Source organism: Mchenga conophoros, linkage group LG4 (assembly GCF_057382185.1).
Source record: "Mchenga conophoros isolate Kocher_MC1m ecotype Shallow Benthic linkage group LG4, M_conophoros_male_GT1.1, whole genome shotgun sequence".
Classification (NCBI taxonomy): Eukaryota; Metazoa; Chordata; class Actinopteri; order Cichliformes; family Cichlidae; genus Mchenga; species Mchenga conophoros.
In genome coordinates, this window is record NC_140529.1 from 35,491,705 (window position 1) to 35,551,534 (window position 59,830).

General features: G+C 39.3%; 2 protein-coding genes across 2 annotated transcripts in view; one reads left to right on the forward strand and one right to left on the reverse strand.

The window, feature by feature from the left end:
- The first annotated feature begins 35,490 nt into the window (after nt 1-35,490).
- LOC146576672 (cytohesin-3-like) lies at nt 35,491-50,313 on the forward strand. The gene is made up of 13 exons (XM_085272103.1): nt 35,491-35,591; nt 36,094-36,167; nt 36,433-36,497; nt 38,325-38,391; nt 40,349-40,467; nt 42,062-42,142; nt 42,271-42,383; nt 42,662-42,810; nt 44,368-44,479; nt 44,584-44,660; nt 44,752-44,823; nt 45,054-45,202; nt 47,808-50,313. Exons 1-13 carry the CDS (start codon nt 35,552-35,554, stop codon nt 47,890-47,892), a joined length of 1,203 nt encoding a protein of 400 aa, XP_085128229.1. The 5' UTR covers nt 35,491-35,551; the 3' UTR covers nt 47,893-50,313.
- A 4,473-nt stretch (nt 50,314-54,786) lies between these two features.
- The window catches only part of sack1fa (scaffolding CK1 anchoring protein Fa), an 18,672-nt gene continuing 13,628 nt past the window's right edge, over nt 54,787-59,830 (reverse strand). Inside the window, exons 4-5 of the mRNA XM_085272104.1 lie at nt 56,648-57,435; nt 54,787-56,011 (exon numbers count right to left, since the gene is read on the reverse strand). Coding sequence (XP_085128230.1) covers nt 55,962-56,011; nt 56,648-57,435 — 838 coding nt within the window. The 3' untranslated portion in view covers nt 54,787-55,961. The remainder of the gene's footprint in view (nt 56,012-56,647; nt 57,436-59,830) is intronic.

Here is a 59,830-nt window from a genome sequence, read left to right on the forward strand (position 1 = left end):
ACACTGTCTCTGAATAAAGCACGTCTGCCAGAGTGTGGACTGCACTCTGCCTGCCACTGATCTTTTCTCTGGTTTTGATGAGGGAGGAGGCTGCACATCCACTTGGCCTTTGTGAAGCTGCTGCTACTGGCAGACGCTGGAATCAAAGCCATACGTGGAACCACCTGCTGTTATAAAACTGCTTCCATACCAAACATCTTGAGACACGTCACTTGTGATATGTTAATACTCAAGGCCCGAGGCACTGAACACAAAAGGTGACAGAACTGCTTGGTTCTTACAAAAACTTCACAACTTTAAAATTGTGTGGCATGTTGGTTGTGATATGCAAACTGCTGTTTGTAGAATTGTTCAAACTTCAGCACCATTTCCCAGCTGCCAAATTTGTAAGTTGGGTGTTTAATTTTACCCACGTTGCCAGATCGTTTCTGAAACACAGTCTAAATACACAATCTTCTTTTTCTTCTTCTTCTTTCAGATGCTCCTGTTAAGGTTCATGACAGTGACTCATCTGCTTCCATCTCACTGAATCCTTTGCTTTCTCTTCTGTCACACCAACCCTCTGCATCTCCTCTCTCACTGCATCCATAACTCTCCTCTTCCTGTGTCTTTACCCAGCAGTAGCACAATTTCAGTAGTAGTACTCAGCCTGCTGATTAATGGCACCAGTAGCAGTCGTTGTTATCCTGGTATCCCCTGATCCAGTATAGAAATCTCATACCTGATGTTCTGCACATTTGATTTCAGCCGGATGGCCTTCCTGACAGATCCGTCCCTATTTAATCTGGGTTTGAGACTAGACCTGGCACTAATAATACACTGACCTGTGGCTCCATACACGATTAACACACTAAATACAATTTCAATCTATCTGCCAGAGCAACCTGGTAACCCGTTTATGAGGTTTTGGCTTTAATATACAGCACTGTGCAAAAGTCACCGCTCATTTCTTTTTATTTTCTTCCAAGGAGAGATAATGCCAAGGCAGCTTGTGTTTTGCCTGCATTCACCAATGGTGATTTCTTGTAATATTTTTTAGTAGGTGTTGGGGCTTGAATAGTTCTCCAGGATTTCTGAAGATCTTTTAAAGTTTTTCTTTGGACTGTGGTGTCAGGTTGGCTGCGAGGCAAAGCAGGCCTCAAATGCAGGACTCCTCGAATAACAGTGAATTTATTTAAAGTGAAAAATGTGCAACAACAACAATCCCAAAACCTCGATTCCACAGTCATGTTTGATCCCGACTCCCAGGTGCCAGTGATTTTACTCCAGAAGGCTGTTCTCCACTACAGCTCGCTCAGTATTAACTATTTGCTCACCACTCTCTCCACACCTCCGCTCCACAGGTTTCTCTACACATGAGACACAACAAGTTTCTTCACAGGAAACATAAACTAACACCAGAGCTGAGGTTACAATGACTGTAGTCATTCATTGATACAGCGCAGACAGAAGCTCACACACTGCCTTAAGTAGTGGCTCTTGACAAGGTGATCACAGGCAGGTGTGTGATTGCCAGAAGGTGTGTGGAACCAAAAGGGGAGAAATATCCACTGATTGCCACCACTGCAAAAAACCAGCACACCCAGATACACACACACATAACCACACAAAGCAGGATAGCACAAGAATGTGGCAGAGAGGTTGAGGTGGAGAGACAGAAACAGACAGAGGACCATGACAATTGTCTGCTTTTTCACTCATGTTCAGTCCATTTTTTAAGCCATTTAACACTGATCTATGAATCATTCAACTATAAAAAAGACACCCAGCTTAAGGGCTGAAGCAGTGTTGGGTCTACACATAACAGACAACTATAAATAACTAACAGCAGACAACAAGAACCAGTTTTAAATTGTATCTTCAGCACTTTGTTACTAGCATCTGTCAAAAAAAACCCACATAATTTGTTTCACTTTCTTTAGTTCAATCTACAAAAAATAAAAAACACAGTTTGACAGGCATAAAATCTACACCACCGTGATGGTTCCCAAAGAGCTATTTTCTAAAAATCTGCCTTATTTGCGTGATTTGCAGTGTGCTCTTAAAAAATCTGAGCAAACTGTACAGGTGGAAGACAAAAGAAGAAGTGGCTACAAACTATCTAACTGAAGAACTCTTCATGAAGACTAGTTACTGTACAGAGTATTCAAGATGCTGAACAAAGGTCTTCAAACCCTATTTCCATGTATGTTTTTAAACGTTTTGCTAAATCACCATTTTCATGAAGAGTATGAGCTGGACACCTTTAGGAAAAAGTTGTAATTGAAAAGATGTGCTATGAAATGAGCGTTCAAGGGCCATCTACAAAGAACAACACAAAAAAAAGCTACAAAAGCATGCAACTTGGGCAGTGTAGTGTCACCAGAAATAGTTTCACACATCACTGCCCTCCTGTAGGTTATTGCAGGAACTTAGTTCAGAAAAAAGACTTTTCCCTGTTTAATTATATGAAGGAAAAATATTTATTAACAACTTCACTGTTACAGTATGCTTTCTTATCAAAAATGACTTCACACATCAGTGGTTTGAATAAAACTGCAACAGTTTTGGAGCTGGAAGGCAGGAGAAACGGGAAGGCCACAGATGGATGTAGTGAAGGAGAACTTGGAGATGGCTGGTGTGGCTGTAGAGGATTGATAAAGGACTGATAATCCACTCTGAGAGCAGACAAGACAATAAGTAATTAGACTGGGCTCCACCCACCAGTGCCTGTTACATTGTTAGGTTGAAAGTGTTAAAAGAACAAGAAAAAGCTGACTTGTTCTTGCCAAGAAGAAACCGCAGGGCTAAAACATGAAGCCACTGCAGTTCCTCTAGTGGCCACTTGGAGGAGAGTCCTGCAGACGCAGCTGTAGCTTCAGCTTTTTTTAACTGGACTTCATCCATCCATCCATCCCCATCCAAGAAGTCTGAGCTGTAGTTCTGGTCAGTGAAATTAGTCAGTTATTTAGCAGATGTCTGTATCTGAGCATTGTATTAATGCAGCTTTCCAACCCTTGGCTCATAACTGAGCACGCCAACCTTTAAATATGGTCACTTCAATTCAATTCAATTCAATTCAATTTTATTTATATAGCGCCAAATCACAACATAAGTCGCCTCAAGGCGCTTCATAGATACAGAGAAAAACCCAACAATCATATGACCCCCTATGAGCAAGCACTTTGGCGACAGTGGGAAGGAAAAACTCCCTTTTAACAGGAAGAAACCTCCGGCAGAACCAGGCTCAGGGAGGGGCGGGGCCATCTGCTGCGACCGGTTGGGGTGAGAGAAGGAAGACAGGATAAAAGACATGCTGTGGAAGAGAGACAGAGGTTAATAACAGATATGATTCAATGCAGAGAGGTCTGTTAATACATAGTGAGTGAGAAAGGTGACTGGAAAGGAAAAACTCAATGCATCATGGGAATCCCCCGGCAGCCTATGTCTATTGCAGCATAACTAAGGGAGGATTCAGGGTCACCTGGTCCAGCCCTAACTATATGCTTTAGCAAAAAGGAAAGTTTTAAGCCTAATCTTGAAAGTAGAGATAGTGTCTGTCTCCTGAATCCAAACTGGAAGCTGGTTCCACAGAAGAGGGGCCTGAAAACTGAAGGCTCTGCCTCCCATTCTACTTTTAAATACTCTAGGAACAACAAGTAGGCCTGCAGAGCGAGAGCGAAGTGCTCTAATAGGGTGATATGGTACTACAAGGTCATTAAGATAAGATAGGGCCTGATTATTTAAGACCTTGTATGTGAGGAGCAGGATTTTGAATTCAATTCTGTATTTAACAGGAAGCCAATGAAGGGAAGCCAAAACAGGAGAAATCTGCTCTCTCTTTCTAGTCCCTGTCAGGACTCTTGCTGCAGCATTTTGGATTAGCTGAAGGCTTTTCAGTGAGTTTTTTGGACATCCTGATAACAATGAATTACAGTCGTCCAGCCTGGAAGTAATAAATGCATGAACTAGTTTTTCAGCGTCACTCTGAGACAGGATATTTCTAATTTTAGAGATGTTGCGCAAATGGAAGAAAGCAGTCTTACATATTTGTTTAATATGGGTGTTGAATGACATGTCCTGGTCAAAAATGACTCCAAGGTTCCTCACAGTGTTACTGGAGGCCAAGGTAATGCCATCCAGAGTAAGAATCTGGTTAGATACCATATTTCTAAGATTTTCAGGGCCGAGTACAATAACCTCAGTTTTATCTGAATTAAGAAGCAGAAAGTTAGCGGCCATCCAGGTCTTTATGTCTTTAAGACATTCCTGCAGTTTAACTAATTGGTGTGTGTTATCTGACTTCATGGACAGATAGAGCTGGGTGTCATCTGCATAGCAGTGAACATTTACAGTGGGGCAAAAAAGTATTTAGTCAGCCACCGATTGTGCAAGTTCCCCCACCTAAAATGATGACAGAGGTCAGTAATTTGCACCAGAGGTACACTTCAACTGTGAGAGACAGAATGTGAAAAAAAAATCCATGAATTCACATGGTAGGATTTGTAAAGAATTTATTCGTAAATCAGGGTGGAAAATAAGTATTTGGTCACCTCAAACAAGGAAAATCTCTGGCTCTCACAGACCTGTAACGTCTTCTGTAAGAAGCTTTTCTGTCCCCCACTCGTTACCTGTATGAATGGCACCTGTTTGAACTCATCATCTGTATAAAAGACACCTGTCCACAGCCTCAAACAGTCAGACTCCAAACTCCGCCATGGCCAAGACCAAAGAGCTTTCGAAGGATACCAGGAAAAGTATTGTAGACCTGCACCAGACTGGGAAGAGTGAATCTACAATAGGCAAGCAGCTTGGTGTGAAAAAATCAACTGTGGGAGCAATCATCAGAAAATGGAAGGCATACAAGACCACTGATAATTTCCCTCGATCTGGGGCTCCACGCAAGATCTCATCCCGTGGGGTCAAATGATCATGAGAACGGTGAGCAAAGATCCCAGAACCACACGGGGGGACCTGGTGAATGACCTGCAGAGAGCTGGGACCAAAGTAACAAAGGTCACCATCAGTAACACACTACAATGGCAGGGAATCAAATCCCGCAGTGCCAGACGTGTTCCGCTGCTGAAGCCAGTGCATGTCCAGGCCTGTCTGAAGTTTGCCAGAGAGCACATGGATGATACAGCAGAGGATTGGGAGAATGTCATGTGGTCAGATGAAACCAAAGTAGAACTTTTTGGTATAAACTCAACTCGTCGTGTTTGGAGGAAGAAGAATACTGAGTTGCATCCCAAGAACACCATACCTACTGTGAAGCATGGGGGTGGAAACATCATGCTATGGGGCTGTTTTTCTGCCAAGGGGACAGGACGACTGATCCGTGTTAAGGACAGAATGAATGGGGCCATGTATCGTGAGATTTTGAGCCAAAACCTCCTTCCATCAGTGAGAACTTTGAAGATGAAACGAGGCTGGGTCGTCCAACATGACAATGATCCAAAAGGAGTGGCTCCGTAAGAAGCATTTGAAAGTCCTGGAGTGGCCTAGCCAGTCTCCAGACCTCAACCCCATAGAAAATCTGTGGCGGGAGTTGAAAGTCCGTGTTGCTCGGCGACAGCCCCAAAACATCACTGCTCTCGAGAAGATCTGCATGGAGGAATGGGCCAAAATACCAGCTACTGTGTGTGCAAACCTGGTAAAGACCTATCGTAAACGTTTGACCTCTGTTATTGCAACAAAGGTTATGTTACAAAGTATTGAGTTGTATTTTTGTTATTGACCAAATACTTATTTTCCACCCTGATTTACGAATAAATTCTTTACAAATCCTACCATGTGGATTCATGGATTTTATTTTCACATTCTGTCTCTCACAGTTGAAGTGTACCTCTGGTGCAAATTACTGACCTCTGTCATCATTTTAGGTGGGGGAACTTGCACAATCGGTGGCTGACTAAATACTTTTTTGCCCCACTGTATGATATGTCTTCTAATGATGCTGCCTAAGGGAAGCATGTATAATGTAAACAGAATTGGTCCTAGCACTGAACCCTGTGGAACTCCATAATTGACCTCAGTGTGTGAAGAGGACTCTCCATTTACATGCACAAACTGGAGTCTATTAGATAGATATGATACAAACCACTGCAGTGCAGTACCTGTAATACCTACAGCATGTTCTAATCGCTCTAATAGGATATTATGGTCGACAGTATCGAACGCTGCACTGAGGTCTAGCAGGACAAGCACAGAGATGAGTCCACTGTCACAGGCCATAAGAAGATCATTTGTAACCTTCACTAAAGCTGTTTCTGTGCTGTGATGAGCTCTGAAACCTGACTGAAGCTCTTCAAATAAACCATTCCTCTGCAGATGATCTGTTAGCTGTTTGACAACTACTCTTTCAAGGATTTTTGATATGAAAGGAAGGTTGGAGATTGGCCTATAATTAGCTAAGACTGCTGGGTCTAGAGATGCTTTTTGAGTAAAGGTTTAACTACAGCCAGCTTGAAGGCCTGTGGTACATAGCCGATCATTAGAGATAGGTTGATCATATTTAAGATCGAAGAATTAATTAATGGCAGGACTTCTTTGAGCAGTTTTGTAGGAATGGGGTCTAAAAGACACGTTGATGGTTTGGATGAAGTAATTATTGAAGTTAACTCAGAAAGATCAATTAGAGAAAAAGAGTCTAACTTAACATCAATGGTACTAAGAGTAGCTGTAGATAATATTACATCCGTGGGATGATTACTGGTAATTTTTTCTCTAATGATAAAAATTTTATTTGTGAAGAAGTTCATGAAGTCATTACTAGTTAACGTTAAAGGGATGGTTGGCTCACAAGAGCTCTGACTTTTTGTCAGCCTGGCTACAGTGCTGAAGAGAAACCTGGGGTTGTTCTTATTTTCTTCAATCAGTGACGAATAGTAAGATCTGGCTTTGCGGAGGGCTTTCTTATAAAGCAGCAAACTATTTCTCCAGGCTAAATGATGATCCTCTAAATTTGTGACACGCCATTTCCTCTCCAGATTACGAGTCATCTGCTTTAGGCTACGTGTTTGAGAATTATACCACGGAGTCAGGTACTTCTGATTAGAGACCTTAGTTTTCACAGGAGCTACAGTATCCAGAGTCGTACGTAGTGAGGAGGTGAAATTATTAACAAGATGATCGACCTCTGTTGGAGTAGCGTTCAGATAGCTGCTCTGCTCTATGTTGGTACAGGGCATTGAAGATGATAACAGTGGGTGGATTATATTCTTAAACTTAGTTACAATGCTTTAAGAAAGACATCTACTTTGATAAAGTCTACTCTCCACCGCTGTGTAATCAATTATTGTAAATGTAAATGTTATCAGGAAATGATCAGACAGGAGAGGGTTTTCAGGAAACACTGTTAAATGTTCAGTTTCTATGCCATATGTTAAAACAAGATCTAGAGTGTGATTAAAGTGGTGGGTGGGTTCTTTTACATTTTGAGAGAAGCCAATTGAGTCTAATAACAGATTAAATGCCATGTTGAGGCTGTCACTTTTAGCATCTACATGGATGTTAAAATCACCCACAATAATTATTTTATCTGAGCTGAGCACTAAATTAGATATAAAGTCTGAGAAATCAGACAGAAACTCTGTGTAAGGCCCAGGTGGACGATAGATGATAACAAGTAAGACTGGTTTCTGAGTTTCACAGCTGGGGTGGACGAGGCTAAGCATCAGGCTTTCAAATGAATTAAAAGTCTGTCTTGGTCTTTCATTAATTAATAGGCTCCATAAATACATGGCAGTGGCCAAAAAGCTAAAACATGAAGTTTCGTACTAGGGAGACAGCAAACTTAAGATAAGATAAGATAAAACTTTATTAATCCCTCGGGTGGGTTCCTCTGGGAAATTCGGTCATGGTCATGGTCAGGGTGATGTCACGGTGGCAGCATCCATATCCAGGACTATTGCAGATTTCTTTTTATGAAAGTAAGACAATGAAAGTCTGATTGGTTGAACTGGAGTCGAACTGGAGTTGAACTGGAGTTGAACTGGAGTCGCCCATACAGTCATACCTGGGCATCAAAAGAACTGCCTCCATCCTGGTTCAAAAGACACACCCTGAAAAGTTGGGTTGCATTGCAACCACCAAATAGCACTTAGCACTTGTTAAGCAACTACACACAAAAAGATATTTAAATAAATACAGAAAACCAGTGCAGTTTCATCAATAAGCATTACAGAAACCTCTGTAAGAGGGAGAATCAATCCTGTGTGTGCTGAATAATGGAAAGATTGCACTTGTACCTCAGGCTGTCAATCATAAAGCCTCGATTGAAAACAAGACAAATAGGAAAAAAGAGACTTAAATCAAACGATGTACTTCAGCAACTGAGCGGAAAGTACAGCGAAGTGTTCTTCAGCTGAGGTGAACTGGAACAACACACTAAACCCCTGGCAGCTTCATCCCTAACCTCCACCTTCTGTGACCACAGAAGAGAAGGGCTGATTTGACATCCAAATTGTTGTCTCTGAATAAACACTCCAGTGATGTAACTGCCATTCACTGACTAACATATTCTTTCAGCTTTCAGGCAAAGAGAAAAGGGAAGAAAAAGAAAAGCAAATTTAAATTAAATTTTGTTAAAATTTTTACTCTTTTCGTCCAAAAGAAGAATAATGGACACAGGGACGAATAGATCATGTTTTTTAAACAGAAGGACATTCATTTTACTCGTCATTTCCCATTTATCCATTTAATGGGTTTATAACAATTAAAAAAAAGATATATTCACAAACCAACTGCAGCCTAGTTTCCCTCAGAAATCAGTGCACTTTATCATAAGCACTGTCTTTTCATTGTGTTCAATTTTCTTATTCAAACATCACACATTTCCATTTCTATTTTGGATAATGTTTGGGAAGAAAAGGAACAAATGAATGAAAAATAAGCTTCAGGGCTGGACTGCATTTGTTACTAAATGAAGTTTAATATGTTAAGTCTAAGCCTGATAAAGACTTTGCTGCATAATTACGTTGTTCAAATCTATTAAACCTAGTAAGGGTGAACATTTTAGCATAAATATTCACTGCAAACAATTTTAATGTGGTGAAGCTTTTTACAAGTCTACTCAGTTATGTGCAGACTGGACCTAGTAGATGACCTCAGCGGCCGTGGTCATTTTTGACTCTGCACGTTTCTCCTGTTTTGATGATAGCATCTAAGACGTTACACACATGCCTAGAGACTGGCTGGAGAACCCTTGGCAACCATTGGCTCTTAGGGAAAAATGTTTATTCCCCAACTGGTTGGCAAGTGGTTGCTGGCTGTTGCTAGGTGAAACTGGTCACAAAAGACTTATATATCATGTTTAACCTAGAGTAGCGAAAGACCGCGGGGGGGTTTGAAAATGATGTCAGTTCACTGTTCTCACCCCGGCTATCTGTTGAGCTGGTGGGTAACAGACATCTCCGAAAACATCGGAGCACTTTTGCAAATATGTGATGTCTTGATAAACCGAGCAGATATTTGAAGTGTACACAGCTACATTCTCGCCTGAAAATATGTTAAACGTTTATTTTGTGACCCAGAAAAAGTAATAAGAGTAATATTAAAACTAACTAGCTTCCGCCATTGTTGGAAACTGGAATTGGCTGGGCCACACTATGAATTCTGGGATATGGTGGGCCACGAAGGATACACCCGACCCGTCCTTCAAATCTGGGGAAAAGGATGACACATTTGTCTGATGCATTTGGAGGAGTCTACGAATTTGGACAGCCTTCGTCGCATCGCTGTGACGTAATCGGCCTACAAATGCGGCCTCAGGAGGATACAGCCTATGAATTTCAACACCCCCAAAGAGGATGCCTCCTTGTTGTTGCTTTGGTTGTTAGGAGATTGCCACAGTCATCCACAGTTAGTATGAAAGAAACCTGTCTGCAAACACTTGCTTAATGTTCATCGAGTAGTAGTGAAACTTGAAAAAGTGTAACAAAAACCTAAAACTGAGAGTTTTGACCTCCAAAGTAAACATTGGGCTTCAGCACCGAAACCAACACAAAAGGTACAACTTTTGTTTTGAAGGTGAGCATGTCCTTTTTCGATTTGCATCACTGCTCAGTGAGTAGTTGGCAGTGGGTTGCAGACAAGTGGCTGCAGTAATCTGACCAAAGCAGTCACAAGAAGGTTGTCGGTGCTGCACTGTATACCCAACCAATTTTATCTTGCAACTGCCAGTAGACCCCAGCAACCGTTCACCAACCTGTTGAGAAAACCTTATTTTCCCCTTTTCAACCACAGGTTGCCAGGAGGTCTCTAGGCCAGAGTGACTGAGACCCAATCTCACCAAAGTACAAAATGTTTTATCAGGCTGGCAACTGCTAGTTTGCATCATAATCTGCTGTTCATATTGTTTAACCCTCAAGCAAGCTGTAGATGAGGAACCAACTACACCTCCCACAGATGTTTAATTCCTCCAAACCGTTCAATCTAAAGTGTTTCACTAGACAGACTGTGATTATAAAACATCTTCATTACTTGGAAAGCTTTAAGAATCATTATGAAAACAGATGGTTCCACACTCTAGATATGTATAACTGAAAAAACAAATAATTAAAATCTTCGCTCATATTATGGGAGTGTGACATCTGCTGCAAACACACAATTAGGTCCGTAAGTGTTTGGACAGTGACTGTTTTTTTTGTAGTTTGCTTCGATGAACCTCCACAGTAGCTTTCAAATTAAACCATCCACATGTGCATTAACTCTTTTTTTAGCAATTAAAGATTTTTTTTATATATAGCTAACCAATTTCAGAGACATAAATGAAACTGGACAAACTAACACAATTTTAAAAATGACGTTTGTTTTCAATATTTGGATGAAAATCCTTTGGAATCAATGACTCCATGAAATCTAGTCTTTACTCCTGCCAGTAAACCCTAATAAAAATTGCCTCAGCAGTTTCTTTTCTCTATAATAAGGCTTAAGTAGCTTTATCTCTTGCAAGCTTTAGTTGTGCTACTCATATGCACAGCTTCACAACATTACAGTTTCATTAACGGCTCAGTCCAAACCATTCTTAACTCTCAGTGGTGCCTCTGTAATCATACCAGCATTAATGTTTGTGGTAAACGGTGAAAGGCTGCGGCCATATTATGATAAATGTTTCTTTGTCTTTAAGAGAGGATTTGGGTACACCACCATAAGGTAGTGTGCAAAAGTCTTGAGCCACCCCTCATTTCTTTATCATTTTCTTTCACGGAGCCAGACTTTCTCATCATTTTTAAGTGGTCTTGAGCAATCACTCTACAGAGTTTCTGAAGGTCTTTCAGAGCTTTTTCTTTTCTCTTTTCTTTTTCACTGATTTTCAGCCCGGTCCTTATCTGACAATTTTCATAGGAATTTTTTTTTTCAGCCACATAACACTGACCTATGAGTCATTCTAGCATTTTAAAAAAAATGCATCTAACTCAAGAGACAAACCAGTCTTGTGTCTACACATAACAGACAACTTACCAAAAAATCCATATTAAATCACATAGGAACATTTTTACTTGAAGCCTGTCAGAAAAAATAACATTTCTTCTAATTTCTTTGGTTGAACCGATGAAAAAATGGTAAATTTAACACAGTTTGATAGGCATGAGATAGTATTTTTGCACCAAAGAGCTATTAGTAAAATTGCAGAAAACTGGACAAGTTAAATATGTGGCAGGGCTAAACTCTGCTGCATTTCATCCAGTGGGATCTTACAGTACAGTACAATCAGTACAATCTGGAATGTGTCTGTTTGGGAACAACAGTCATTTTGGCAAAAGCGTACCTGAAATGGAACTCTAATGGTCATAAATTGGCTTCCCCAGAGATTTAACATGATTGAACCAGTGTGGGATCAGCTTGACAGAGAACAAAGCAAAAGGCAGCTGACATTTAAAGAAGAGCTTTGAAGGTCCTTCAAGAGGCCCTGAGAACTATTCCTGATCATTACTTAAAGAAATTACAAGAAAGCTTTCCTAAGAGGCAGAATTGTACAAACTCTGTTTTTACCTTAAATACCTCATTTCCATGTATGTTTGCAGATGTAATTGCTGAACCCATATCTCATTTTCCTAGGAAAATAAAAAGAATTAAGGATCGGCGTGTGCTGTACAAATCAACATCTGTCAGTTTGCAGTGCAGGTTTTGCCATCATGCCACAAGCAGCTGCTCCATTTTGAATCCTAAATAGCTGAAGGTGTGAAAGCTATCCATGTCTGTGATTCAAAGCACAACCACAACATGCATCTCTGCCTCACTAGAGCTTCTTAAGCCGGCTGGAGGCTTTATCAGATTTCAGGGCTATTTTTGTTAAATCTGTAACTTTTGGGAAATGTTTCCTAACAAATCAGTACACCACCCTATGTGGCCCATCTGTAGAATTATCTTTTTAAACCAAGATAATCTATTTCTATCACTCTGTCAGCCATATTACAAATCACCTCGTCTCCACACATGGGAATAAAATCAGAGCCGCTTCTTGTGTGTTTGTGTATTCAGGTGTGACGGCTGCTTACGCTGGACGCTTATCACTCTTAATGAAAAAGTAAAGCTGTTTCCGTGCTCCTTTTATCCATGTTGACAGGAACCAGCTGCTACTCCGATTAGATAAGTGGCTCTCTTTTCAGGCTGTAACCTTCACAGACCCACTTCTTAGTTTCCTTTAATCCCTGTCTTCAAGTTCATTTTTCTTTGGACAGGCTCTCTGCTCGTCTCAAGTCTCACCGGGTTTCAAAATGTCAACAGAGGAGAGTAAGATTAAGTAAAGTGCAGGAACTCTGCATCTCTTAATTGAATCTTGGAGTATACTTCCACATCTATTCATGAGTCTTTTTTATCTGATCATTTAGAGCTCTGAGACTTCTATACCCACATTTTTAATATGAGCATGTCCTCACAGACTCTGTGAAAATGAGTTAACACATGTACATAATTGAAACGCTCTCGTAACATATCTTTTAAAAGTCATATTTGCTTTAGAGACCACGCTAAATGAGCTGCACACTAAAAGCTGCAGACCCCTATTTTACAGCCAGTGCTGTGCAATAATTACATCCAGTTTTAGCCAAAAACGAGCTCTTACGTACATGTAAAGTTAAATAATTCCTGATTCTGATTCCTCTTTTTCTCCCTGCTCTTTGTAGTTCCCTGTCTGTCTTCATGTTTCTCCGTGTTATTTCTTTCTTTTTCTTTTGATTATTTGTTCTTTGTTTCAGAGTTGGATTTTCTCTTAAGGCCCAGTCACAGAGACATAAGTAATCTCCAACCAGTTATGAGTGGGTGCTGGAGGTTCTTGACAGTCACTGTTAAATCAAATGCTGAAGCCCAGGTCTAGACACCAGTCAGTGAACTCCTGCGAACCACTAGTCGCTAGAGGAAGTTGGTCACAAAATCAGTTTCTATCAGAATATTATGTTTGTTTGTGAGGAAGACTCAAACTTGTCTGCAAACTCTCATCAACTGTTAACTGTGAAGAGTGCACCATAAACCAGAAATTGAGACTTTAAGGTAAAAGTTGTGACTTACTGCTGCAACCAGCATGTTGCAAAAGGCTGGTGGTTAACAGGTTTCACCGACTGGTCTCAGGTCCTCCATATTTTCAGCAATCTATTTCTCCAAGTTTCACTATCATTTGGCGAGTATTTGCTGAGTGCTTATTAAAGACGAGTCTGTATCTTCAATGCAATCTGCAATAGATCAAAGTCATCACAAAAAGGTTGTCATCTTCTTTGCAACTATCTTCACTTAATGATGGTCAGCAAACACTCACCACCACCTGGCGCCCACTTAGCAACCAGTGGTCACAAGGTGATTGCGAACCGATCTCTAGGTGAATGTTACTGACTTTCTGTTTTTGCCTTTGTTCTGCCGTGCCATAAAGACACCTGTGTCTCTCCTTTGCTTTTTGTTTTTGTCAGATCTTCTGTTCACCTTCCTGTGTCCTCTGTTTGAGTTCCTGCCTATGTCTCTTGTTCCATTATTTTGGAGTTTCATTGTTTCCTCATTTTCTCTATTTTGTATACCCTGCAGCCTACCTGTAGCACTTTTATTAATGCATTCAGCACTCCAAAATTAAGCAAAAACAACTGAAAAATTAAGAAAATGCATAAATGCCAAAGTGGAATTTCTCTAATGGCCACTTGAGGCTGGCTTTAGGTACTCAAAAGTTGTTCCCTTTTGTTTTTAGTTTTGTTGTTTCATGATAGTGTTTCATTGGATAAAGATTCCTACCTGCTGTCAACATGTTTCTGTGAAATACATGGCAGTACACACAACAGTGTGCACAATATATTCTCAAATCCTTCCCTTGAAGCATCTTTATTGTCCACTTGTCTCATACTGTGTATGATAAGATGTATTTTTTGATTATTCCCATCAGTTTCTGCAGTTTGATTATCTGCATGGTCTGTATATCATTTCTGTAGGGATTGTTGTTATTCTGCTTGTCATGCAGCAGCACTACCATAGAAGGAAGGGTGTAATCATGTGGAGGAAAAACTGACAGAAAGCTAAAAATAAATCCAACAAACAAAACCTTTGTGAGCATTTGTAATAGAAACACTAAGAAATCTCATCCTAGAATCAGTATCTGGTTTTATTTATCTTAACTTCAAAGTTTCTGTTTTTACTGCTTGAATAAATGTGCATGGCACCAAAAACCTGCAATCTCTGCAAAGACAATGCCTCTAAAGTGTTCGGAGGACAAGAATTCCCCTAAGAGGAGCTCACATTGCACTCCATGTATGTTCACGCAGTATAAAGGTTGTATAGCCTCTCAGAGACTGCAGCACTTTGATAGTGGCTCAGCACACTAAAGGGTCCTTTATGCTTGAAGCAATAATACCTTCACATTACAGAGGAGAGAAATGCATTTATCTCAGAATGTTCAATAGCCTTTGAGAGAGAGAGATAGATAGATAGATAGATAGATAGATAGATAGATAGATAGATAGATAGATAGATAGATAGATAGATAGATAGATAGATAGATAGATAGATAGATAGATAGATGCTTAAAATACAGAAATCAATAAAATTGTATACATGAATAATTTGTACTATACACATACATACAAATACTAATACTAGTGTGTGTTTATTGTTTGAACCTGATGAACTCTGTGGCTGCCCTCCAATCTTCCATTCAGTGATGGTTTCCCATTAAGACTCTAGGAGTGTTCGCCACTTTATTACAGAAACACCACCATGTGAGAGCACAGAGGTAATGTACAGAGGCTGTTTGTACCAACAGGGCTTAAGCTAAGTTACCCTCTCACATGCTCCAGTGTTGACCTCTGGTTTCTTTATTTATACATATATTTGTGTTTATGTGCATCGCATAGATGTTCATCAAAACTGCACTTTCTACCAGCACAAGCTATGATTCAGTCCATGATCTCATCCAGTGCCATTTTAAAATTAACAACACTGCCACTGGTGGGGAGAAAACTGTGGGCCAGTTCATGACCAGGTCCTTGCCCACTCCTCACCTCAACATGTAAGCACTAGCTCTTCTTCCTCATTCCTTGCTCATACATACCAGCACACCATTTACAAAGTGTTTTTCTTGCTATGACAGTGTCACGGCTGAAGGCCAAACCAGGTAAACGGACTCAATTGCAGATACAAACGGAGGCACTGGTAAACGTGATTACAAGACTTTATTTAAAAACAGAAAATTACAACTATGACGTGACTATGAACTGTCAGCTATGATGCTACGTGAGCTATGAAGCATACGTGAGATTCTAAGAAGTAGAGTAGCAAACGTGAACTGTACAATAAACGTGGAGTACTAGGAAACTATATACACATGAAATCTGTGGCGGGGGGAAAAGGGGAGTCAGGCCGGGGAACGAAACCAGGAGTCTTTGAGTCACTGTAACGAGAGGAGACAGAGTTCAGAAGATGTTCCAGTGCAGAGCAAACATGGACAAGTACTGTCTTACTTATTGCAGGTGGAGGAATGGCATGAGAGGGGTAAGTGGGGTAAGTGGGGCGAGTGCGACGGTGATGGTTCCAGCCAGTGATGATCCGTGGTATTCAGTAACTGAGGCAGGGAGGCAGGCAGGTAGGAGAAGTGAGCATGAGCTCTTCCGTTAAACCAAATGAAAGTGAGTACTGTCAGAGTTAGAGCGTGGAGATCGGATGGATGACTGCAAGCAAAGAAACACTCGGTGAACAGAGAATATCACTAGAATGATATCACAAGAACTGTGATGACATACAATAACAGAGGTTAGCTGAAGATCTGGCGAAGAGTAGTTGCGGGCGCTGGTCTTAAGTAGCTTAATTGCCAACAGGTGTGGACTGGACGCTGGAATGCACTCCCGGACCATGACTGACCTGCCACAGCCTTACCCATAATCATGGTTGTTTCTAACACGAAAGGTAATTTTCCACATTAACTTTACATTGAGCAGATTTATATGCTGTATTTTAAAGTTTCATTAATCAATGATTTTTCACTTATATAGATGGAGAAAAAAAATAAAACCTCAGTGTGATTAAAAAAAAAACAACTAGTTTCCGTACAGAATTTGTAGTTTTTCAAATTCAATTTTGATTTGTTTGCTATCAAAATATTTTAATTTTGTAAAAGCCAGCGGTAGGCCTGCTTTCCTGTATGAGTTGTTTTAGAAATATATGGCACTCAGGACATTTACAGTAAAAACATATACATTTTTAGAATATTATGCTGGAGTTTAAAGAGAATAGAAGATATTTATACTGACCTCAACCTTAAAAATCTGCAGCAGCAATATATTACCTGATGCAGATCACCTTTGCAAAGTAAAGGTATGTTTTAAACTGGTCCGGTTTCTGCTTATTTGTTCATTATTTCTAGTGTTTAGGCGTTCCTGTGCCTCCTTTGTGTTCCTTCTTGTCATCCTTGTCTCCACATTCGTGTATTTCCTGTTTTACTTTGGAAAGTGTCACATCCTGTGTTCAGTGTTTTTAGTTTAGCTTCCCCATTGTCTCCTCTTGTCTGATTACTCTTAACTGTGTTCCACCAAGTTTAGGTTTTGTTAGTGTTTTCCGTTCATCCCTTCGTTGGTTACTTTGAAGAGTTTTTTGTACAGCCACCCAAAAAAAAGGCTTGCTTTCAGTTTAACATCATCCTGCTACACCGTGTCTGCATTTGGGTCCCATCTCTCTCGTTTCCACTCTCTAAAATTCAAGCACACCCTCTGTTATGGTTTGTAATTCACCACCAGACATAGTATTACTCCAATAATCCATTAAAATGCTCCAGAAGGCTCCAGCAGCTCACACAGAGATTTGAAAAGGTCAGAGTTGTTATGAGAGGTGAAACTATCTATAGAGGCCAAAACTGTTTGTCCCAGAATATAAATAAGATTAATTATGTAGTATGTATTGTTGTAAATTTGTGCCTGTTGAGTCTTTGAGAGACTCCCTTTTGGAGTCAGGCTAACGTGGCCGTTAGAGGAACTGCAGATTTTGGCTCTGGTCAAAATAGCATCACTCAGCTAAAGCTGTTTAACTCTTTAAACTAAATTTCTGTGTTTCTGTAATTTTGTTAATTTGTTTGTGTTTTTCTGTGACTTTTTATATGTGTATATCTTTTTTTGTATTCAAATGCTTCTGGTGCTTATTTATGCATGGATGTTTTTGCATCTTTGCTTTTCTGCCTCTGTCTCTAAAAACCATGAACTTGCAGGGATGTACACTCCAAATCAGACAAATTCACATGACTGGAAATACATGCTGAGCTAAAAGTGTCTTCTAAATAAAATAAACATCAAATTAGTGGATGGGGAACAATTTGAGCTAATCAGAAAAGTGGTTAAAACTTTATATATAACTGTTTTTAAAGTCTGTGTATTGACCTTTATGTTTAAAATGAACGGGGAACCCTTTCAAGTTCAGGTAAACTCCCCTGTGTGTGTTTCTTGTGATGTTTTTTACTCAATCTGCTAACGGTAAAGGTCACAGATGTTAAACCGTTGTGACTGTTCAGAGATCAAAGAAATATATTTATGGTCGTGGTCAAGTGGTGATTCATACCTTAATGGAGACAAAGGGAATAATAAACCTGAATGCATAAAAAATCAGTCAACAATCAGTTGTTGTTTAACTGAGAAAAAAAATTCACATTTAAGATGCAGCAACAACAGCACCGATACTCTAGGACCTTCTTTCAAGGACAAAAAAATCAACAAGCCCACAAGAGCGACAGTTTGGTTTTGAAACATCCACAATCATCTTGACCTGGTTTGCTATCTGTGAAAGAAATAGAAAACGCTGCACAAATTAAAGTAAATGATTCAGCACAGACATAATTGAGGAGTTGTTTGGGGGCATTCAGCTTTCCCTCTGGAAATGAGTGTTTTTTAGCCTCTAACAGAGGAGCAGATGAATAGCTATTATGAGGAGGAGTCGATGAAAACAAGAGAGGACAAAAGATTATTTCTGTCCACGTACAGCGAAGCCTTCAGTCAGTGAATGTAAGTTAAAAAAGCATTTACATGTGGCTCATCATCTTTTAAGAAGCCGGTGAATAAAAGGCAGTGAGTCATCACGCTGCTTTTGATGATGGATGGATTTGTCACAAAGGTGATGGATTGTTTCTCAGCTGACCTTGAACACTAAATGACCACATTTTTGATCAAAAGAAGAGAAACTGCTCTGTGAAGAAGAAATAATATTTTGACTTAAATGTCAGCGAGGGGAGCCATAAGAATGCTTTTTAAATGGCAAGCAGGTCACGGTCCCTAACCTCTGATACTACTTTAAGGCAGCTGGAGATGCACCACAGTAAGTACATATCATTATATGATAGTGCTATCATTCCCTCCACACGCCGTTGTCATGTCTAGAGATGGGAATTAAGAACTGGTTCTTGTAGAGAGCTGGTTCCCAGTAGTCTAGTTCCTTGGAATTGTTAGTCTGCTTCACTATTGACCTCGCTTACTGGTAACATTTGCACTTGCGCTGCAATCAGCTGATTTCAGTTTGTCAGAGGAGAAAATTATTAGCAGTCTACAGTTGGATTTGGACATTACTTTTATAATTATTGCATAACAGACTAGAACGTGATGGTAAAGTGCATCCAGAACAGGAACAACTGACTTAAGCTGCCAAGACAACTTGAGCTCTTTGCAAGCATGCTAATCCATGCTAATGCTGAGCTAGCTAAGGACCCAGACTGATGAATGCCGAGCCCAGCAGACCAGACCCTGACCTTAAACAGAAAACAAATTGATGAGCAGTCAGGCTGCAGCCTCTGTTTCTATCTGTTAATGTTTCTACAATCACTGTGGTGATCACTCTGAACTCTCTTTATGCTGGTTTTCAAGTTTGCATTCACACCTGAATACTAAGAAAAATGCAACACGGAACTGAGGGAGACGTGGGAGCACACGGCGAACACAGCTGACACGAGTCATAACAAGACAGGGGAAGAGCAAACACAACCTGGCGTACACTGATGGGAGACTATCAAAGTAAAACAGGAAGTACACAGAGACGCAGACTGGACGGGGAGAGAGAACATGACGAGCTGGGGAACATAGGTGAACATGATGGAATAAAACACGAGGAGAAACACGGCACGAGAACTCACACAATTAAATAAACACAGAGACACAGACGGCAAAGACACAACAGGGAATCTAATAAACAAAAGCTAAACTGAATAACCAAGTCACTATAACACACAATAACAAAAATAGACTGACATAATACTAAATGAAAAAAAACACAAGAAACTCGCACTTGCACTGGAGTGGCTTGCAGCTGAATGTAAAGAGGCAGGAACACCTTAACACCTTATTCTTGTTTGATAAAACAGTTTTCCCTTTTGGTTCTAAGATGTTATGACGCCACCCACCACTAGCCAGAGCAGCACCTTTCTCTCTTTGTGGCAAGACGTTAGAAATGAACAAGGTGTGAATTAAGCGGATGTGGATGCTAGCCTCCTAACGTCAGCCACACTCGGCAAACTAATCTCAAATTATGTTTGCAACCCTAACATCATCCATTTAACCGCGCTTAGCTTTGGCTATTTTCTAAGGGTTTTCTTACTTTAGACTAGCCAGCAAGGCTAAAAACTTTGTTGTGCCCAAGCTTGCATTGTTCAGTAATCCCTCAAAACTATAATGGATTCAGATCCAGTAACTCTAACAAACAAACAGAAATAGCAAACTAGGCGATTTTTCTGAACAATAAAATCCAGTCAAAAATAAATGTAAAAAATTTAATGTTTGCATCTGTGGGCCAGAACAGCACCTTCTATTACTGAGTAATTAAATCTGATAGGCTGGTTAATGCACATAATTATTAAATGAGAGTAATTTTTCCTGTGCTGCAGCAGGGCATTGCTTCTGGTAACATTTATATACTTGCTTGATAAAAATGATATCCCACAGCCCTCTTAAACTCTCAGCACAGCCTTTTTCCTTCTCATCGCAGTGATGCCTTCATGGCACAAACGTAGAGCTGTGGTCATACAGTAGTATATAAGCATAGAGGTACAAAGATTAAACATTTTTAAGCAGCAGCCAATTTCAAATGCAACTTTTTAATCAAACCAACAAATATCAGCAAACACACAAAACTGTTTTTTGTGACTTTTGTGAGCATGCAAACACTGCACTACACAGTTTAGTGCAGGCTACACTAATGTTATTGTAGGATCTTTACCTTACAATATAAAATGCCCTGAGGCTGTTTATGTTTTGAATTGGTGCTAATCAATCAAACTGCTTTTAATTTAACCAATTTACTGTGATAACACTTATATTGATGCACTATATTGGACTGGTTACATCTAGGGTGCTGTTACTAGGTTATATCACGGGCGGCAGATATCAATTTATATTTTAGGTGATGAAGCTGATTAGATTCACTCACTGAAGTCTGCTTGTTATACTAGCTTCATAATGTCTGCAGGTTAGAAATCTGCTCACATAACACCTGCTTATATCTTTTTGAGTTAACTGAGTTAACTTAGTGAATATTGCAGTAGGAGCACAGGTCAGCTGTTCACAAAGGAAAATCTGCTGGAGCTCACAAAGCAAATTATGTGACTTATATCTATGTAATTATTTTCTTCATGATGCACTGCTACGCCTCATCTTAGGGTTAACCCACCTGCCAAATCAAGTTTAACCTCTGTGTGTATCCAGTGTGTAGACATATGAACTGTCTCTAATATCAAAACTCCTCAATATTCAGTATTCAGTCGTCCAGAAGACCTTGTGCTACTGCTGCAAAGCCCTTAAAATGAAACAAGAGATACCCACAGGCATGCCCTCTTGATTAGCTGTGGTGTCATTTTGAGTATTTTAAAATGCAATTTGAAAGGTAACGTGACCTTCTGCACAGTTAATTGGTAATAAAGTAATGAACAGGTTTCTCTGTCTGTGTGATGGCTCTATTTAAAACATCTTTTTTTAAAGTCTGAGTACAGTAAAGTGGTACCGGTAAAAAAGGATTATTTAAGAACATAAACAGAAATTTACTTTTTACATCGGGTGATTTTGCTGCCACGTGCTGAATTCTTACTGTTCTTTTCTTTCCTTTTCAGTATGTCTGCACGTTTTCTGGGATTTAATTAATGTAATTAAATTAATTATTATTCACTTGTATCTCTCTGAGTTGCGTATTGCCTGAAATCTATTAAGTGCAAAATTATGAAGCCAAACTTCATGATTATGAAGCTTCTGTGAGAACAAATACACTATAAATATCCTAATATTTGCACAACTCTGTTGCTTGTGAAGCTCGCACACAAGAATTTCACTCACATGTACTGTACCAATGTACCTGCACATGTGATGTGACAATAAAAGTGATTTGATTTGATTTGATTTATTTGCTGTAGTACTAATCACTCTGTTTTCCAAGGAGCTAACACAAATCATAAAAGTTGAAGTCATAAATCAATTGTAGTGATAATATTAAAGAGACTACATCTCTAAGTGAGAAATGGGCTAATTTTCTCAAACATCTTTACAGCTGAACTTTTTGCTACCGAAGGGGTCGCCCCCTGCTGGCCATTAGAAAGCAGGTTTAAGGAATTTCATCACATTTTTAATGCAACCCTAACCCTAACAATGCAATATGCAAAGTGTTGGATGCAGCGAATAAAGCACACCATCACTGGACTCCAGAGCAGTGCAGACGTGTTCTCTGGAGTGATGAATCAGGTTTCTCTGTCTGACAATATGATGGGTGAGTCTGGTTTTTGCAGTTTGCAGGAGAACAGTACTTCTCTGAGTGCAGTGTGTTAAGTGTAAAGTTTGGTGGTGTGGGGTTGTTTTTAAGGAGTTCAGGATTTCAGGAATTGTCCAAAGGAACGTTTTGGACAACTTCATACTCCCAACTTTGTGGGAACAGTTTGGCGATGGCCCCTTCCTGTTCCAACATAGCTGGGCACCTTCCACAAAGCGAGGTCCATAATAGATGAGCAAGTTTGCAGTGGAAGAACTGACCTCAACCCCATGGATACCTTTGGGATCATTTAGAGTGGAGACTATGAACTAGGACTTCTCGTCTAACATCAGTGTCGAATGTTCAAAACGTCCCATAAAGTCACTCCTTAACCTTGCGGGAAGCCTTCCCAGAAGAATTGAAGCTGTTATAGGTCCAAAGGGTGGACCAAGATCACATTAAATCCTGTGGATTAAGAACGGGATGTCACTCAAGTTGGTAATTTGTTTACTGAGCATAAATGAACTTTTGCACCTCAGAATCAGTTTGGTGCACTCCATTCTCCAGCCATTGGTCATGTGACACAAAAAGGGTCCACACAATATCAACGTCATTAGTGCCACTGTAGTGCAACTGACTCAAGGTGACTGAGGCTGGACTACACCGCCTGCTGGATGCTGGCATGGCATGCATGTCCAAGTTGTTGCTGCAACCCAGGATGTCCATGAAAGTGCCGTGTGGTACTTGTGTCAGTCTTGCGGCACCCCGGCAGTGTGCAGGTGGGCTTTGTTCTGCTCAAACATAATTCAAAACATAAACAGCCTCAGGGCATTTTATATTGTAAGGTAAAGATCCTACAATAACATTAGTGTAGCCTGCACTAAACTGTGTAGTGCAGTGTTTGCATGGTCACAAAAGTCACAAAAAACAGTTTTGTGTGTTTGCTGATATTTGTTGGTTCTGTTTGAGCAGAACAAAGCCCACCTACGCACTGGCAGAGAAGTGTAGGTTTTTCTGCATTTCTGATATGTCATGTGTAGATGGGAGATAGCCATACCACCTATTAAACATCTTGTATATACATGTGTTATAGTTTTGGACAGACAAGGTGTAGTTCAGTGATTCAGTTTAGCTGGTAAAGCTGTTAAATTACTTTACTGGTATCCAAATGGATTAGTAATACAGGAATTCACCCTGTATAGAGCTGTATATTGTTGCATGCTGTAAACATGATTATTTCTGCTGTAAAGTTGAGCTTTTTAACACTATTTCATGGTCATTAGAGGAACTGCAGATTTTCACTGATGTTATTTTTCAGCTCTGGGTTTGCTGCTCGGATTAAAAATGAATCGGAACACGTTTTGCACGCCAGTCCATTTCAAATAACTGTTTGTTTTTTCTGTTGACTTTTTGCAGTTCGATTGTTTCATTTAACGATGATGTCATAAGTACACTGTTTACTGTATCAAATGTTTGTTATATAACATAATGTGAGTATCCAGCAGAGATACTTAGCTGCTACATTTTATGTGACTTTCCAACACTGTTATAGTGCATTATGCCTACACACCGCTGCTGTAAATAGATCTGCTTTCCTTACCTAAAGCTCACGGATCTGACAAGGCAGCATTTGCATTATAGATATGTGGTTACCGTGGCAACTTAGTCAAACACAATGACCTTAAGCGAGAGGCTAAAGAGGAGTGTTGGAAATCAAAGTTTCACATGTGGAAGCGTGTCTGCTTTGGCATGAGGGCCTGTTGTTGGGACTTAATGACCAAATCAAAACACTGAGTACACTTGTTTATGCAGGCGAGGAGATTCTAAATGGAACAAAATGGGATGGATGGCACCTCAATAATTACCAATATCAAGGACAATTTTGCCTCTCTTCTGTCGCACCTGCGCTTTATGCAGCAGGTTCAAACCGCTTCGTCCTCATGACTCGCTGCTGCTGTTTCAGACCGTCGCCACCGCAGCTGCTGGAGCCCACTTTGGAGGCAATTATTTTTGCTTTGACTGAATCAAGGCTCATAGAGACTGGAGCCGCATACTGATCGATGTAAGTGTCTGTCTACGTCTCTGCCAAATGACTCCATTAGAAAAACGTACATTCATAGCACGAGGCAGCTTACAACTTCAGCCACATTACTTTGAGTTTGTGTTTGTTGCATTCGCTTTTTTTGACATCTTGTTAGATTACTGCTCTTCTGTTGCTTTCTGTACCTGCCATGTGCAACACAACATAAACATCTTTAGGAGTCAAACACACACTTTAATCTGAATGAAAGTGCAGTGAGCACTGTTCTTCCTGAGCACTGGGCACATGACCCCCCTCATCCCCAACTGAAGCCATGAGGATAGAGTTAATCTTATAGTGTCCAACAATGGAAAGCATGTAACTGAGTACTTTTACTCATAAGGTTTACTGAGTTACAGTTCTGATCTAATCTGTTTAGGTATCATAGGTTACATATACCTCAGTTCCAATGTTCCCTCTAATTTTTCATGTGTCTGAGTGAACGCACAAATTCCCTGAGCGGTCTCTTGGACCACTGTGAGCAACAGCAGACGTGTGCACTGTGGTCACGCCAGCATCGAATCCATCCAAGTTACATGGTTTATTAAAATAATCAAATTACAGCATTTATGTTTGACTACTTTTAATTAACTGCTTTAGCCCACTTACAATGAAAATTAAAAAAACAAATCTTGTTCATGACCTGTGTAGCATGGTAACACTATTGGAAGTAAAAAGTAACTTGAACTCCAATTTTGAAAACAAAACTTTCTTCTTTTAAATAAAGCTCTGATTTGTATTATGAGTATGAGTCTGTGGTCTGGGAGAGAGTCCTGTAACTCTGTCTGCAAAATACAGTAAATAATGACCAATGTTGGGCAGTTAATTATATAGTTACTTCTTCAAAAAAGTAACTGAGTTATGCGAACAACGAAGTTTTTTGCAGCTGTTTACCTAAAAATGCAGCCAAGGCATTTTTTAAACAAACATTTCAAACTATTTACAGAACAATCAGCTGTTCTGCATCGAATCTGATGCCACACAAATTATTTGTGCCGCTCCAAAAAATTATTTCTGTCCACTATGAGATAAAGGAGAACAACAGCCTGATACCTGCAGGCCTGACAACAGGAGATGTATCACTCCTGTAACACCTGTAACATTCAGTAGTTGCCTCATTGTTCTGACACACACAACAAAACTACTGACTACACTACACACTAACTACACAAGATTTGCGCTAAACGTCGCAAATCTCTCACATCTCAAAACACCGCCGTCACTCCTAAAACTTCCACCTTCCTAAACAATAAATGCCATGTTGCCATATCATTTTTCAGTGTGTGAATGTGTGTGTGAATGGGTGAATGACTGAATGTAGTGTGAAGCGCTTTGGGGTCCTTAGGGACTAGAAAAGCGCTATACAAATGCAGGCCATATCATTTTTTGATTGGTCGACATGGTACATTTTTCGACAAATAGGAAAGGCTGGGGTTTTTTGATTGTGTTTTTGCTCACAGGCTTTCCAGTGTTTTTCTTATAAAACGCAGTTTTTACTGTTTCTTCCTGCAGTAAATATAAACAACGACAGTATTCAGGAAGAAAACCAAACATTGCAGATATTTTTATCATAACTCTGGTTTTACGTGGCCGATCAACACAATTTAAAAACTGGTATAAACTCCACACTTTTTCCGTCAATTGTTCCGTGCCCTGTTGAATCGTGATCTGGTGACTGTGGAGACCACTTGAGTACAGTGAACTCCCTGTCATGTTGAAGAAGCCATTTTAAAACAGTCTGAGCTTTGGGACACCTTATCCTCCCAAGAGCAGCCATCAGAAGAAGGTTAACGGGATTTACATGGTCAGCAACAATATTTAGGTATGCTGTGACTTTTAAACGATCTAAATTTGTTACTAAGTGGCCAAAATATCTGATCCATCCAGATATCAAGACTCATGATACCAGGGGACGTTTTTCCAATATTTTATTGTCCAATTTGGAGAGCCTGTGTGAACTGCAGCCTCAGTTTCCAGTTCTTAGATCACAGGTGTTCCACCTGGCGTGGTCTTCTGCTGTGTGTAGGTCAACTTTTCATGTAACAAATCTGTATTAACACTCAAAGCTTCATGTCCATGAAATTATGTGCGTGTTTTTTACAGTTTTTCTACATTAGATGTTGCTCCGATTTTAAACTATTTAATATAATAAAATATTTATAATATAGATATCTTGTTCTTGGCTCCCTTTCTAGGCAACCCATGTAAAACATCTGGAACTGCCCCGGCTAAGGACTAACTTTCTGTGAGGTTCTTGAGAGAAAAATACAGTTGTTAAAGTCCCGCTTCAGATTCAATTCAGTTGATTTTTAACATCCTAAATCATAAGAAAAAAGCTATTTTCCTCAGTAGCCTTCAACAGGGGCCAGAGAAAATTCTTAACTTTAGACAGTTGGTTTGGTAGTGTGAGCACTGCTGCACCACAAACATCACTCATCCTAATGTTGCAGTCATCCTGTGAACTCATTCTAGCAGCATTAGCATCCAGGCACTCTGACACATCTGCTGACAGTTTATGCTCTGACTTTTCTCTTAGTTTGCCTTTCTCCCACCAGACTAACAGTAATCATGCTACTAACTAATACCTTTTAAATAAACATTGTATGCTATACAATAATAAAACCTTAATGCCCTGGGCATGTGCCCACTTTTCCCATGCAGTTATCTGTCTGTGTAAACACTGGATAATAAATGATATTAAATCTTCCACTACAAAGGTAGCCAGATGAGATAGTCAGTTGAAAGAGATTGTTGCATATCTTGTATTAAAACCAAATAAACCCTTCGGTTACATCTTGATTGCAAATATAAAAAGAAGAAAACTGTTTCTGCACAAATGTTTCTGAACCAATCTGTACTGTATATGGTTTTGCATTTATGCCAAAAGTGGCAGGAGGACACAGAGGGGGGTAATGTGACATTAGACTGAATCATCAGACTAGTGAAGAGCTGGGTAATTTTAGATTTTAAACTCTTCCATAAACTTAGTTTATCTAAACTTTGTGATTAATTTCCCTTAAATGCATGCTGTGGCTTCTTTGTGCTCAGTTTATGTGTAGGGTTTTATTTAGTGCCTCTTTACAGATGTTTTAAGTGTGTCTTTTTGTGAGTGTTTGGTACCTCTTTTTGGTTATTTTAAGTCTCTCTAATTGGGTTTCTTTGTATCTCCTTTGTAATTCTAATTAGCTATTTTAGGTCTATTGTTGTAGAACTGGGTCATCACCTTACAATATAAAGTGCCTGAGGCGATTGCTGGTGGTGGGCGGGTCGATCCAATCCATGTGTAATGAGATTGATACTTTAGTTTCTGCATGCACTGCTGCAAAGGGGCAACCTGGCTGCCTGTGTAAGTGCCGCTGCTTTCAAGTGTCACAGCGCAGAGCAGCCACAGTTTGGTCATGTCACGTGTCTCAGCAGCGCTAGACAAAGAAGCAAGCATGTTCAGCTAGCCAGGCTGCCCAGCAGCGCAGCATGGCAGAGAGTATCCAGAAATATGATGGTGGTAACAGTAATATTTTAGTTATCTTCAGCATTGCTGTAATTTTTAAAGTCCAGCAGGCTAATTCTTATTTTAATCAACTAAAAAAGTATAAATTACATTGAGACCTTGATATAATTGAATTAAAGCAAACATTCCAATTATAATATGGCTCAGATTTGATTGAATGTAATTACCCCTTTGTGTTAACCATGAAACAGATACAGTATGATTATTATATTTAAACTACAACTAGATGTGCTACAGACTTACTCATTATAGTATTCCTGTCCTGGGTTTTAACTCATTAATAACTTAAAGGAAAAATCCCCCCAAACACTTAAAGGTCATGAAAACCCATTCACATTTAGAAATGGTGATGCATCTATGTTAATTACTAAAAAGTATCCGTATTTTGTATTTACTCGGTATCGGATCAATACCAAATCTTAGAGTATTGCACACCACCAGCGATTGCTTTGATGTGGCACTATCGAAATAAAATTAAATTGGATTATTTTGTGTCTGTAGTTCTTTCACGTCTCTGTGGGGGTTTTGGATCTCTTATTTTCCGTTTGGTGTCTCCTTGTGGTTAATTTGTTTCTCTTTAAGATTGTTTTGTGATATTTTTGGTTGTTTGGTGTCCCTTTGTGGTTAATTTGTATCTTTTTTCTGTTTGTAGTTATTATGTATATCTTTGGGTTGTTTAGAGGCTCTGTGGCTACTTTCTCTTTTTTTTGCTTTTACATCTCTTTTGTGATTGTTTTGTGTCCCTATTGCATCCTATTTGGTCTCATCTGTTATTTTGTGTCTATGTTTTATGCCACTTGTGATTGTTTTGTATCTTTTTGCGGTCCTTTTTTATTCACAGCTCTCAGAGTGACTTTTCAGTAAGAAACAAAAATCCAAGGCCGAAGAACATCTTGGACCGCCGCACAAATATCCAGCACCCCGTTAAATCCATTTTGTGGTTTGCCTTGCAACAAACTATTCTCCTATGAATGGAGCAGTGGGAACAATGGATTCTTCATAATGGACAGACTACAATGATGAAAGCCGTTACAGCGAGTCAAAGCGATGCAGTCAGAAAAGTCTGCAGCAGGCAGATTACCTTATCTCATAATAAATACTCCAGTTGATTGGCATTGGTGGCAACAGATCTAATTTGACAAGGGTCAGCTCAGAACAACCCATCTGAGAGACTTATCTGGCCTATTCATGTCTGTGCCGAATTAGTTTTTTGGTAACACAGAGTCACATTCTGTCAGTATTTCCTGCAGCAGCACAGTGACACGCTAACTTAAAGTAATATTCTCAACCAAACCTTCCCTGTTTGTGTATACTATCTCCTTTATGATTAACAATGTTTGCACGCGCAGCTTCAATTGAACCATAGAGAGGCATTAAATAATGAAATCAGGGTTTGTTTTATATTTTATGACACATTCATAAATGAATAGTCAGTATGCTTAACAACTGAAGTGCTTCTTTAACAGCAGTAATACACTCAGTGAGGACGTCATTAGGAACGCTGTACTAATACTAATGCACTGAACCTCTCTTGGCTGTCAAAACAACCTAATTTCTTGGTCTGGACAAGATGTGGGAAATGTTTATTTGAGATTCACATTATTTCTGCAGGTTTGTTAGCTGCACTGTTATGATGTGAATCCAGCACATCCCAAAGGGACTTTTGTAATTGGTTTCAGAGCTGGTGACCAGGAAAGAGACAATTCTGTGTATTTTGATACTGGAAATAGCCACTGAAAGATGGCAAACTGTGGCCGTAAATGGACTCAAATCGTCAATAACAACACTGAAAACAACATTCAGTGTGCTATGGAAACTTTCCACACCATTACACCACCAGCAGCAGACTTTACACAGCACAGGTTGTATGCCAACCTGCAGGCATAAAAAAGTAATCATTTCCTTTTCATCGCCGGTAGTTGCACTTCCTCCCTTTGTTTCCGTTTAAGCAAATTTTTTACTCAGCATATACGCTGAAATCTAGTGTATGTACTTCCAAGTTCTTGACAGATTGTCTCCTGTACTCTGAATTCTCTTCTGCATTGCAGCACCTTTTCACAAATTTTGGCTGTCTTCTGTTTGGGCTTTTTTTGTTTTGTTACTTTTTTAGTCTTTTGTTTCATATAAAAAAATTCCATATAAAAGCCACCATTCGGTTGTTAAGGGATGACATATAAACCCTGCTTCCGGGTCCAAATTACACTATGTTTATTAAGGCTGTTGTCATTTTAACGTGTTTTAATATTTTGTATTTTGTTCTATTCAATCTGAACAAGCCCTTAAAAACAGTCAGTGATCACTGTTGGCCTCTCTCAGTTTTTATTACTGCCATTCATCTGCAGCACATTTTAAAGCTTTGTTTTTAAAACACAGTTTGCCAGACACCAAATATTTGAACAGGTCAGAAAAGCATCACTCTGAGGCTAACAAAGACTTGAATGAGTACATGAAGCTGAAGATCAGGAGGTTTTTATAATGAGTAATCCAAATCATGCAGCAATATATAAATGACTAACCTCGTATTTTGGATGGATTATCTCAGATGCTGTCCTGATGAAGTTTGGTCTGTTTTCACCATGTTTTTCCTTTCGTGTGATTGCATTCGTCGCTACCCATCTGGGGCTCTCATATTTAATTGATTGGAAAAAAAATAAATGAATCCTCCAGCTTCACTCTGCAAAAGTGTTTTTAATATCCTAACCATAGCTCTTTAGCTAGCCAACACGCAGCGTCCCATTATATGCCAGCTGGCCCAACTTCAGTAACCCTACAAACGTCCTTGCTGCTTAATTTTCCTTCTTCATTTTATCCAAAGTGATAGCAGAGCTGTATATTTTAGGCTTTCAGAAATCCCTCATAGTATATCATATTTAGATGGGAACTGGAAGCTAACTAAATGCTAACTTCTGTTCATGGACTCCTGGATGTTAAACTTTATTGATACACCTGGTAGAGCAGCCACACTGATCATTTTATTACAAATGAAGGAATTTAGACAGTTTTAAACTCTCAATGACGGCTGATGATGTCAGACTTAAGAGGCAGATGAAAAAGATAATATGAATGTCGCCATCATGACATCATCCATTGGTGTTTGAAGCCCCGAGGATTTTTGCCATCATCATCTTTGTGTTGAAACTTGATGTGAGGAGAGAGGGGTTGATCTGACTGTGAAAGCCAATGAGCATAATCTAAATGATCCTCATTTTTGAAACTTAGAATGACCAACATTTATAAAATTGACTCCTTTTTCTCAGTATGCCTCGAAATTTAATGTCTGTGGGGTTTAACATTTGGCAGCAGCCTCAAGTGGCTATTAGAGGAACTGCAGCTTTGGGTCAGTCCCATTACAGGCTGTGCATTCATGCTGCTAATACCAAACTTTAACACTAGAAGGTGAGCCTGTGCCCACTGCAGGCTCACATTTGTTTTTTCTGTTTTTCTCTGAAGGAAGGGGGCTGAACACCTCTGAACTCTGGCATCAGCAAAGAGTGTCCATCCAAACAACTGCTGCTCATCCATCTTTCTGACCGAACTCTCGCAAACCAGCCTATCTGCTGCCAGCAGTCCTGCCAGAATCATGTTAACTGAAGGAAGGTTTTATGTTGTGCCCTGCCAAATGACTGGCTGACTACTGGTCCTGATAAAGTGCTTTGTGAGGGAATATTCTGTTGACAGCAAATGTGGCTCTAAAAACTGGATAGTTTGTCTTTTCAATCAAGAGTTTATTGTGGAGGAAAACAAAGAGGAACTATGAAGAGTCCCAGTAAGTGAATCACAGAGCAAAAGGTTATAAAAAGACAATGATCCTGACTCACGAGGTCTAAGATATATCTGATTTATTGCACAGAAAAATCCACCTCCGTACACTCGATGACTTGTTTTTGTCTATTTGCAGATTTTGCCATTTGTTCCACATTAAAGTTGACCTATGGGCCTCAATTGCATCTGGACTCCTGGAATAAAGTTGCTTCTCATGAGTCACAGCTTAAATTAATTCACATGAATCTTATGCTGGACCTTAGTGCTGCCCCTCAGTTCATCCTCTCCCTTCAATAAGACCTTTTAGAAATGGACTGTGTTTTACCATCATCATCTTGGTGTTTGGTGACTAAGAATCTTTTGGCACTGAGTCTTTATTGACTCTAATGAGGACCTTAATTTAGGAAATGTGTTAAATAAGACATAAACTGGTAAGAACGTGGTTATTGAGGTCATGGAGCGAAGGAGCTGGAGGTCTGATGACATACTGTATACTTCTGTAGTGTATGACTATGTCGACATCGTTTTTAAGCCTTTTCACTGTATTTTTCCTACAAGTCAGGGAGCTGCACTGAGGTGCTTGGTTTCTGGTTATGACAGAAGCATCTCTTTCGTAATGACAGTAGAGTGGAAAAGTGGAAAAAGTGACACATATTGTTAAAATTACATTTATTTGACCTCAGCTATCTTCTGCTCATGAATCATTGCATGCAAAAGTTCTCAGAAAGTACTTATTTACACTTAAAAAGGGGGAAAATGTTATCATTTATTATTCAGCAGTTTTACAGCCTAGAGCTTCTTGGTTAAATCAGACTGCAGGTGGCCCAGGAACTATAATACGTTTGACACCCCACAACAGTATGTCCGATCCAGGAGGAGAAGCGCAGTGTTTAAAGCAGTCTAAAGCATGAAGGTCATCTTTATTAGTGTTAGTGTGGAGTTTTATTGATAACATCTTTTTATAATTATTTCCCAGGGTCACCCAATTTCTCCTTGTCTGTCTTTGTTTCCTTGTTTCTTTGCTTTAGTTCCCTTGTTTCTTCTCAGTTATTTTGGTAACTTCCCCCTTTCTCAGTTTACTCAGTTTGCAGATTCTTGTAGATCTGTCCTTCCTCTTCTCATGTCTTAATCTCACTCCTCTAATAAAAAAGAATCCTCAGAGAAACAGTTGACGTCCTGAAACAAAATTACTGAAACATTAACTTTTTAGACCTTCCCGTCAGCGGTTGAATGAAAAATTCAACTTATTTACTGTATATCCTCCAAAAGTATTACTTTTCATAATGAAATAGATTAATTAAATTTACTGTGTAGCATATCTTCTGCCTCGTAATATCTTTATCACTGTTTTTTATTTATCCGAAGTGTCCACAGAGCTCCACTGTTGTCCAACAGCTTGAAGACTGTGTAAAATTGTCCTTTATTACCACAGCCATACACTCCATACACCGTATGGTTGAAGGAAATAAAAGAAGCAACATATCAGCTGCTTAAAGTGCCTGTCTCTTTCTGCTTCCTCCTTTTTCTGCTGAATCAGAATTTCTTTTTTGAAGAACTGAACATTTATAAACTTTTTAGGACTTATGTCAGTCTTTCTTTAAAAATAGAAAACTTGTTGCTGTCGAGGCTGAAGGAGTCCAAAAGTACTGACACACTGAAATATAGCAACAATCTCTGGTGTTTAGAAACGTGACATCCCACTAGGTGGGGCCTCATATTTAAAAATGAAAGAAGTCTGCTCTTTTCAAGTGTTGCCTTCATGCAGATGAAAACGTAGCTGATGCTTCATCTCACTGCTGTGATGTGGCGGCAGAGGAAAGTACATTTTCTCTCCCTCTCCTGTAAAAACATTTTCCCTTTTAGGTTCCTGTGACGCAAATATTTTGCACGTGTAGCACCTTATTAGGCATGAAATTAAAATAAATTAACCTTTTTTAAAGGTTTTTGGGGCATTACCAGAAAGGCTCATAGTCAAACAACGTCGGGTTATGGGTTCAGTACAGGTTACCATGGAGATCTAACAAGGTTAGACAGCGTGTTTCACATACGTGGATACCCATTATGCTCACTTTGCAGTACCTCCCTGTGTGTTTTCTCTCCCTGAACAACTTTCCTGACACAGACCTCTTTGATGTAACATCACACCATTTCACTTCACATTGTGCTGAAAATTTCTGATTGTCATTAACAGTTTTTTTTTTTTTAAATATCAGTCTTAGATTTTGCATCTTTAACTGCTACAATTTCCAGATACGGTGGGCAGTGGTTAGCACTGCTGCCTAAGAAGGTTCCTGTTTTGAGTCCTGGCTTTGGCCCTTTTTCATGTTCTTCTCATGTCTGCGTGCGTTCTCTCCACTTAACGGATGGGTAATCCTCTTACTTACTTTATATTTTTCTTGAACATAAAGGGTTTGGAAAAACTGAGCAAGTCCTTGCACTGGTGGAGTGGTGCATTGATAACAACTTGGAACAGAATGTCAACTAAACCAAAGAGATCATCGTTGAAATCCGAAGCCAGCATAGCTGCACACTACATGTTGTCAACAACACCACAGTGGAGGCTGTCGTACAGATAACACATATCCTGTCCTTGTCACAGCAGCATCTGCTCTTTTTGTGCTGATAGAGAAGAAATGACCTACCCTGTGCATATCTGTGATGTCGGGACGGTTAACTGGAAGTCCCTGCAGCGCGTGGTGACGACAGTGATGATCATTGGGTCTTCTCTTTCCACAAGATCTGCAGCGAATCACTAAACATGCCCCCAAACCACCAGCGCTACAAATGACTGGACTGCTCCATGTAGTCAAAACGAAGCTTTACAACAGAGAAATCTAACGTGCAATAGTTATTCTTATACTTTTATGTATATGTGCATTCATTTTCTTCTGCTTATCCAATTAAGGGTGGAGGCTGGAGCCTGTCTTAGCACGAGAGGCAGCGTACACCCTCACCAGTCTGTCACAGCGCTAACACAAAGAAACAGGCAACCATTCATATTCAAACTTACAGCCAACTGAGACTCTCCGATTAGCCCACATGTAACCTCAGTAAGTGCATGTCTGCATGACTCAAACCCAAAACCATCTTACTGTGAGGCTACAGTACGCTATATGTTATGTGTGTGTGTGTGTATATATAACCACTTTGCATATACATATAACAGTATAATACACAGAACCTTTGTTGCACTATTATGAACCAGGCAACATATTTTCATTCACATTTACACTGTCTGGCGTTGCTAGTGGCGTGTTGTGCTATTGGTGCACTTCATAACTCATGTGAAGGCTTTAAAGCTTTTCCAGGACACTCGCGCACATCCAAATGAAAACAGAAAAAAACCCTCATGATTAGGACACATTAGTAACGTCCATGTTGCAGCTGGCTTTCATTTTTTTATTTCTAACACAGTGTGCTTCTGTGAAGGCCGTTTCATTTTTCATTTTTTCTTTCTTTTTTGTTAACTTTAGTTGTAAAAGTGTTGCAGTGCAGAATACATATTTACAATATCCTCTGTATGAAGTGTGGGTGTTTTAAGCGAAAGCTTCAGCCTACATCGTTCCTGTCAGCAATTTGAGTTCCTCAGATTTAAGTCATTTATGCGTTTTTATCAGCATTCCTCAGTCATTTTTGAATAAACAAATATTTTAATAGCTTAAGCATTAGCTGCTGATCCAATATTCATAAACTGGAGTGCTTCTGTGAAAGCAGTGCATTTGAATGTCTTCTCCACCACCTCAGAAAAATCGCCATTGTTTTAAATTAAAAATGCCTGATTTCATCCTGTTGATGTTATGACATTATCTTTAGTGGTCACAGCTGCAGTGTTTGTGTAATAACGTGTAATAGCGATAAGGTCATGAATGAGCTGTCTGTTGCTCAATGGGCATTTTACCATGTTTCACATCATCAGACGAGTTGTAAGCGGTGCTGTTGGCTGAGCTCTGGAGCGCCTCCAGTGTCGCTGCTGTGTCTCCGAATGGCAGCGCCGGCCCTCTTTTCACTCTGACTGAGTTTGTTTCCTGTGCAGCCGTCAGTCGCTCTGCACCATCAACAACATGGCCATACGCAGAAAAGACAGCTTCCTCTGGGGAAAAGGTATGCCTATTAATCTTTTACTTTCAATCGTTGTCATAAGCTGCCGCTTCTTTAAAACTAAAAGTGGTTTTGATGATGTTTGTGTTGACTATTTGTGTGGTTTAGTTTAGAACTCAAACTGCTTACAACTGCTGCTTTGAATATCATGCTATTTTCATATTACTTTCGATGCACAATAATGTCTTTGCCTAGGAAGGAAACTGAACTTTTTTACAATGTTATAAAAAAAATTACTTGGACTTAAATTCTGCTTTAGTGGCTGCACTGCACTCAAAGTAACCCTTCTTGTTCAAAAGAGGAAGAAAAGCAGCTATTTTAAGCGTGTTGATTGACCACTTCTTTAACCTGTGAAGGGTGAAGGTGTGATATATGAATGTGTGTGAAAATGAGCGCGGGGGGGGGTTGTCAAGACAGTCCACAGAGTTGCATGGCTAATTAATGCATTATCAAGTGTATTTATCCCCATCCTGAAGTGTAACTGATGCTTTCTGTCACCCAACAGCTCCAATCAAACTCCCACCAGAAGCGAGGAGGCAGGGTGAGGCGCATGAGTTTGAGCTGCTGGATGACATTCAGGTACTGCGGTGAATATTTTCCTCTAAGGTCTTTCATTAAAATGCCTCGTTATTCTGCTGTATGCACCCACTCCTAGCAGCCTCGGCAGAGTTTTTCACAGCGCACAAAAGGCCATTCGTACATAACATTTAATTGAGATATGAAGGATTTGAAGGCTGCTTTATAATAGCCGACAAACTGACCATGAATCATTGAGTCTGCGAGTATCTGTGATGTAACACCAAACCTTGGTCTTTCTCTAACGTCACTGCCTTCTTTCTTGCAGAAACTCAGATTGGAGATCAATCACGTCATGCCTAAAATCCACAGCCCTGAACTGAAGGAGCAGAAGTGAGTATGAGGACAAGCATTCTTATAGCAGCTATTCTCTGAGTCAGCATGGCTTCTTCCTCTTGTTTAAGCGACACTTTGATTCAGCTTAGTCTCCTACACCACACGTAATGCTCAGTCGCACAGCCACCTTTACTCAGATTTGCATTTGACCAAGTCAGAAGCAGGGGCATTTCAGTGTGATGATGCACTGCACAAGCCTGATAAACAAATCGGATTAACTGTTTTAGGTTGTTAGTGTTAGGTTTACCACCAATTAGACCAGGATGCCACTTTTCAGACCAACCATTCCCATATTTAGAATCCCAAAGCCCACTATGTAATCTGTAAATATTCTGTGGCCCAAACATTTAGTTGCATCTCTAAGTGATACTTTTGTCACATCAGGGAAACCCTTTGCTTTTAACTAAGAATATAACCACAATACAACTAGCTGGCAACCAGCTGACAACCATTAGTTTTTCAATCTCACACAAGGATTTTCCATTGGAAAACTGCTCTCAGCTCCTTTTCTCCCAGGGAATATTTTCCTGATGAGCTCATTAGTTGATAATTTCAGGTCATCTTGTATTTATTTGTGATTGATGAGTTATTAGCCAAAAAAAAGCACAGTTTTATCATCAGATTCAGCTCTTGTTTTAGCTAGCTAGTAGTTCAAGAAACCCAAAAGCTCAAATTGCGACTTCATAAAGAGATTTCGCAAACTGTTGGCTGGTGTAGCTACGTCCATCGTTTACACGATATAAAATGGTTTCATTTTTATTTTTGCTTTTTGTTGGAAATATTTAATTAGAATTTTTTTACAGTGATTAAAACAACCTTTCCCGACTCATATGCAGTACCTAAACCACCCTACAGGGGGCTGTGGTCCACACATTGGGACTCACTAATAATACTGGACCAAAATGAACGTGTATATGCCTTTAATATCACAGACGGAGAGGTATTTTATAACCTATATGCTGGTGGTGGCCTTGAGCAGTCAGGAGGGGCAGGGGCCCTCTGTTTAATTTGCTTGTCAAGCCTTTTCACTTGACACTTGCAATCACTTTCTCCATAAATAGTTCCACAAAGAGCAATTTTTACTGCTTTCCTTTTAAAACAAATCCACACAGTTTAATTCAGGTACTTCACATCTGTGCTACCCTTTATTTTAACCTTTTACCCATTATTTTGCTAAATGTTTCAAAAGTTTTTAGTCATCTTTGGAGGCTGGTAATTAGAGACAATGTGTTTTGGAGGAGACACTGTGATCCGGCACGAACTGAAGCACCAGCTGTAATAAAACAAAGTTAATGAGCACGCTTACAGTCACAGAAATTTGGAGAGAAAAATGTCTTTTGACACTATGGGGAGTCCTTATTTGGAGTTTCTGCTTTTTGCTGTTGCACTTATGAGGCGATAATAGTCTAGTGTGACACTACATTTACACATAGCTGCATTACTGGCATCGCAACCTCAGTTTCTGAGTACTGCTGCACGCACGCCACAAAAACACCGACCACTTATCACAAAGCGCTCGTTATCGGAAAGTAGTTTGGAGTGTGATAAATGAATTCACAGAAAAAATGATTTATTTTAACTTGAACATTGATCAGTCACAAAGTTAACTTTTCATTGTCTTTTATACCAATATATGTATTATTTATGTTTAGTAAATCAAAAACTGCTGAAGTAAAGGAAACCAAACATTAATCCAGCAATCTGCTCCTCATATTCAACACGAAAAAACAGACAAACACAGCTCTCAGTTCAAAATAAACAACAAAATGAGCTACAAAACTTTATGATTTATAACATTACAACATTTTTTGTCTTCTGTTGCAGTAAAAATGTTGCGAGGAACAGGAAATTCCTACGTGGGAAAAAGAAATTTAACATGGACTCCAAAAAAGTGAGTTGATATCATATTTGTGTGTACACATTTTCATACATTAAGGAAAGATTTTTAATTTAATCTACAAAGTAAGACAATCCTTTGTAAGACTTTTTTAAAAACTCCATATCTTCCAGTGACAGTGACAGGAGCAAACAAAGAAGCTAGGTGTTGCTATAGATGGATTTATGTAGTCGCCTGTAGTTTATATGGGAGATACCAGTCTGAAGCACGCACTAACTACTCACTGAGCAGAAATAAAACTTGAAAAAGTGTGACACGAGTGCGACACGAGCTGAAAATAAACATCTGTGAACATTTAATTAGCAATCCACTAGTCAGACCAAACCAGTTGCAAGGAGGTTTTCACCAACTAACCCTTAACATCACATGGTCAGTGGTCACATGACTGCAAAAAACATCAGAGCAAGAAAGTCTGTTTAGGGTGGAGGTCCAGACAGATGGATGGGTCAACCAAACATCGGTATATGCTATATTTCTGTTTTAAGTCATCCTCAGTGTTTCTTTTACAAACTAAATTGTAGTAAAAGGGTGTCAGTGCTGTTTCTGTTAAAGTAGCCTCAGATATTGATGTCACTTTTATCATGATGTCATGTAAGAATTATAATGAAGGTCCTGCAACTGTAACCAAGTAGTTATTTTAACCTTTGACTCCAATAACTTTACATTAAAACGCCTAATTTATGTCTTAAAATAAAGACAAGTACCAAGGGTATATGAAGGGGAAGCTATCCACACGGACAAACAATCATTTTTCTTGAAAAGGTCAGTATTTTAACACGAGAGTCTGTGGGGACTGATTTGAAGCCACCTTCAAGTGGCCATTAGAGGAACTAAAGGCACATCTTGGGCTTCATGTACAGGTTTGTCTTTGTGCCTAAGCCTTGACTAGGTTTGTTAACATAATAGTTTCTATTTTTCAGCATTTTTAAACTTTAATCTTTAGCAGCATATCAGTGCCTCATCCAGTAACCCAACCATTGTGGGTGGCACAAGCATTATCCAGTAGGATAAGGGGAGGAGCCAACACCTGTAGGGTCACTGCTCATGAGCTGTATACCTGTAGATTATACATAAATGGTGCTATTTCTTAGTGCATACTTTTATATTTACTTCTGACATGCACAGTGTTGTTTATTTCAAGAGATTAAAGGAAACTTTGTTAGTCACAGTAAAAGTTTTAATTCTACTTTCACTCACTTCAACATCTCTGTATCAGAAGGTCAACAGCAACACGGTGACAGATATCTCCACACACAGCGGATGTCGAGTTGAGAGATGTGTATGTGATGCTCAGAAGTGCAACCAGTGCACAGGCACAGACGCACAACACGAGCAAAAGCGAGAAAAACCACATCCTGTTCCCTGAAGTGGGGCAGAGACGCCACTTCACCACTGCGACCTCCATCTTTTTCTTTTTCTTTTTTTTTGCTTCCTTCCTTTCTGGGTCTTCAGCTCAAAGCTGAGTGTCTGCAGGCCTGAGTGCAGAGCGGGCTCAGGCCTGCAGACAAGTGGGTGGATAACACGCTTATAGTCTTCTTGGGGTTAAGGGTGCTAAGTGGAATTGATTTGGTTAGCAGGAGTATGCACTCAGAATTAAGAGTCATATTTTGAAGAACTGTCTCTAAGTACCTTTTTGAGATGCAGCAATAACAACATGCGGTATTCATTCAACCCTTCACATCTTGTGTGCTGGTGCTTGGTGGCGACCGTGACTTAAAAGGAGAAGAAGAAAACTTTTTTAAAGTGTGATACGACTAGGTTAGAATTAGCAGCACTGACAAGAAGAACTAAAAGCTGTGGCCAAAACTTAACACGAAGCTTCCTGTCGCTTAATTTGCCTTCTCGATGAAAACACACCACAGACATTTAATTCACTGATTAAAAATTTGTCCTCCTAGTTTTCAAATTCATTTCTTACATGTCTGACTTTCCATTTCCCCCCTTGCTTCAGGGTGTCCAGTACCTCATTGAAAATGGCCTTCTCGAATGGCGGGCAGAGTCTGTGGCAGAGTTTCTTTACAAAGAGGAGGGGCTCAATAAGACCGCCATAGGAAACTTCTTGGGAGAAAGGTGGAGTATTAGTATAAGTTTCCCTGCTCCTTCTTTAAAGTTGTGAGATTTAACTAAAAAAACATTAACGTGTGTGCTGAACTTACTAAGCAATTTAATGAGAAACTGCAGCAGGTTACTTTAGACCAATTTATGTAGGTACGTTAAAAAGCCACCAAGATTCACTTTTCACCAGTTTTCCACCCACATACATGATTGGTTTCAGTTTGCACACTAAACATAAAACCATATATCCACCTCTCACAATGGAGTGTTTTTTTGTTTGGGTTTTTTTGTGGGCTGTAGTGTTAGGGGGTTGGAGGGTATCATCAGGGGGGGGGGGGGGGGGGGGGAGCTGTTTTGAAAGCACCATTTGATGGTTTCAATGTTCCATTAAATATTTTCCAGTGATGTGTGAAAACATTTGTTTGCCCAAAATTTGACATTTTTGTATTGTAGTGCACTCTGTAGACAGACAACCTTTTTCCAAAGGTTGGAACCATTTGTCAAAAACTCCTCTTTAAGATTTTACATAACAAGAGATGGTCCTTTGCATATCTTAAAATGAAATAAATACAACCTCAGATGAACAACAGCATGAGACACATTGCACAGTGTCATTGTTTATTTAACAAATACTGAACCAAAATGCAGAAGCAACGTCTGAAAAACTGAAAAAGTGCACAGCATGATTCAGTATTTTGTAAAACCAATTGTTTATCAGATCACTTTCTGTATGAATTTATCGTTCTCTCACATCAGCGTGAGAGAAACGCAGCCCACTCTTCTTTACACAGTTGTTTCAATTCATTGAAATTCGCAGCATTCGTTTACGCAAAGCTCCTTTAAAGTCTCACCACAGCATTTCAGCCAGGTTGAGCTGTGGGCTTTTGCTGGGCCATTGCGACACCTTGATTCTTTTGTTTTTCAGCCATTCTGTCCTGATTTGCTGCTGTGTTTGGTATCATTGTCCTGTTGACCCAGTTTGGGACGAAGCTTAGACGAGGGACTAATAATAGAATAATTTGGTTTACAGAGGATACATTTAAAGACTGCAAGGTCCCCAAATCATCACCCCTCCTCTACTGTGCCGACAGTTGCTATTAGGTGTTTGTGCTAATATGCTAATAATGTGCATTATTCGGTCATGTCTTGTGGTTTATTCCAATCCAACTTTGCAAATCTAAATGACGCTGCCACGTCCTTTTTACAGAGAAGATGCTTTTTCCAGGCACCCCTTCCAAACAAGCCATACTTGTCATGAACTTTAACCTTTAACCTGCCTTTTTGTATTTCTTTGATCATTGTACCTGACCTTACAAGATGTTCCCTGATAGGAGGATTGTAGCATTGTAGGAACACAAACCTGAATGCTCCAGACTAGCATACTGCTTTTATAGTTTATTATCAGCTTATCAAGTGTAATTCATTAGAAATGCCTGGAAAAGGTGTACTTAGTTTGAAAATGTTCTTATTCACATGACTTCGTGACTTTCATGTATGTTGTGAAACCAGTGTGCTCTGACGGTAAATGTGTATTCTATATTTGAGCCTCATTTTGAGGGTTGTGGTTTTCATTATTCAATTATCTTTCATTGTTTTGGTTGTCACACAGGGAGGAAATGCACCTGAAGATACTGAAAGCGTTTGTTGGTCTGCATGAGTTCTCAGACCTGAATCTGGTGCAAGCACTGAGGTTTGTGAAAGGAAGCTTGGAGTGTTGCAGCAGTTTTACCTTTAGTCTTGCTTTCGTCCTTATTATGAAACCCTCCTCCTTCTTACCAGCCCGTGTGTGTTGTTTTTCTTTTTCTTCCACCTTTGCAGGCAGTTTCTGTGGAGCTTTCGTCTCCCAGGAGAAGCTCAAAAGATTGACAGGATGATGGAGGCGTTTGCAGCTCGCTACTGTGGCTGTAACCCCGGGGTCTTCCAATCCACAGGTACAAGCACAAAGAGGCTGATTCATTTTCCCACACACTCCAATTAAAACACACATTTTTGCTTCTGTAATTACAAAATTCTATACAAGACTCATCACCTGCTAAGAAAAATCTGCTTTTCTTTCTGAAAAATAAACCCAAAGCCAGAGAAACATCGCAGGCCTCCCTGATTAAAGTTAACAGATTATCCAATAAAACTTTTTTTGGCCTAAGCAGCTGTCAGCTGCGTACACTCAAGAAGGTGATGAAGAAAGCTAAACTGTGGTTTTCTGTTACAGACACCTGCTACATCCTCTCTTTCGCCATCATCATGCTCAACACAAGTCTCCACAACCCCAACGTGAAAGACAAACCCACTCTGCAGCGATTTGTTTCCATGAACAGAGGCATCAACAACGGCGAGGACCTGCCCACTGAGCTGCTCACGGTCAGCTGGCTTCATTATTTCATGGCTTTGTCAGGCCCTGCTTGTACAGTTAGGTGATAGAAAAACCAAGGCGCTGATTGGTGACAGCATTATAGTTTACTCTAATATCCTTTAAATGTATTGCAGAAGTACTGCAATGCTCCTTGGTCAGGGTGGTCAACTGACTGCAGGGCATTTCTTTCATCTCCTTACACAGCTTACCCTTACTTCTTTAGTGACACCAATAATCTCTGATGGGTTTCCCCAGTAGTACATCATTCTTGCGCAGTGAAATGCAGTTATACCTTAAATCACCCTTCGTGTTACAGTGTTACCTCGGGGTAAAGTTTATGTTATTTTCAGCACTGACTGGAAGCAAGTTTGAACAGAAAATGTAATAGTTGCCTAAAAGTGGCTAGGCAGTAGATAATTTGAAAGTAAAGTAATGACGCAAATTAATGGTTGATATATTGGTTAAAGAGACAGACTAACTGTTTGTTAAAAGAAAAGATAGCACTTGAAATAGCTAGCTAAAATTAATAATATACTTCAGAAATCATTTAAAATTAACAGCAGCAATTTGTTTGCTAATTTTGTGTATACTAAGAAGAAACCACACTCAATTAACATACTTTAAATTATGACCAGTTGAAATGCTAAAAGTATAAATAAACTACATTTATGACAGAATAGCAGATAAAAACTTGGAACAGTTATTAGCAGTGTTATTTAGTTAATAACATGATTAAGTATCACCATCAGTTTAACTAATGTGCTAATTTAATGTTAGTTTTGGAAAAACAGCTAAAGTTAAGCTAACACTGGATTTGTTCAAGCATACTGTAATATTTAAGCAGGTAAAATGCTTGGCTAATAACATGACTAAATAAAATTAGCGACAAAATATGGCTAGTAGTTAAATGTTAGCTAACAGTTGAAGTCATTAGCTAACAGAGCAAAGCTGTTAGCTAAACGTTGCAGATTACTGGTTGAAATTAGTTACTTGAATAGTTAATTACAAATAATTAGTATATAATTTTATTAAATAGATAATAAAAGCAGTGAGTGAATGGTTGAAAAACGCAGTACATTATAGGTTGAAGAAAGCTAGTCCTTCCAGAGTACTTGAGTTTTCTTTAAATACTAAGATACTGTTCTTTTTACTTATTTAATAGACCTAACCATGTATCCCAACATGAAGTAATGTTATTTAAAAAAATCACTGTCATGTAAAAATATCTAAAAATGTTGGTATTGATCAGGCTAAAATAACCTGGTGATTTTATATGAGTTTATCTGGATGTTTAGGAATCAGGAAAAGACCCACATTTGGGGTTATTTCTTGATGGTTATCTATAGATTCAGGGATTTTTTTCGTTGTTTCATTGTCTTGTGTTTTTTTCCCTATTGATATGCTGATATACGTTAGGTTCCTTTGATGCTAATCTGTTAACCTTTAGTAAAAATGTCACATCTGTGTTTCAACATGATTTCTTGTGTACACTGCACTAAATTACGCAAATCAGAATTTTAAAAATGCTTATTCGATGTTTCTGTGCACTTTCAAATTATTTTCAGAAACTGTACACAAGCATCCGTAGTGAGCCGTTCAAAATCCCAGAGGATGATGGGAATGACCTCACACTGACGTTTTTTAATCCAGACCGCGAGGGTTGGCTCCTTAAAATAGGTGAGATGAAGAAACTAACACCACACCATAAACCCGGACTCCAAGACAGGACGTCAGAGCTTCTCTTTGCTCGTGTTTCTAATGTCTTGTTTGCTTCATTGCAGGTGGTCGAGTTAAAACCTGGAAGAGAAGGTGGTTCATTTTGACAGACAGCTGCTTGTACTACTTTGAATACACAACAGTACGTTTTTTTTTTTTTCTGCCGCTACATAAGTCAGACATGATGACAATAAAACATGGCCATGTCAAACATCTTCACTCTCATCCTGCAGGATAAAGATCCAATTGGGATTATTCCTCTGGAGAACCTGTGTGTCAGGGCACTACAAGACTCAAGCAAACCGGTAGAGCATCATTCACTTTCTGCATCACATTGTATGACTGCTGAGTTTCCACACACATATTATTTGCCACCCCAGCCCTCAATGAATCATACAGCAGTTGCTAAATGAATTTCTAGCGCAAGTGCTCAAAACAGTGAGTCAGGAGGCTATCAGAAGATTATTAAAATAAACAAAAGGCATATGCACACAGTAACGGTGCTACATGTGGGTCTGCATGTGTGTTTAAACAGTTCTGCCTGGAGTTATATAATCCTAAAGGACAAAAGATCAAGGCCTGCAAGACGGAGAACAAAGGCAGAGTGGTCCAGGGTAAACACCAGTCGTATAAGCTCAGTGCAGCCAGCGCAGAGGAACGGGACGACTGGATAGATGCAATCAGGTGAGAGCAACTGATGTTGCAGAGGACACGTGGGCGGCCACGTGTGTCAGTGACTCATGTTTATCGAGGCTTAATGTGAAGCACATGATCAGGAAGAGTTCAAACAAGCAACAGTGATCAAACTTATATGACCTACATGTCATCTCAAATCTAAACCTGCAGTTTTATAATGCACTCATTGCCTGGTAACCATACAGAGCAAAGAAATCGTGTTATCTGTAGATAACCAATGGTTTAATAAAATAATAAAGTGTTAGCTAATTAATTTAAATTGCGCTGGGAGTTTTAAAGACTCTTGCGTGTTAGAATAAATATAACTAAACTTTCTACCTCACAGGCTGTTTTGTCAAAGCAACAAAGTAACAAATTGTTATTGTTTCTGACAGATATGCACAGAGTGTGCTTTTCATAGACACCTTGAACCACCAGCTATGGCAAAATTAGATGCTTAATGCAAATGGGTTTGAAACAGTGACAAAATCTGCATAGGAAGGAAAGAGTCTGTGTTTTACATCCTCTTTCAGTTTTCTGGTGACTTTAGTTCTCTGCCACCTCCAGATCCCCTGTTATATTCATATGATGCCATATATGATCCCAAGAGGCCTTTCAAGTCTGATGTCATTGTCTCAATTTAAGATTTATGTTGAGGGATGTTAGTCATGAGTGATGCTGCGTGGTTTGAATTACTCACTTTGAAAAAGTGCTGATCCCAAGCTTAATGGCCATACTGAAATCAGGCTTGGTTTCACATGGTGTGCACTATAGCCTACACCATGAGTTTAGTTAGTAAAAATACATTTCTATTATACATTTCTATAGAAATATGACAAAGTGCTCCATAAGAAAATGCAAAAAGACAAAGACAAAAGGTTGCCTAAATGAAAGGTCAAAAAGATGAGTTTAAGGTGCTTTTTCAGGCTCAGTGGGAGAGACTTCAAGAGTCTGGAGGTAACTGATGCAAAAGCTCCATTTTCTTTAATTTTCAGCCTTTGGTGCTATATAGACACCAGACCTAATGGGGCCTGCTAGGGACATATGTATGTAAAAGTTCACTGATGTTGTGATGCTTGTGCTCACCTATTCAGAGCTCTAAAAGTCTAAACCAGAGTCTTAAAGTGGACTATGAAGTTAATGGGGAGCCCATGCAACTGAATTAGCAATGGTGTGAATACTTAGAGTACTTAGATATGTAACATGAGCATCCAAAGTGATGTCTGAATCAAAAGACATCCTACTAAAGATTCAGCAAAAGTGGGAAGGGGACCTAGAGTTTTCTTTATCTTAGACACAAATCTGCCAGAGCACAAGCAAGACAACTTTTGTCCTCATTTAGTTAGAGAAAATTGTCATCCATCTGACTTTTAATAGTCTAAGCACCTACACGTAATCTGTAACTTAGAGGGAGTGACTATAACAGAAATAGTAAGGGCCCCAGAATAGAACCCTGTGGCACTCCACAGGCTAGAGAAGTGGAAGGACCTGAACTTAGAAGCAGGCACAGAAATGAAGAAAGCCACTCCAAAGCAGGCTTTTATACACCCACTTAGCATCTCAACCTGTCAAGCATAATGTCAGGTCATTATTTTAAAAGTGGGTGGGTGACATGCTTCACACAGTAGTGCTAATAATAATGTATAACAAGGATGTCAACCACATACAGCCCACTTTGATCTTAAGTGAAGTGAAACACTGTCAGTGTAAAGACATTTAAGTACACATTTAATCTCTGAGATATCTTAATACAAGATCAATAAATGTTCAATTTCAACAGCACAGCTCATTTTTTCTACATGATAAAAATGTAAAATTACATAAAAATTTCTGGTAGCTCACTGCTCAGACTGTTCTGTTTTTATAAAATATAAAGTTTTTTGTCGATTAATGAAAAAATTCGGTTTTTTTTGTTTGTTTTTTTTAAAAAAACATGTGCCCTTTTTCATATTTTGCAAAACCGTCCAGCAGGCCAGATTTTAGTCTTTGCTGGGCTGATTTTGGCCCCCTGGACTTATGTTTGACATCCCTGTTGTTGGCTGGAAACTGCAAGACATTAAAAACACAAAAGCATTCAATGCAGGAGACGCTTGTACCCAGAAATCACTTGACAGCACTGATGCTAAAGGACTCCCAGTGTAAATTTCTCTGGCCTTGACAAAACATCAGTCCCTGTGCTTGTTAGTGGGTAGTCAGTGAGGGACGACGAGGGTATTCATTACATGAGCTACCATTTGGTTAGTTACACGGCCACAACATGGGATCATTATCAAAATGTATCACGCTAACATTTTTATTGGACATTAGAAGTAGAATAGAGGCTGGTGGGAAAGCTGTAAATATTTAGATTCAAGTGATTAAGGGTTAATGCTAAGTTAGAGTGATTACAGTCATCATCAAGATTGAATATCTGAAAATGTCCATCTCAGTGTTCTTAAGATCATGCATTAAGAAAGGCCTACAAAGAGTTCAATAAAGTCATTTTACAGTCATTCTTTAGTGATTTCCACTCACCAAGGTTCTCAAAACTGAAAAAAATGCTTAAAACTGCTACTTCTACTGTTACTCGAAGGTCTTGGTTTTCAAACTAAATCTGTTAAATGTTGTTTCTCAGGGCGAGCATCACCAAGGACCCTTTCTATGACTTGGTGACACTACGCAAAAGAAAGATCATCAGCAACACTTCCTCAAAGGACTGACACAGCACCATCAGGGATCATGGATGAGTTTGACTGATGAATCATGTTTCATTTTAATGACTGCTCACGAAAGATACAACCAAAACGTCATTGCTCTGTATTTCAAAGAACTGCGCAAATTGGGATGTGATAATTGTAGTGTAAAAAGGAGAAAAGTGAACCGTGGTTTTCACATTACTTCTGCAAAATGAATGCACTGCTGCTCCGACTTCAGGGGCGACAAGTCTGACGGACAAACATCTGCTGAAAAGCTATAACAATCATGAAAGTCTAACCCAGAAGACATACAATGACCACAAAAAGACTCAAACGACTCCAGAGAGCCATAAAACAACTACAAAGAGACAGAAAACGAACTCAAAGAGACATAACAAAGACACAAAAGGAGACTTCAGGGACATAAAACGACTTTAGACACAGAAAATGACCACAAAGATTAAACAGCTTCACACAAAAAAACACAGATAGACTTGAGCAAGACATAAAATGACTAGAAAGAGACACAAAACAACTGCAAAGAGACAGAAAACAACTTCAAAAAGAAACAAAATGTTTTTGAAGTGAAACATATTGACTTCACTGAGACACAAAATGCCAACAAAGTATCAAAATATAAATTGATGCACGCCTTTTAGACATGCACACTTTTCTGTTAATATGAAAGCATCTGAACTTGTCAGCTTATTGAATAAATGTTCACTGTGGTCACTTTGTTGTGAAAGCTGAGATGGCATTTGCTCGGTCAGACCTGGTAGCATTTATGTTACAGATTCAATGCATGCATGAATAAGGTTGGAATTACATGTGCCTTTACTTCATCTTCAGTTCCTTTTTAAAAAATACTTACAAAAGACCAACGTCTGGCACCTTTTCACATCTGATGTCAATGTGTCATAAACCAGCATTTGCAGAGACTAGAGGTCTTGTAGGGTCACTGTTTTTAAGACTACAGCTAGATTCCTAAATTGGATACCTAGAGAAAAACAGGTAGTTGTCAAATCTCAGCACAGAAACTTCATGAGTTTGGTTTAGGACCACAGCTGGATCTACTGATGAAGTGAATTCAGAGATTGAATTTGAGATTGAAAACTCGATTTCTTTTGAAAGTATCTCCCATCATGGTGTCCTTGTGCATGCAGCCACTGGCTGAGATAACAGAGAGAGCACAAGTACTGGTTTTCAATAATGTTTGCATGATTGAACTTCAATACTTGCAGGAGGAAAAAAAAACTTTTATTGGAATATAAGAAACAGAAAGATCGGCTTAACACTGGTCTGACTGAGTTTTATGACCACCTAACATCAAAGGACTGAGATAACAGAAGAACGCCACAACTTTTGAAAACTGTCAGAATTTAATTTAGACTTTAGACATTTGTGTGCAGCCAAAAATGATTATAAAAGTAAAATATCCTTTTTATTGTACACTGGAAAAAATCGGAAAACGTATTCAGGATCAGAACAGGTCTATAAACACTGTAGAGAGCCTTTCTTGATTCATTAGTTCCCAGTTTAACTTGGATTAAACCCGATGAATCCAAGGTCCACTACTGACGATGTGTCCCAAATTTTAAAATGATAAACTAGATTAGATCCCTAATCCCTAAACCTCCCTTATCAGGGACTGTAACATCTAGTCCTTTTTACTGAATCAGATTAAATCTAGAAAGGTTTCCAATGAAAACAGCATTGTCCAAACAAATGAGACTCAAGGTCAAGGTTTGACACAGTTATCGGGATCTGAATTAGGTTTGTGGCTTGCAGCTATTTATAGAAGTCTTTCTTTTGCATTAATTACAAATCTGCAGCATCAGACAGCAGCAGGATTCGTCTGTGAGCATCTAAAACGAGAGAATAAATGGAACCAAATAAAAAATGAAAGAATGCTGTCATTTTAACAGAATAATGCGAACTGAAAAGGAAACAGAACTTTTTTTGTGAACCTAAAGAAATTTTTACAAAAATTAACCACAGAAATGAAGCAACAACACAAATACAATGGCACAGATGTTTCTGTATGTGTACTTGTAAACTCTTAGTCTCCCCGTGGCTGCAGACTATTTGAAGTTACATATATTTATTTGTTCATATTAGAATATTTAAAGTAGATGATTTTACAGACCAATGTAGCAAATAAAATGTACAGGTTATTGTAAATGTGTATCAAACAGTTAAAAAGCACTCGTACTTGTTTCTTGACCCTGATGTGCTATAGTCACACTTTAGCTTGTGTAAAAATGCATTTAGCACTTTTGTAAACCTGTTCCAGCTGTTTTGTAAATGAAAATATGATTTTTTTTGTTATTGTATATTCAAATGAATTTTAAGTTATAGATCTTTGTACAGCATGTTTTAGATCATTTTTTGTATAATTTAATGACTTTATACTTGTGTGGTAATCAAACTACTTTTCATGTATTAAAGTATATCGTATATTAAAATTGTGCAGTTCTTTTTCCAGTAGATGGCGCTACTTTACCACTCCACACCCTTTCTTTTGATCAGGAAGCTCATGCTGAATTATTAACCCCAACAGTGACTCGCTGAATATGTTAACCAGATTATTACTGTGATGATTACTGTGCGAGGTACGACATCATATCATCATATGTTATCTTGTTATTTTCGCTCCTGTTATTATCAGATTAACATGATATGTGATGTGTGGAGGCTTTTCCTGTGAAGATGCAGCATGTCTGATGTTGCGATAGAGTTGTGGTTTCCTGGGAGCAAACATGCAAGAGAGAAAAAATATATATATATATATCTTCTCACAGCTTTATTCAAACCTACAGCGTATTGGCTCATTTCTTTGTGCCAAAGAAACGTGTTTCTTTATGCAACTTTGCATCATCTAACCTTTGTGTTTAATTGACTTCTCACAGAAAATAATAGCTGAAAAATTTAAACCTATCTCCCCTCAAAAGTATGTGAACCTACACAGCTCAAACTCAAAGAATGAAGTCAAAATAACTCTGTAGTTTTCTTTGTCAATTTCATGAATATTTCTCTCACAGTAGCCTGATATGGTTTATGTTTATACCACCTTATCTGCCACTCATAAAATGACACATACCAAACCCATATTAGTCAGCATAGTAAACAGTCACATGTTGACTCGTGGTTATTGCAAAATGATCACTCCAGCTAAAAGCACGCTCACTGCTCCGCTGTTTGAAGGGGGCGGACAGATGTGTCCCGATTCGGTCAGACGGTGAGATGTGTGCACTATTTGGAAACAGTTACTTTGAAGCAAACTTACTTATTTCCACTTTCAAAGTGCCATGCCTTCTACTTTAGAGTCTTGGTTTGGATTCTTATCTGTAAGAAACTCACTCAATCAAATTACAAAACGGTCTCACAGGCTGATTGGTGAGCCACAGCTGAACCCAGCATCCTTGCACAGCAGGCAGATGTTTTCACTGTTACACCCTTCACACAGTGAGTTTCACTCTCTTTCTTTCTTCAGGATGCAGGTTTACAGTCACAAAGTGCAGAAGAGCACGGCATGAAAGCAGGTTCCTGGAACCATCACTCGCATGAGTAAACAGCTTTCATGTGTTACTATTATTATCACTACGTTGTATTAGGCTTACCTGCTTATGCCATGCATGTGAGGATGGAGGGCTCCTGTGTGGACGATCCAGTCTATCCACAGGTACAAATAAACTAACGTGAACTTGATCTTTTTTGTTTGTTTGCTTGTTTCAGCCGGTTTGGAGGCTGCAGAATTAATTATTAAATCGAAAACTTTACTGCTAACATCCATATTTCACGTGTGGCTAATTACACTTACAGTATTTAAATATGGGCAATATCAGTCCCCTATGAGACGTGCACGAGCAAGTCAACACTGAGCTCAGTGTTTAGAGCAGAGGTGTCAAATTCTCCTCTGTTCGCCATCTCAAGGGGTCTGGACCATTAAAACCATTGTAATCTACTTGGCTACCAGTACAGACTAGTATAAAAGAATGTCTCCCACTGAGTTGTGGTTGATTTGTGCCATTTTGAAGCTTCGAACTGAATGTTTTCACAGTTACCATCTGTGTTTTAAAACAGGTGTGATGAACGAGGGTGTGAAACTGCACACGCAACTGCTAACAACTTGTGATTAAAAAATAGTTCGCTGAGGAAATACCCAAGATAATTGCACTTTCTGACTCTTAGAGCAACCACAATTTGCAAAAGTAACTTAATGTTTTTTTCAGTATGACTTGAACTTATCAACTGAGCAGTCATGTCCCCTTGGGCTGCATTCAACACCCTGATGTACAGCTTCAATTGATGTGTATGATAAATGGACTCGAAGCACTAAAAGTGCTTTATACAACTTACACAACCGATAAAGATGTTCAACCCAATATCACGGCAAAACCTTGGTGGACTGGCATGGCTGTTACATGTTTTGCTGTGATACTGGGTTTGGGAGGTTTTGCTTTGTAGTGACTATAAAGGAGTTGAAGCCAGGAGCGGTTGTTTTGTTTTTACATAAACGACTTCATCCTAAATATCAGGATGTCAGCGCCTCTTCACTGTTATGGGGAGTGACTCCAGTCAGGTGAGTGACTTAAATACTGCGTGAATTCTGACTGTTTGGACAGTAAAAAAAACACCAACACAGCCACCGCAGCATCTATCGGTTAGTGAAGTTTTTCTGTGAAAGTTTTGAGCTGAGCATTATCACAAGCAACATCTTGGCATTTTCAAAACAGGATGTCACAAATGAGAGGTGAAACTGAGGACAGTGTACATTTATAAGAACTTGCAGCATGATTTTCTTTTCTTGTTGACCTTAAAAGGAACCAAAACTTCTAAAGTAACCTTCATCTGTCATCCAATAAGCCTTTAAACTAGAAGCGGAGCACATGAGGTCATCAGGAAAGTGGTTACTGAGGTTGTAACCTAAGTAGGAAGTAGAATTATTATTTCCCCGAAGGGGGGAAAATCCCAAAGTGCAGACGCAATATTCAATTGACAACTGTATGATCAGTTCTGTTTGTTAGCAGCTTTCAAGATATCATTTTTAAATTTTGTGTGATTGTAGGTAACAATAAGAGCTCTTTTATGTTGCCCACAATTTATTTTTAATCGTGTTCAAACTTCACACCAATATGCTAGGCCGTGGGGTGTGCAAAATGGCTACGCATTTGACCTTGAGCTTGACTGTTGGCGCCCAAGGTCAAAGTTGACGATGAATTTTTCTTTTTTCAATAAACCGCATCGACTAATATATCAAATGAAAGGGCATGGCAGGAGCTGTACAACACACTTTTTGTTTTTTCAATATGATGCCCTATTATATATGTATTCTAATTTTTGCCTCATAACTTTTGCACTGTCCACTTCCTGCTGTGACAAAACAAATTTCCCACGTGTGGGACTAATAAAGGTTATCTTATCTTATCTTATCTTATAGTATAGTGATGCCATAAAGTTTTAAAAATTACACACTACATAAATATCTTAAAATCTCAAGTTTTTACAGCTTGCAGAAGCCAATTCTGCTCTAATCATACAGGGAAAATTAATAAAATACACCATTTTAATATGTAATGCCTCAAAGTCATGTTGTTGTAAAAGCTGGCTGATGTTAGCATGTTGTAATTAAAACATCATAAAACTTAAAAGTTTTAGTATACCCCTTGCAGTACTGGGGGGCAAGCAGCAAGCAGTCCTCAAAAAGCCATAAATAAGAATGTGTCTAGCTAAAACAGGTCACATGACTCGCAGCACCATCCTGTGGTACAGAAAGGTATTACAGAAAAGTACAACCCAGCCCTAATTTGGCTTCAGTTGATATCTCTTATATACAATACAGACACGTTTGATTTTTGATTTTGTTAGAGCTAGTTAATCGCTTTATTTAAACACAGAAATTTATAATAAGCACCTTTAAATTCACCTAACCCTCCCCAAATAGGTTAGTGACATATATTGTTGATCAATGGTCATGAGACTTTGCATAATTATGATGAAGAAACTGACCTCACAGCCTTTGTTCAAAGGAAGCTTTGTTCCTTCAGTGGGCTGGTTTCAGTCATTATTTAAATGCACTGTTTCTAAGGTTGGGGAAACCTGCAGTCAGCTGAGACTGAAGAAGGCACTTGCATGAGTGACGAAATGTTTCTCCCACTGAAAACGCTACGTCCAGATGAACAGAATCAACTTTTGGGGGTTAGCGAGATACAACGGGTTTTCACTGTGATGAAGGCGACTGCAGTCTTACCCTTACATCATCATGGTAACTAATGCTAAACTCAGAACCTGGTCCTGAGCAAATTATGTTCAGGGCTTTGGTTTAAACTCTTCTGTAGCTCAACATTTTCACTGATTTTCTCCACTACAATCTCTAACTGGAGTAATTAACTACTGGAGAGAAACAAAGCAGTGTGCAGCAAAGTTACACCAGTGCAAAAAGCACCACATATTTAGAAGAATAGACATTCATTCAGTTGGTCCTAGTGTACCCAAATTCCATTTTCCACTGCTGGAATTATGGCTAATAGATCAGACATTAGAAAATTAATCAGTCTGTATGCAGAGTAGATAAAATCTGATTAATTTCTCTGTGATCTGACCACAAACTAATTTGTAGGTCTCTGTCATTGGCCTCTACGACTGTCAGACATGAATGGACTGATACTTAAATGTATCCAGTTTTCTAGACAGTTTAAATCACCTGCAGCATTAAGTGGTGAAACAAATATGTACGTCCACTCATGGAGACAAAAAGTTACAATTTTCTGCAGCATCACCAACTCTTGACTTGTTTTTAACATCAGAGTGGATTACTTTTCTAGCTTACTCTATCTGATAATATCTCTGACCGAAGTAGGCGGTGCGCAATCGACCCAGATTGTATGGAGGAAGAGTCAAATGATGCATTTTAAATGCTCCTTTACTGTCAGAGCCTGATACAGAAAGAGTTCAAGCTGCTAACCAGTGTGATTTCTCTTAAATCTGACTTGAGTTTTATGTTAAGTTGGGCAATTAAATGCAAAGAAGGCCTGACTTTTTATGTTGAACCTGCTTCATAGTCTAAGCCTCAGTTATTGGCTGAGAGTTATTGACTTTTTTTTTTTTTTTTAAATAAGCACCAAACTGAAAATCTATAGGAACTTGCTTAAGGTCAGAAAGAGGCACCCCTCCCCATCTGTACCCCTCACCACGAAGCAGCACTCAGCTATAGTTCACCAGGAGACATCGTGTTCCTTCTAACTTTGTAAGCAGCATAAGACCTGACCCCCACCTCCTGCTGTGCAGTCAGGCAAAGCTTTGAATATTCGCTGTTGATCTTCATCAAATCTCAGGGCTCAAAAAGCGATCTCCCCTGGTTTACATTTCTGAAAATAACAGGCTATCTGTCTGCATGCTGCTCTTTAACTGACACCAAATCACACAAACACTTTTTTTTCCCTTTTGTTTTTATTCCATTTCTGCAACAGTTCAGATCATTTGTGTCTCAAGTGGTTCTCAAGGATTCACATTTTATTCTCCGACCTGTTTCACCTGCGTATCAAAACAAAATCCCAAAGTGCAGACGCACAGTTCCTCATACATTATTCACAGTCTGTACAACACACTCCCATAAACACTGTTGCCAAGGGTCCTCAGTAAGGTTACACTCGGGTACAACACCACGTCTGATCACTTTTCCTGTCCCCATGGAGACCAGAATACCTAAGAGGTGTTATGTAATCCATCTATGTCACCTGGATCAGTCATCGGCTGCTCTCTCAGTCTTTAGGTTCACGAGTGTAAAACATGAAAACACTTTAGTTGTAAAATAACTTAATACCAAAAAAGTGTAGAAAATACATTTAATAGTGGCAATAAAATCTCCCATGAGCACTTTGGCCGAAAACGTCTCGAGGGAGTTCAGCTGCAGCGTGTCTCTAGTGTTGACCTTCAGCTCAGCCTGAAGCAGCATACGTGTCCAGAGGGACAAACTGCACTCATTTTTCGTGAAGAAACGTCAGCTGGTTGCAGTGAGGCGATACAGAGACTCACCCGCTGCAGCAGGTTTAACAACCAGACCCTAAAGTGTCCGAATATCCTCGTGTTTTTTCTCATGATTGGATGCAGTTCCTCTTCTGATGCCGGCGGCGACTTTTGAACCCTGTTGGTAAATAAAAGGGGAAAAAAATCCTTCAATTTAATTCACAATCACAAACTGCGGTCACACAATAACTGATTCTTGACCATGACGAAACGAAAAACATTAATATTATCGACAGACATCACAGGGCTCCTGCAGGTCCCTGGAATGTCTTTAAAAATGCTAAGGATTCAGAAAGGTTCAAATGTTCTCTTCTTCTGACACTGCAATTTTGAATCTCCTAGTAAGATAAAGTGCTTTGCAAACACTCGGCAAAAGATATTTTCCAAAATGTTTCAAACAAACAAAAAAGGTTTGAAATTAAAAGGGTAAAAACTTTTACGATGTTCTAGTGTCATGTACATCTAGATCTAGATTCAAAATCTAAATATTTAACACCACCGGAAATTTAATTTGAAACTAAAGAGCATCGTTTCAGCTACTTGCCATTTAACGTGGACCAGAAATGAGTTGATTTGATGATAGAGGCTTTAATGTGAGTGTATCAGACAGAAAATCCTGGACTTTCAAAAAGTTTACATGTTAGTTTGTAACTCTACTTTTTAAACATTTTATAGACAAAGCATTCAGGAAATATTTGCCTTGTTGCTCACTCGGACCACTGAATTATAAAATAAAAGATCTGTGATGACGCACCGTCTTCGTCTGCCGTGCTGATGGTCTGCATAGACACGCTCCTCTGAATGAACTTCGACGGCTTCTTGATTTTGGTTTTCAGTGGTCCTGGTTTCTCAATGAACTGAAACGAGTCGTCGGATTCATTTCCCGCAACCCTGTTGGCCACTGAGACTTTACAGTCTGCTGTGATAGTGGGGGAGGGGCTCTGAGGAGTGACCACGCCTTCCTCGATAGTGTCTGTACTGTGATTGGCTCCTCTGCCTTTCAAGAAATGCCTGAAGGAGCTGCGCTTTTTGGGTCCGTCTGCCTGGTTCTTCTGACCTCCTTTTCCATCCTCCTCTGTAGGTGAACCCGGACTCTGTGGGGAGGCTCGGTCCAACTTTTCCTTGTTTGCATTGAGAAAGCCGTTCTGCAGACCGTTCCTCTGGTTCAACCCACCTACTAGCGAGTCCCTCTGAGTCGACAAGTCCTGTAGCGAACCCGTCAGACCCAAACTGTTCCCGAAAACCAGCGAGTACTTGGGATTGTGGTACTTATGCGCAGGAACTTTCAGGTCAATCTGCCTGGAGTCCCCAACCGATACCTGAAAGCGAGATGTAGTGACGGGCAGAGGCCGGATGTGCTGCATCTTTGGCTTCATGACTGGTGTAGGAAGAGGCGGCTTAGTGATGTTGAACTCTCTGTACAGGTCCACCTGCTCAGACACTGCGTACAGCTCTCGGAAGTCGTTATCAAAGAAGTCCACAGTGTGTCCCGACATCACCGTGATCATGTTCCTGTCCAGCCGGGACGAACTCCAAGTGAAGCTGCAGAAAAAAAAACAGGAGCGTAAACCAAAGCGGTGATTTAAAGTGGACAAAAAATATGAGATAAAACACCGGGAGACACAACTGCTTGAATTTTATTATTTAAGGCCATTTAAAGAATATATACATATACACACACTCTCCTATTTAGCAGGTTTTGGCTAAATCCAACAAACTCAGAGGTCAAACTGGGCTTTTTAGGGCAACAAGAAGTGCTTCCAAGTCTAGTCAGCAGGTTCAGTAACCATTCATCACAAGCTGCTGAGATTCACTTCAATTCAATTTTATTTAAATAGCTCCAAATCACAACAACAGTTGCCTCACAGTGCTTCAGTATGACCTATCCCATGTCCTTGCTTCCTTTGTAACAGCTACATCACCATTTTTGGGTCTTTCAGATGTAAAAATGTAAACTGTGTAAATTTTGGTTAAGACTGGAAGAAATTTGTGACCATTTGATGAAATCCAATATGGCGGTTATGTCAGGGGTGTTTCCATGTGTCGGCCGTAAGTTTTCACGCTTCTTTTCACTGATTAGTTTTTTAAGGCTAACATCAGCATCACCAAATGAGACCACAGAACAAATTTCATGCAAATTAAGTTACTTTTTTTTTATAGCAACAGGGCCACATCTCCACAACAAGGCATCTCATGGAGCTGTAAACTGATGCCTCAAGCTATGGATGCAGTTATCCAACAAACACTAGATACACTTTAGATCTTACCGTTGGTGCCATATTTTGTGAGACTGCAAAATTGGTGGATAGTGGCAGCACAAAGTCAGGTTATAAGACGATCGATGGGAACTTGTTGAGGCAAACCTTGCACATGGTTCCTCCATGAACACAGCGCCAACTTTGACCCTTTGGTGGCGCTACATTGTTTGAGATGCATGCATTAAATTTGGTGAAAATTAAAGATGTATAAAAATGCCGACTCAATACGGCTGCCTCTGTAGAATCACTTTTGAGCCCTCGGTGTTGACCACATAGCTGCAGCCTGTAACTTTTCTATTTAAACTTGCATTCATAATGAGGCATTACGCATGAGTCAGGACATGACTGTGCTCATTTCACCTGCCACAAATCGGTCCCTCCAGTTTTGTCTTTAGTCAGTGAAGGAAGATTCGCCTCATCACTGATGTGGTCAGATGACGTGCATTCAGACTCATTTTGTTTGTTTGCAGCTTTCAGAACAGCGATTTAACAACGAGAATACAGCTGTGTGGATCCTGTCAAACTCGGAGCTCAGAGGTGAAATCGAGCTCTTTTGCAATTCTGAACTTTGCACTAATGGTTGCAGCTGTTTTATCAGCATGTATGTAGTTATGGCAACACAACATCTAAAACTGAACAAATGACATTATTTTGCCTTTATGTAGACTAAACTGTATCTAAGAAGTCTTTCTGGGATGTGCAACAACAATAGATTTTTATGTTTCAGTTCATTTAAAGCATATCAGTGCACTGCATGTGTCTGGCTCTTAATGTGATCTCCATTTCCCAGTGCGGCCATCACTAACATTCGATTTAATGTCCTGGATTTAGATTTTTAAAAAGATAAATGTTAGCTTTTGTCATAGCCCAATCTGCACCAGAAACTTGATTTATTCAACACGTGCAAAAATGCGTGTACTTCCTGTCATTGCTGCAGGTTAAAAGGAATCTTTTTCTTTGTAGATTTGCATTAAAATTACTGTTTATATTGATACCTGACATTTATATTCACTGTTCATACTGATATGACTGCTATACGGAAACGTAGGCTCGATGTTTTTTATGCCGTTAACTGTATTTCGACGTGCACTGATTGTTATATGATCTCCCCCCTTCTGGGTTACATATGTTCACCTCTGCAGAATTCTTTTTATCCTCAGCAGCGATAAAATTTATCTATTTGTTTGTTTGTTTCAAATCTTTAATCGTTCATTTACTTGGTTTAATGTTGTTGTGATTTGACACTGTATGAAAAAAACTTAATTGAACTATTAAACTAATAAATAAGGTTTTATTTTGATCCCAGAATGTGCTGTAAAATGCTTCAGCTTACTACAGCAGTCATGCACTGTATATGCCAAGGGCTTTTAATGTGAAGGATAAGGAGAGAAAGCCCTTTTTTGTGTGGATCTGGCAGCGGTACCATTTGCAATACTGGAAAAAGGTTGCAGAATAGAAAGGAACAGAATAAAACAAAGCAATGTATTACTACAATTAAAAATGAGTGAGGAAGATAAGAGAGGTACATTGAGTACAGACAGAGGCTAAATGCCTTTAATTTGTGGATATTGCAACCAAAAAATAAAACAAAAAAAATAAACTTAATCAACTGTAGAAATCTTTAAAAGCTGGATAATTAATTCACCCGCATCACTGCCTGGTGTAGGATTTCATTTAAA

Bases quoted from the DNA above. Each gene is read 5' to 3' on its own strand.
- LOC146576672 (XM_085272103.1), top strand. From the start codon at position 35,552: ATGGCCATACGCAGAAAAGACAGCTTCCTCTGGGGAAAAG. The intron at 42,143-42,270 runs GTTTGTGAAAGG...CCACCTTTGCAG, and splicing joins AATCTGGTGCAAGCACTGAG to GCAGTTTCTGTGGAGCTTTC. The intron at 42,811-44,367 runs GTCAGCTGGCTT...AATTATTTTCAG, and splicing joins TGCCCACTGAGCTGCTCACG to AAACTGTACACAAGCATCCG.